At 43.3% G+C, this 72,089-nt stretch overlaps 1 protein-coding gene across 1 annotated transcript; it reads right to left on the minus strand.

Annotated features, from left to right (window-relative positions):
* Positions 1-3,222: 3,222 nt before the first annotated feature.
* Positions 3,223-51,967, minus strand: PPA2 (inorganic pyrophosphatase 2). Its single transcript, XM_073601846.1, has 12 exons — positions 51,748-51,967; positions 31,560-31,624; positions 29,741-29,785; positions 29,488-29,541; positions 29,263-29,382; positions 23,684-23,770; positions 18,177-18,303; positions 10,370-10,497; positions 8,217-8,302; positions 5,631-5,700; positions 4,337-4,376; positions 3,223-3,462 (listed from the first exon to the last, which is right to left on the minus strand). The coding sequence occupies exons 1-12, from the start codon at positions 51,905-51,907 to the stop codon at positions 3,434-3,436; spliced, it is 1,011 nt and encodes a 336-aa protein (XP_073457947.1). The 5' UTR covers positions 51,908-51,967; the 3' UTR covers positions 3,223-3,433.
* Between the last annotated feature and the right edge of the window lie 20,122 nt (positions 51,968-72,089).

Consider the following 72,089-nt stretch of genomic DNA (forward strand, 5'->3'; position numbering starts at 1 on the left):
TTCAAAAGGCTATCCAAATCTTCAAGAGAAGTCTCGAGGTTCCTCTAGTCTCCCCCTCTACCTCCGCCTCGGACTCCACCAAGTTCCCTGACCTAGTAGACGGGGTAAGTGGCAGAGAAGGTGAAGAACACTTATGACTAAATGGAAGTGGTATGCTGGCTAACAAGGACCCGAAGGATTGAAAAATGGCTGTCAACTGTTTGATCGACAAAAGCAGGCCACTATACTGAGGCACAGATTGCTCCCAAACTAAACCAGAAATACATGCGCTGCACAGGGCTTTGGTCCAGGACTCCTTTAAGGTGATCCTGCAAGAGGGACATTCCTTTTTACTCAATGCGGGAGGAGGCTTCTGCAAGAAACACCTCCACAATCCACCAGTGTTCTATTCTGTAACAGTGCACAGGAGCACCTTTAAAAAAATAAATAAAATAAAAAATCCACCACAATAAGTGTATATTGATTGGTTTGCGCAAAAGTTATAGGATCTACAAAATGGGGAATAGATTTATTGCATTATTTTATTTATTTTATTTTATTTTACTAGTAATGGCAGCGATCTGATTTTTAGTGTGACTGCGACATTTCGGTGGACAGATTGGACACTTGACACATTTTTTGGGACCATTGACATTTATAGAGCGATTAGTGCTAAAAAAAAATAAAAAATAAAAATAATAATGCACTGATTACTGTGTAAATGTCACTGGCAGTGAAGGGGTTAACACTGGGGCGATCAAGGGGGTAAATGTGTTCCCTGGGTGTTGTTTCTAACTGAGGGGATGTGACTGACAGGAGGAGGAGTAGGAACAGACGATCGGTTTCTCCTCCCCTGTCAGAACAGGGGTTTGTGTGAACATTTTGAAAAAAAATAAATAAAAAAAAAAACTGTAAAACTGTCAGTAAACTTTGTAAATAAGTCATTTTTCTTCTTCACTGATGGGCGCTGATGAGGTGGCACTAATATGCCGCACTGTGGCACAGCTAGGTGGTACTGGTGGGCATTGATGGGCAGCACTGACTGGCATCACTAATGGGCGCTGATTTCTGGCAGTGGTGGGCACACAATTGTAATCAGGGCACTGATGATCCTCTGTGAGGAGATGCCACTGACCGGCTCTCCTCACACTGTCCGTGATTACAGGCATCTCCATGTTTACATGTGACCAGCTATGATTGGACACAGCCGATCACATGGTTAAAGAGCCGCGGCTCTTTACAGAGATCGGGGCCACACCATGTCCTAGCAACATGGCCCAGCCCGGGCGCACGAGAGCAGTTGTTCTGGGAGGCCCATCATATGTCATTAACCCAGAACGAGAGCCGCACCGCCCAGCCATCATTTGACGGTGGGCGGGCGGCAAGTGGTTAAAAGAGGCCGCCATACATATACGATGATTCGCACAGGAGAGCCATCCTGCCACTGTATATGTACTGGAGCCGGTCGGAAAGATGTTACAGGATTTTGGATAGCTAAAAAGTCCTCCCTTGCAGTGCACGCCATGGGTTATCTGCTTAGTCTAGGGATAAGCAAGAGCACTTTTCCCTTTTCTACTCCCTGGCAAACTGAGCTCCCCTTCCCTCCAGAATTATGGCTGTCTCTTGGTGTCCCAATGTCTAATGCAAGGCTTTTGGCCCTATAATTGGTCTTGATACCAGAGGACTTTAGACCACCAGACCAGGTGAGGGTAGAAGAGGCGGTGGGGACCAGTCTAGCAGCACAGAGTAGCCTGCGGAAATAAAGGATTGAGTAAGTAAACTGCTTTTCACAGTTCCTTATAACATGAATGAGCAGATAACCCTTGTTGTGCCCCACTGCAAGGGAGGACTTTAGTTTACTGGGCTTCAGCCTTAAAATAATTTAAAACTTGGTTTTTGTTTTTAAAGAGTTTGGCAAAGTATCTTCTGCAGTCTATCTACTGTAAATAGTTCAATGTGTTTTGCAAATCAATGCAGACAGACTTTTGGAACCATGAAGGGTATGGCACCATGAGTATCAAATCAGGTGGGCATGTCAGCAAGATTAGTTTCAGGGATATAGGCTGCCGAAAGATCACATAATATACCAGTCTGTAAACTAGTCAAAAACTGGCATTCATCACAAAATGAGATACAATGATTCTTGTATATTAGTGTTTGAAATGAAAAGAACTGTTAAGAACTAGACAGCCATATATTTAATTTATTAAAGTAATAGAAAAAAAAAAAAAAAAGTTATAATTTAATTAGTTGCTATGGCAATGCAAACAACTCAAGGAGATCTGTTAAATGAGGCTGGCTACTGTGAAAAAGGGTCTAAATTGAATGGGTTCACATTCAGTATGAAATGCTGTACAACATATCACAGCTATAAAAGGGAATAAAAGAAAAGGCTTCTAATATAGAATTAAAGTTTAAAGCTGAACTCTAGCAATATATTAAAGACACAAATTAATGCAAATCATAAATAACTCATACGTTTCTAAAATACAAAAAGTGCAAGATTCAGGATTTGATTTGGTGTTACTCTTGCAATACATGTACAGCAGAGCCTGAAACGATGAGTGCCACAAGTCACAAAAGCAGCAGCATGCAGATACACTGACTGTATCCTAGCATACATTTCACATTTGTGCATCGTGGTGCAATAAAACATAGGTCTGTTGTGCCTTGGTGCTGCAATACACCTCTGGGCTGTATATGTTTGTTTAGGTATGTTTTTGTAAAAACGCAGTAAAATGTACATTGTTTCTGAAATCTAAATATGTGAACCAGGCCCAAGAATTAGCAAAAGCAGTCTGCTCTGGGTAAAGAAATCCTTTAGAGCTCCATAAAGACCCTTGGTAACGATATGTACATTTTACTTTTTGTGCAATGGCATCTCAATGCATGGATAAAGCAAGTGCCAATAAACCTATGCTGCACTAGCTGTTCATTGTAGTGCAGTGCGTTAAAAATGTTGCAGGTCTTGTTTTTGGGCAGCCAATTAAAAAATCAACGAGTTTGAGAAACGGTCTTCATGAAACATGGTAATGTGCAATATACCAATCATTAAAGAGGTGCATTACAAAGGTTTAAATAGGCCTTAGAGGTTCTGAATATGGACTTGGCAGCTGACACTGGGGTGAATTTACTAAAGGCAAATATACTACGCACCTTGCAAGTGCAGTTGCTTCACAAGCACTTTATACCTTTAAATGCACAAGAGTGCATAATAAATGATCAAGTGGATAAAGAGACTACTAAAACGAAAAAAATGTGTTTATTTACACAAGGTCATCAAATTCCATTAAGTGGTAGTAAAACATATACATATATATATATATACATATATATATATATACACATATACATATATACATATATATATATATACATATACATACACACACACACACACACACACATAAAGATATACGATCGATTTTCTTCAAAAAAATTTTAATTATTTGAGTTACTTCCTGAGGAAATGCCAGACATCAACTGTAAGAGAAGGACATCCACATTAATAAAAAGAGAAAATATCTTTACCATTTCTGTCTCAAAAGAAAACCAAAACACCACACATGAATATCACCACAATGATTAACAGAATTATACAAACTTCTAGCAGAAAAGAACATTATATAAAAAAGGGACATCACATGTTTAACAAAACTTGTCTATATTATTGCAATGGATGAATAAAATGGTACTCAAAAGGGTCTGGATGCCCAAAATGAATTTTTAAATTTTTGGTGGCTCCTGGAGTATTACCATAATAGACACTCTGACTTCTTTTGGTGAGAGTGCTCAAGTTCCTGGGTATACTTTGGTACACCTGCTGTAACCACCATCAGGTTTTTCATTAGCCCAACAGTTTTTTTTTACATTATATTATTAAGGAGAGCACAACAGGAGCTACCAGGTAGAACAAAAACAGAAAATTACGACAGGGAGATTTTGATATTAAAGATTGGGGACAATTTTATTTTTACTTCTTTTTGGATAACTCCTGTGTTAATAAGTTAGTCCCTGATAACATTAACAGCTTTTTTCCATTTTAGAAAAGTTAGGGGTTAGGGGTTAGGGGATAGCCACCACTAAGAAATCAGTTTGCGAGCAAGAGTTAGCATGATCAAGGTGTAGTTCAGGAGAGCAGAATGTAAATGTTTGAAAAATGACTACAGTATAGTCAGCTTTAATTCATGCTTGCATACTTGGGCCAATTTTAATAGGAAGGGAACGATGTGCAAACTCAGTAATTCTCTTAGTTACATATTAAAGTTCAGCTGCTACTGTTCTGACTTTGCAAACATTTAAAATTTACTATAGAAATATTTCATTTTCAGGTTTCAATATGTAAATATGTATCTACCTTCAGAAGAGACTGGAACCGATTCTCCTGGAGATGCAGCCTGTATAAATAATACAATCATTAAATAATATCAAAGAATATAGGCTTTATTTAAAAATCTCTGGTGTGTTAACAGAACCACAAAGTTGCTCTGCTTTCTTGAACTGCATCAATGTTTTTTTTTTTTAAATAGCTTTTTGTGTGCATACTGCACTTGGGCAGCAATGGTTTTCAAAATGCAAGACATGATGCCCACAGAAATCTTGGTGGTGGTGCTCAAAGCCCATGAGTCTCAGAAGAGCAAGCCTAAAAGAGATTGAGTGCTTCTCACTATCCCACTTCAGCCTTCTAGTTTGATCTACCCATGCAGACTGCTATTGCCCCTTTCCCCAACCTCAGTGTGACAATGTATGGGCCTGACAACCGACAAAGAAATGCATCAAGGGAGAAGGGGCAATGGGTCACTTACTCTTCAAGTATAGCCAAGGGCACCAGCAGGTGAAAGGAGTGGTAGGGGAATGCAGTGAAGAAGAGAGCATTGACTGAAGGAAGGTTTGGTGTACTGCTCTGATTTTCAGTGAGGGTGATTAGTGACAAAGCTGATATAACCCTATAAAAAAAAAAACACTGTTACCTTTTCCTATATAGGGGCAATGCTGACCCCAATATACTCTTGTAACCAGTGATCCCGTGACGCTACTTCCTGGCTTGCCAGCACTGCTCATTCAAATGCAAGCTGGTAAGTGAGGGCGAGTGATCACTAGTGAGCTAAAATACTATATATGAAGGTCAAGTATGGTCCTTACAGACACACTATTACTTTGCTCTGCATGGGTGATGGTACCTACTTAAGTTATAACCCCGTCTAAAAGTTTTATTATTTAGTGGCATGGGTAAGAGTCAGATCTTCTGGAAGGTTTGCACCCATCTTTGGGACATTTTCCTCAAACTTTGTGAAATAGGGACACAGCAATAAAAGCAGACTAAAGCCACAGCCCTCAACCGTGTTAATTTAAAAAAACAAAAGCTTTTCTGGGTTTTGTGCCTCTATTCAAGAGAGATTTGCCCTACCTCACTGTGCCACATAAAACATTGTCACTAGGACAGAAGGAGAAATATCAACTATGGAAACACAGCAAGTTAACTTTTCTGTATCCCATCTAAAAACAGAAACAAATGGGCTAGAGTTCCACTTTATAGCAAAATCGTATACTTTGATAAATGACTGCATCAGAGAAATACGCTTTAGCATTACATTCACTACAAAAGGTTTGCGTGTTAATTTGAAGAGTATAAAAGTTGATATAACACTTACAGAATGCACTATTGCTGTAGCTTCTTTTTCATTACAGCAGAAAGGGCTCTCTTCAATCAAAACATTTTTACTGGAAAAAATAAAAAACAAACAAATAATGAAATTATAAGTTCTAAAAATCCATCTACTAAAAAACTGAGACTGAGCCAACAATTAACCACTTCACCCCCGGAAGGATCTGTCCCCTTCCCGACCAGTCCATTTTTTGTGATATGGCACTGCGTCGCTTTAACTGACAATTGCGCAGACGTGCAACGTTGTACCCAAACAAAATTTATGTCCTTTTTTCCCCACAAATAGAGCTTTCTTTTGGTGGTATTTGATCGCCTCTGCGGTTTTTGTTTTTTGCGCTATAAAGAAAAAAAACAAAGTGACAATTTCGAAAAAACAATATCGTTTGTAGTTTTTGCTAAAATAAATGTCCCCAATTTAAAAAAAAATCCCTCAGTTACGCTGATATGTGTTCTACATATTTCTGGTAAAAAAAAAAAAAAAAAAAAAAATTGTGTCTCCTCTCCCCCATTTACATACACATCCCGGTTCTCGCTCTGTCACGAGCGATCGCGGGTGCCCGGCAGTCATCGCACGCCTGCTCTCAAAGGAACGTACAGCTACGGTGATTTGCGCAGCCGTGCCAACCTGCCACAGTATAACTGGGGCGGCTGGTCGGCTAGTGGTTAAACCCAAAACGTTTTAAGAAAACCAAATCTTTTAACCATTTTATTCCTGTAATTTGTTAGCATTAACCAACTACCAAGAAAATGCAGAAAGACAAGTCAGTTTCTTGTTTCAGACTTCTTGGTCTAAATAATTCAAAATATACTGAAAATATGGACTTTACTCAAGCCTTATACAAAGATACAATGTTTTGTGAATAAAATCTTAAAAGGGTATTTCCATTCCTGCTGCTAAAATTTGGACAATACCCATTTTATATTCGGTACATGTCCCGATTCACATACTAAAACTTCAAAATATTTTAAAAATTGCAACTTGCGCCTTTTAGATGCGCTTTTCTGGAACTTTCAACAAGGAAAAATTCAATTTAGCGCCCTTTGTTATGAGGGGAACTGTGTAGCTGTGTTTACCATAATGTACTCTGGCCAGCGACAAAATATCTCAAATAGCTGTACTAGATTTGAACACAGTCTTAAAAGGTTAAAAAGGATTAGGGGCTGAGCTTCTCCATTGTATTTTAATGAGAACTGGACTCAGCCAGTCTCCAGCTCCGCTATTGGGACAGATCACTCGGAGATAGCTCAGAAATGTTTGCAGTCAGCCATGGCACATTCTCTTCAGAAACATCAAAAAAAAAAAAAAAAAAAAAAAATAGATGTTTGTTTGACTACAAAAGTGGAAACACACTTTAACCACACGCCGACCAGCCGCCGCAGTTGTACTGCAGCAGAATGGCACGGCTGGGCGAAACGACGCTACGCAACATCGCTTCACCCTGTGGCCACTAGGGGGCGTGTGCATGCCACCGGAGGCGTGCACCCCTCGCTCGCCCCCCCGAGCCGATGCGAGTGCCCAGCAGTCTCAAGCAGCGCCGGGCTCCCGCGATCGCTCGGGGCACACGGAGAACCGGGGAGCTGTGTGTATGTAAACATACAGTTTCCGGTTCTCTGAGGGGAGAACTGACAGATCCTCTTTGAACAGAGGATCTGTTAGTTTCCCTGCACAGTCCACATCCCCCTTCAGTTAGAACACTTCCTAGGACACACATTAACCCCTTCACTGCCCCCTAGTGTTAACCCCTTCACTGCCAGTGACATTTTTACAGTAATCAATGCATTTTTAATCGCACTGATCGCTGTATTAATGCCAATGGTCCCAAAAATGTGTCAAAATTGTCCAACGTGTCCGCCATGTCGTCACAGTCACGATAAAAAAAAAAATAAATAAAAAAAAAAAGCTGATCGCTGCCATTACTAGTAAAAAAAAAAAAATATTAATAAAAATGCCATAAAACTATCCTCTATTTTGTAGACGCTATAACTTTTGCACAAACAAATCAATATAAAAACCGCAGAGGTGACCAAATACCACCAAAAGAAAGCTCTATTTCTGGGGAAAAAAAAAGGACATTGATTTTGTTTGGGAGCCACGTCGTACGACCGCGCATTTGTCAGTTAAAGCGATGCAGTGCCGACTCGCAAAAAGTGCTCTGGCCAGCCAAATGGTCCGGGGCTGAAGCGGATAACAAACAATGGCTCATTCAGGCTATAAAGCTATGTACACTAGCAGCCCCTAAATTTGAGTTTGGGAGCTTTTGTTCTGGAGTTTTTTTTTGCCAAAGCTACTAAACTCAACTCCATAAAAGCCTAGGTGTCAATGTACTCATAAGCTTTTAGCAGGGTTTAGGAGCTGCCGCATTCGACCTCCCTCTGACGCCAGAAGAATCACGTTCAGGATAGGAGCATTTTGACCGACGGCCGCGAGAAAACACAAAATTCATCAAAATTGCGCAATAAATGTAGGCCAGTATACATGAGGCCGAAGTGTGCATTACCAAAGAGATACAAATCAGCCCATTAAAAAGGGAGGGGAACACACTTTTTTCAAGAATATCTGCAGAACACATACCATTGTATCTCACCACATTCTGATCTTTTGTGGACCATGTCTTTCCAAAAGTCATGAGTAACTTTGATGACCTCCATTGCAAATTCCTACAAGAATTGTGAAGGAAAAAGAAAAAGAGAAAAAAAAAGAAAAAGAAGAAAAAAAAAAAAAAAAAAAAAGAAAGAAGAAAGAACACAAGGCATCAGTACTATGGCCATTGCCAGCAATTAAAAAAAAAAAAGTTTAAGAACTAGCCAGAATACAAAATATATATAAAAATAAAGAGAATTGCATATATTTTTTTTATACCTATACCATGGAATTGTGCTAAAAGTCAAGAAAAGGTTATTTGATTTGTCAGAATCAACTCAATAGATAGAAAAACTGAAGACAGATGTATTTAAACTGCCATTGCCTTTTTGTTTTGAAAAAAGTGCTGGCTCCAAGGGCATCCTGAATTCTGACTTCACTACCTACAAATTAATTACTAGTTACAAAGTATGCAGGATGGAAATTTAGGTTCCTAGACTTAGTCTGCTGTGTGCTTGGTCCAGTGACCCAAATAGTCAGGATGAAAAATGACAACCCTGGATTCTGCACTTAAGTTAACACCAGTTAAGAAAGGCAGTTTTATACTACTATCCAAGAGGACATTACCCATCCCATTTACGCTACCTTCTACCACCCAACAGCAGAACCTCAGTGGCCAGTAGGCGCTCTGACATAGAATGGACAAGGGAAAAGTCTTAATCTTGCCTTTGAAAGAAGTCACAGCCCCATATACAGCCCGTACCTAGGATCACAAATCCACTGCAGAATAAAGGACTTTGAAGACAGATACTTTTAGGGACCACAATGTGCTTGCACATTACGGGTAACTTTAGTTTGAAATTAACCCAACAAGTTCAAAGTATATAAACCAAAAGAACCATGGCAGTCTAGCAAAAAAAAATAAATACAAATTGTGCATCAGATCCATCTGTTCAGGCACTAATATTTTTAATGCATAAGATAAACTATGAGGAGAGAAAATTTAGTTGCTTCCTATATCTTGGAACATCTGAAAAGCAGAAAGTAAGATGTGCGCTATAATTAACCAAGGTCACATGCTGCTGATGAGGGTTACCATACCTTCCTACCGCAATTATAAAACACATACAATTACTTATGGCATCTATATTCTAAGCTCCCTGTAAGTTTCAGTGCAATCAATTATCACACAGTATAGCACATTTCACATCAAATGCAATACTCCACAGCAAACCTTCTGAAAACAAGAAAGCAGCAGTTCATAAGGACCAGATGATTCGAAGTGTGAAATAAGATAAGCTCAACAATGGAAAATGAATGTATACTTCCAGTTATCCAAGTCTGTTCTTGGCCACAGCTTTTCATAAATTTCACTTTGCACTACAGTATATTGGCCGCACATGTCCCCCATCCCCCGTGGGCCTCAGCTGGCAGAATACTTTGCCACTTTAAAAAACTCTGGTTAGGCCACATCTGGAGTATTGAGTCCAGTTCTGGTCACCAGTCCTCAGGAAGGATGTGCTGGAGCGTGTCCAGGGAAGGGCAACAAAAATAATAAGGGGACTAGAGGACCTCAATTAAGAGGAACGACTACAAGCACTAAATGTATTCTCCCTGGAGAAGAGACGCTTGAGAGGAGACATGATGGCAATATACAGATACCTCAATGGTGATCCCAGCGTAGGAAAAAAGTATTCAGTCTCAGGGAGCATAAAAGGACACAGGGCCACACAAATGAGACTGGAGAAGCGGTTTAATCTTAGCTGCGTAGGGGGGGGGGGGGGGGGGTGTTCACTGTCAGGGCGATAAGGACGTAGAACTCTCCCACAATTGGTGGTGTCAGCGGGGAGTATGGATATTTGTAAAAGCCTCTTGGATGTGCATCTTAATGAACACAACATACAGGGATATGGGAAATGATTATCAACACTGACACACATACACAGGTTGAACTGGATGGACTATGGTCTTTATTCAACCTTACCTACTATGTAATAAATGGAAAGTAGCAACCTTAGCCTGGAATTGCTCCACCATTCTATAATCATACTTAAAAGCCATTATACATGCAGATAGAATTATATTTGAGAATAAGAAAACCTTTGGTTCTATTTAACATTTTTAGTATATATATTTGGCCTTACTTGGTTTTTAAACTCTCCATTAAAGCCAAACTGGTTTTCTGGTTTGCCATCTGGGACTTTATAGGATTTCAGCCAATCAACAGTAGCCTCAAGATAACCAGGCTTGTGCTTCCTTACATCTTCAATATCTGCGAAAAGCCAAAAAAGAGTAAGATGACCAGAATACATAAACGCCTAGGCATGACATGCTATACCAGGGATCCTCAAACTACGGCCCTCCAGCTGTCGCAGAACTACACATCCCATGAGGCATTGTAAAACTCTGACATTCACAGACCTGACTAGGCATGATGGGAATTGTAGTTCCTGAACAACTGGAGGGCCGTAGTTTGAAGACCCCTGTGCTATACAATCAAATTTACAGAGCAAAACATCTCTTTGCCACATTCTCCATCACTATACTCCAGCAGCAAATAAAAAACCAATAGCAAGAAAAGAAAACCTAACACATTCCACTGATTACCACTGGAGCACAAATTTAAAAATGGCGAGAAGAGCGAAGAACCAGTTCTGGCTAGGACAGCACTGGACCCCTGGACAGGCAAGTGTTCTTTTATTAAAGATCAGCAGCTACAGTATTTGTTTGTGTTTGCTTTAACCTTCCCCTGCATTGAATGCCAACCTTTCCTTTGCTCCCTTGCCACTCTGTTCAGCACTGAGAATCGAAGCAAAATACCATATACTTCTGGGTATAGATAGGCATTTAACTCAACTATTTTTTAGGTCATTGTGAGAGCTGGCCAAATCTGTGCTGATCAGGGGCAAATAAGCCTACAAAGTGCACAGGACCCAACAGCAATGTGCCAGGATCAGTTTTCATTCATATAGAACAGAACACTTAAAAAGTCTACAAGGGAGCATATAGCAGAAGTTTGTTAGGCTTTACATATACTTTAAAATTTTGACTTTTTGCATTTTCCTACAAGAGTAATCCATAGGTTCACAGTTGCACCCATTTTATAATCCAGGACTTCTGTACATAGCTCACCAAGACCGAGATGTGCACCTACAACTTTACTATGGCCCTGTAAATTGAAAAATGTTTGAAACAATGATATTCATGGTCTAACAAAGCTATTGAGACAAATACCCATGTGCCACAGGCACATAGTTTGAGACCCTTTAATTTCTTATCTTACAACCACCATACATGCCTTATGAAAAAAAAAAGGAAGATTTTTTTTTTGGATAAAAATTGGCTGTGTGAACAGAAAAAAAAAAAAAAAAAAAAAAAAAAAAAAAACACACCACACATGTACACTAATGTTTAGGGTCCAACATTTTCAATTTTCCGAATGGGAAGTAGGGGTGTAGTCGGTATTACAGTGGGCCCTTACCCTTTATACAGTTCCATCTGCTTATACAATAGATCAGTGATGGCGAATCCCAGATGTTTTGGAACTACATTCCCCATGATGCTCAACTACACTGCAGAGTGCATGAGCATCATGGGAAATGTAGTTCCAAAACATCTGGGGTGCCAAGGATCGCCATCACTGCAATAGATTCTATGTTAAGCCTAGTTTAAGTGCCCTCCTTTTTTTCATTCTATGGGTATAGAACATACAATGGTTTATTTCTATACAGGCGGTCCCCTAAAATTTTCAAAATCCAATTGAATTTGGGACAGAAAGTGAGGTGAAATATTCTAAACAGGGGCACAGGACAGCAAAACAAATGTTAGTTTTGTTAACCCTTCCCTATGCTATCCAAAAATCTTAATTATTCTTTAGGCTGGAGCTACACTTAAAAAATGTACCTGTTCCGACTTACAAATTCAGCTTAAGAACAAACCTGCAGGCCCTATCTTGTTTGTAACCCAGGGAACGCCTGTAATACTTTTCAGTCTATATACTGGACTGCTGAAGGACACTGGCTTCTTCTGCTGTGAGGAAGACAGCGGCTTTCTCTCCATTGTGGTCATCCATTGCAGGCTGTCTTTCTCTATGGTTTTTATGTGTAATAGTCAGTATCCACAACTGGTATGGAACAGTACTACGGTGTTAGGAAATATTGATTTATAGAAACCTTACTGAATTAACTGTTGCATTTCTTACATTTTCAGGTGTATCTTTTGCTTTCAGGGCTTTTGTCCTGTGAAACACGTTGAAGTTGCAAGAAATCAACACCCTATTTAATACACCTCAAGTGGGGATGATACAATTGACTGTTCTACTCTTTGATGACCGTACCATGTAATATACAGTATATATTTATATCTTTATGTGCCCTGGCTAGAGTGCTCTATTAAAATGTTCATTTTAATTTTTTTTTATACATGCATAAATACAATTGAATAATTTTTAACATATTTGGGCAACCCTAATCCTTAATACTATTAAACTTTAAGGGTCCCCTTTTCTCCCATACTTATTGCGCTGTTCGAACAGAGTACATAAAACCCTTCGATGGAGCAGAGTGCAAGTTCTTCCATCAACAAAAATCAGTTTGTAGGTAGGAATTTAGATAGAATAGTGTTTACATAGAATGATTAGTGTTTTGATTCAGAAGCTTAAATTCTTGATACAGACCCCAAGTTTTAATTGCCCATTTTTCTGCCTCAAAAATAAAATAAATAAATAAATACAGTCAGTCAATTAGTTGACAATCAAAATCAGAGGAATTACAACACACATCCAGTCGAATGACAATTTGGTGCATATATATTTAATATTAAAGACCCTCACTAGATGTGAAGATTAAAAAAAAAAAAATATTCAGGATGCTTTTAAAAAAGGACTTTAATTTCCAATTCAAGGTGATAAAGTTAAAATTTTCCTGTCCATCCTTCTAGCTTTCATTTGGTGTAAAGACTTTGCAAAATAGGGGATATTCCCCCAAGTATACCAGTTTTCTATTTTCTTAGAAGTTTAACAGATGCATATCATCCTCGAGGGTAGACTTGCGAGTGAGGGTTACTTTGGAAAACAAAAGCATTACAAATCGTAAAATTACTTCTAATTATAATCGACCATTTAAAGCGGGGTTGCACTCAAATTTTTAACTAAATCTAACCCCCTTCAGTTAATTGCATAGATGTTCAAATGGCGCACGAAAATTTTTTTTTAGCGCTGTAATTACCTTTATATTGTACTTTATTGTGGCACTTCCTGTCTCTCCTCCCATGGGAGTAGGCGTGTTTATTGCCTTTCCCCGGTGCCGCACTGTCTCCTGGGAGCTTAGTGTCAGGCTTCCCAAGATTCAGTGCGGAAACAATGATCATGCTTGTGAACAAGCTGTGAATGAACAGTATTCACCTCATCCAGGAAATCAATCCTTGTGGGCTTCACGTGCCCACAAGCAAGTTGGAAACAGCCAGCATCACATTTTTTAAGTTATTCTTCAGTACAAAAACAGACAGAGGTGGAAATATTACACCCAAACTGAGTATTATTTTGGGATTAGCAAAGTGTCTCAATGACAAAAAAAAAAAAATAATAATATATAATAATGCATGATGAGGAGTCTATAGACAAGAGTTTTTGTTTAATTGAATACAGTAGCACACTCTTGTTCTGTGTTAGCCATCAGTGAAGAAAGTTTGAAGTTTGTGATGGCCTTTATGAGCCACCTTTCTAAGCAAGCTTTTACAACCAGTTCAGTTCTAATTCTGAAAATGATTCCATTAACCAAATAATTATAGAGCAACTAAAATTTTACAATAGCCATTAATTCTCAAGTGTTTCAGGAAAAATAATTATATGGTCATAACGTTTGTATTGTGTTGTGTTGCGTTTCTCTTTGATATTCTGAGTATAAATCAGATTTTAGGAACCAATTTTGAGAATTGTTTAAAGCCCGAGGAAGGATTCCAATGAGTTCTAAAAGCTTGCGTTTTTAAAATAACCCTTCTCACTTAAAACTCAAAATTTCTAAATTAAATTTACATAGACTTATCACAGGAAAGGATTTGAGCAAAGGAGATTTCTATAGATGCAGGATACAAATGCTTGTCTTAACAAGTCTTAAAATTAGGTTGATCTAAGAACAGGAGAAATGGGACTAGAGCATGCACAAATTTTGGACAGAAACAAAATTACCCAACATGGGAAAGAAGTTAAAGTATAGCCAAAGCCTTTTTTTGGCCATACTTTTCCTATGGATCACAAGAGGGCACTCCTGTGTCCTGTTTCAGCCCGCTGTCGTCGACGTCACTCAGCAGGTTCAGACTAAGGACTGGACCGGCACCTGGCTCAGCGATCCGCTGAGAGCCTGAGCCAGCCCCTCTCACTTCCTCCACAGCCCAGCACTCCAGTGAGCACTGGAGGGGAGAGCAGAGAGCTGCTGACTGACAGCCACATTGCTCTGCTCAGAGTGAAGGGGGGGAGATAAAGGATTTACATGAATAAAAAGGTCATCATTCTAAGCACCCGTCAGTGGTAAATAGTTGGTCTCAACACTCTAATATTATACATTTGAAGGAGAGCTTGGTTTTGTAAAAACTGCCTTATTGCCTGGATCACCAGATAAAAATAATGGACAGAAAGCCTAAAATAGAAAACTAATACAACCATCGCAGCTAAGAATTGGTAAGCTGCAATATAATAAAGGCTTGCTTTTGGGTTTAATTCTGCTTTAATCTGAACAAAAAATAAATAAAACTTATGCAACACAGCAACCACATTTAAAAGGACAAGCTGCAATACATTACATTAAATTCCTGGTTTATATAAACTTTAAATAAGAGACAACTGGGCATTTATGCATTTATTGCTAGTGCAGTCCAGGAATGCACGGTTTTGTCAACCAAGACATTAGAACAGAGTGCATCTGTGGCAGATAAACAGGTAATTGCATGGTCTTTAAAGGGATACATCACAGGAAATGTGTATATAGTAGACACGTACTACATATATTTAAAGGAGACCTTCCCCTTAATTCCAATCTTCTTCTACATGTTCCAATATGACAAGAGTAAAGAAAGTAAGAAAAAATATCCTCCTATTTATGTGGTGTCTCAAGTCATGCTGTCCAGACTGGGCATTCTGTCTTATAAAACATATACATACATCCATACACACACACACACGGGACGGAAAGTATTCAGATCCCCTTAAAATTTCACTCTTTGTAATATTGCAGCCATTTGCTAAAATCATTTAGTTAATTTTTTTCTCATTAATGTACACACAGCACCCCATATTGACAGAAAAACACAGAATTGTTGACATTTTTGCAGATTTATTAAAAAACTGAAATATCATATATTTCATATATTTCATATATACACATTATATATATATATATATATATATATATATATATATATATATATATATATATATATATATATATATATATATATATATATATATATATATATATATATATATATATACACACACACACACACACACACACACATATATACATACACACACACACACACAGTAAGGCTAAATTGCCTGGTGTGTGCGCAGTAATTTCTAAATACTCATTGAAACATAACCTCACAGTACCAAGCAATAAAAACAGTAGCTTCTTTGGACTGCTATAGGAAGAAATAGCAACATTGGCACCTTTGGCTAGGCACCTTTTAAAATTGTAAGAAACCCTCCCTTATAACGGAAGGAGGAGACCCCTGTCCTGTGAAACGTCTAAAAAAGGGGCATTGTCCATGTTGATCCTATACGCCAAGATAGGCAGACAGACAGACAGACATTCTCCATACTTTGCAGAGCCATAATTGACAAGATTTGCAACCTGCCTCTGTTTTCACATCTTGTTGTAATGGCTGGGTATTCATTGTGCTTTTGTTAAACACTTTTGTACCCCTTCACTGCGCAAACATATGCTGTTCATTACTTAAAACATCATACCTACAATTGGATTTTTGTTCCTTGCTGGTATTAAAGTAGAACTATGGGCAAAACTTTTTTTTCTTCAATTTGGATTAGCCAAGCAGGAAGTGAAAGGAAATTCCTGCAATATAAAAAAGGTAATTCTTTGGGGACCCCCAGGTCATCAGAACTAGTGTTCTAATTGAAAGATCAGAAATCAGAATACTTTATTAATACCAGAAGGAAATTATTGTAACACAGTCACACTCAAAGACAACACAAGATCACAAAAATGAACAGAACAAGACACAATGACACAAAATTACCAATAACAGCAATTAGCACCAAAAAAAAAAAATAAAAAATCATCTATACAATTAAAATGCCATAGAGTAAATAACAGTTTAAAAAAAAATAACAGAAAAACAAACTACCACAATGTAAATCATTTTCTCTAGCATTACCCCAAATAATAATACCAACATACTATAAAGACTACATAAAAATCCTGATCATAAACCAGATTTAAATCTTCACCTCCAGCCCTCACAGAGAGGAATTGTAGAACTTGATGGCCACAGGCAAAAATGATTTCCCGTGTCGCTCTTTGGTGCATTGTGGCTGTAACAATCTATCACTGATGGAACTCTGCAGACTGACCAGGGTTTGTGGAGTGGGTGGGAGGAGTTGTCCAAGATTGAAGTACCTTGAACAACAATCTCCTCTCCAACACAGTTGTTAAAGTCTTCCAACTCCAATACAACATCACTTGCCTTGTATAAATCAGTTTGTTGGTGTAGGCCACCCCAAGCCTGCTTCCCCAGCATGCCACTGCATACAGGAGAGCGCTGGCCACCACAGACTCAAAACACCTTTAGCATCGTCTGGCAGATGTTAAAGGACCTCAGCCTCGAAAAGAAAAAGAAAAAGAAAAAGAAAAAGAAAAAGAAAAAGAAAGAAAAAAAAAGGAAAGAAAGATTTGGCCTTTAGTTATACTTTAACCTGACCAAGTCCCCACAAGTGTTAGTTGGCCACCCAGTGGAGGGAGCTCCAAGGCCTACACAACACCCGATTGCATTTATTTTTTTTGGCAGCGAGAATCCCTATAGCTAGATCATGGAAATCCTCCACAATAACTTTTGACCTCCTGAAGGGTAAAAGGTCTTAAATCACAATCATCAAATGCCTTATTGCAATTTTGCAGGACAAGATGCCAATATTTGAAAAAACCTGGGACTCCTGGAATAAATAGCCGACGGGCACCTCCACCTAATTATGACCTGTGGCCTACTGAGGCAGTCGGGGGCTAGCAACTGCTACCCTTCTTTATTTTTCCTCTTTTCTCTATATCTCCTCCTCTCAGTTACTCCGACCTACCAGAAGGAGTTTTGGTTATGGGAGGGCCGCCCTAGGTATTCCATCCCACTTGGAAATGCAGTTAACTGACGTAATGATCTTGTGGTGTTTTTTGGGACCCACTAGGGTATACACTGAGCCTAGATGACTCAACATAGAAATGTTTAATGCTCAACTCAGGGAATGTTGTAACTGTTCTGGATCGACGCACCTGTTTGCATGTGTGTACAAATGAAGTCACCTTCTCATTTGGTGCCTTGTTCTTTTCTTTTATTGTAGATTTTCAATAAAAACAATTTTTTTTTTTTTTTGTGAAACAAAAAGGGTATTGCTTAACCCAATGCGCGTTAATTTTAAATATGTAATCATGTTTAGGGAAAATTTCTGTTTTCAAGCTTTTCTAAACCTGATGGTATACTAGATGTGAACAGAGGCTAAAGAACAAATTTCTCATTTACTCAATCAGCTCCATAGTATCTTTATTTTCTCACTGGTATAAAAAAAAAAAAATTATATATATATATATATATATATATATATATATATATATATATATATATATATATATATATATATATATATATATATATATATAATAGAGTCCTGTTTAAAAACCCTAGAAGGCAGGTACATGTAATCCCTGCAATCTATGCTAGAATAGAACCACCAACCATTGAACTTGTCGGCTTCAGGATCATCAATATTGATTGCGATTATTTTCCAGTCCATCTCTCCTTCATCTAGGAGTCCCAAAACACCCAGAACTTTCACTTGAATTACATCTCCCCTGGAGCAAACCTGCAACACCACAACAGCTTTTGTTAATGTTTCCTTATAATTTTTTTAAAGAACAGCATACAACACTCTGTCAAGGCTTTTCAACAACTGTCATAATGTTACACCATCACTGATCTTTAATGTGCAAGTCAAAATCAGAAAAGGGAAATAAAACATATCTAAGGTCCGCACAACTCCAATTATAACCAACCGTTTGATGCAGGAAAATTTGGCATACTAAATCTAGCAGAACTTCTGGCATACTTTTCTGTGACAATCCTCAAAATCAGTCCTACAATATTGTCACCCATTAGCCAACCAATACTACAGCATACAACTACAATGGAGCATATCTGCCCAATTTGTGTTAGCATGTGCCAGCTTTGTCACTCTGCAGAATCTTTGCAGCACCATCTAAGAGTTGGATTGTACCTACAGTACAGACTCAGAGCAGCTCTGCACTACTACTCCTGAACAGCCCCCAAAACCCCCAGCGGCTCCTGCCATTAATGCTCCTGGAACATAAAGCTTTGGCAGTTGCTGACACATCACAAAAGGTGGGGAGGTGCAATTATGGCCATTAACCACCTACAAAGCACAGGATTGTTACTAAAACTGCAATGAAAATGCATCATAGCAGGTTGAAAAGAGGACACTGGGAAGCAGTTTAAAGAAGATCAAAACCAAATGATAAAAATATAGTATATTGCAGCTTACCAGCTCTGAGATTTGGTTGCTGCACTAGATTTATTTTTTAGGCCAAGAAAATTTTCAGGAAATACAGAGCCTTTCTTTTGATCTTGCCAGAAACAGAGTCCCTGTCACTTCTTATGAGCTTCACTGAAAGCACAAACAAGGAAAAAGGAAAAACACTATGGAGAATCTAAATATGTAAAAGATAACGAACCAAGAGTACACTTATCCTTAGTGGGCCCATCACCATGTCAACAGAAATAAAATTAGTACCTACACAGTGGGGTTCCAGGCTTTAAGAATCAGCCCTAAATCCCCCTCCCCCTTTCTGCACAAAGAGCCAGGTTCCCCTTTAGACCCACAGGGCACAATGTCCCTCCACTATGCCTACTGAGCACCTCCCATTAGCCACCAATGCCAGACATTTTTTCCTCCCACTGACCACTGGCATAGGCCCATCCCCCCCCCCCCCCCCCGGATAGTTGGTATTTTCCTTCCCCTGTACTAACACTGGACATTTTTCCTCTCCTGACCATCAACGCTGGGCATTTTTTCTCCCTGCCATTGTACACAGTAACCAATCAGCTTCTATATTCAGCTTCAGGCCTCATGCACACTGGACATTTTTACAGCTGCTGTTTTGGGCTTCATTTTTTTCTGCAGCCAGTAAACTCCCCAGCATGGTATCCTATGTGTCCATGCACACAGAGGCTGTTTTCAGCTTTTTTTGGCAGGGGCGTTTTCTGGCTGGACCAAAAACCAGCAGCTGTAAAAAAAAAACGCTCCGACTCTGATAAAAGCTTAATAACGCAAAATAAATAAATAAAAAACACACCACAAACACACACAGTAAAAAACTCATTCTACAGTGAACGCTACTGGCTTTTTTAGAACATCCAATGTGCATGAGGCCTGAAAATTAAAGAAAGAAGCTGACTGATTGATTGCCATACACATCTGCTCCAGATCTGGCTGCTCCAGTTTTTATACATTTCCCTCATTGTGCTGTACATAAAGTGCTTACCGCTGTACATTAAATACTCTTGACCAAAGGGTTTATAGTCTCAACAATTGCTGATTGCCAAGTAGTTTCTGATCATAGTAACAGGGTTGTCCATGAAGGTATACTCAGAAAGGGTTAGCTCTTTGTTCATATTCGGTTTAAATTATGCAATTGTGCTGCAGCCTGAGACTTACATTAACATAGGCAAGCTGACAGGGCCAAGTTTATAGTGTCTGCAGCTGGAAGCAATTTCTCCCCTCCCTTTTTCTCCTCACTGTGGATGAGTCAGAGGCCTTCACATGCAGGAAAGCCCACTCTGTTGCTTTCTTCATTGGCAGAGGGAAGCCAGCCAACTGTCAGTGCAACAAGGAACTCTGGGAAATGGAGTCAACACAGGTTGTTTCATTGTAATCCATACAGTGAGAACTACAGATTCCAGCCTTAGCCGGGAAAAATAGGATCTTACCACCCAGAGGCTTCCTGGGAGAAATTAGAGTTACCACGAGGTGGGCGAAAAGACTGGACACTGGAGAAGGGTGTTGCAGCCCTAAGTTTGTGTGATCATTCCTGCTACAGCCTGGAGGTCAGCAGCAGGCATACAGAACTAAAAGGAAAGACCCCAGGAGTATCTCCAGGCATCCTTGTCAGCGTGTGGCGTTTGTGAGGAGGTGGCCAGTCGGTCACCCATAAGGACCTATACCATAATATTCTCTCCCTGGACTTCTGGACACAGGATCGGTGAGGGGGCATTTGCCCAACCCTCCCTAAACAAGAACACTGAATTGTTGTTGTTGTTACTCTGACCCATTTAATAGGAGAATCTGTGACGCTGCTACACTCTGCCTGGCAGGGAAAGTACCTACTTGAATTAACTGAAGATTACCAATACCATTCTTACGGTCTACCAAGCCTCTGTGAATGTACTTTGGTTCCCTCCACTAAAAGAAGTCAACAAGTGCATCACCTTAAAGTCATTTAAAGTCTTAAAGAGCTCCATATATACTCAGGACTCTGGTCATCACATGAGAGGGTTCAATTTGTAGGTTAATTCAGTGCACTGAGTCAGGTATTGTGTCTAAGGCCCCTTTCACACTGAGGCACTTCTAAACTGCCAGTAAAACGTATGAGTGCTTTTGAAGAGCTTTCCATTCATTTCAATGGAGAGGGGCGTTTTTTCACTGCCCTGCCAGCCCACTGCCCCAGTGTGAAAGCATTCATTGATTTTAATGGAAATAGGCTTTCGTGAGCTTTTCATGCGCTTTTTTTAGCGAGAAAGCACCTGAAAATCGCCTTAGTGTGAAAGGGGTCTAAGCAGGCCTGCTGGGACTGTGGTGCTAGGGTGAAGGGAAAGAATTGACAGAGTGCAAGGTCATTCCTCTACCCTCCTCCTGCCTGGACACATATAGCCCAATTTAACTAGAGTTGACAAATTCATTGAAGTAACATCCCATTTTTAATCTGTTATTCTCACGTGTTTACCTCTGCTTTTGGGGTTACTTCACTTAAAGGAGTCCCCTGAAAGCAGACAAATTGATCTTGGAGTTTTTCCAGTAACTTTTGCTCTTCTACTACACATACATATTTGCTTACTACTCAATATTACTGTTATGGTTTGTTTCGCTTTTCTTTAAAACAAGTTCACAGTAAAGATACTTTCTGTGTTCACTATAACCAGTGTCCATTTCCTGTGGTATTTACACTACATTGTTGACAGGTGTGCCAGTGGGGTCAAGGAGGCAGAGTAAGGAACCGACAATATTCAAAGCAGCTCCTGCAGGGGTAGCGCTAAAATTAAGATATTCATTTAGGTTTATGTGTGTCGGTGAAATGCACGTGTGCTACAGTAGTTAAGGAGTAATTTTTGGGTACAAGGACTGCAGCTTGTGTGCTATGAGTAGACTTATTCCATGACTATGTTCCTTTAGGCCATGCCTAACATTCAGCACAATTTAGCTGCACATTTTCTCCTTTCCAAGTTACCCACCTTTAAACGTCTAATGTTGGGACTTATGCATGTACTGACTAAGAAGCCCTAAATTCTCTACATAGCCTGAAATGCTCAATAATAATCTTATCACTGCAACCAGAACTTGTGCAGCCATATTCTGACCACACAAAGAGCCTTCTGACATTGGATGTAATCCATCTGCTGAGGCAGAATGCCTGAATTTCATGTAAACAGGCCACCCATGCAGGTATAGAATAGCTGTAGACATTAACATTTTGTCAGCATGCTTCATGGGCTCTGTATTACTGAACAGCTACTCTTAGTATTAGAATACACTAATCTTAAAATCTCTCCTTTCTGGAGCACACCGACTTAACGAGAAAAAAAATGCTTTTCTCAGAAAAAGTCAAATCATTACAATAAGTCCTCACAATTGAAAATTAACTGTGGCTCATTAAAAACTCAGAGATACAATGAGGCATGTCATTCATAAAAACGCCCAGGAGACTCCCAGCACAAGAAAGCAAACATCTGTATCTTTTTCCTGAAGAGTAAACGCTTAAGTGATACCCCTAATTAGAAGTTCCCGTTCACAGCTCAAATTACTAGCTATAGGAAAGCTAAGACCTTGTTTAAGACGTGCTTAGATAATATGAAGCTAAAGTGGGGGGAAAACCTTACCAATTTAAACTTTATGCAGATATAAAATGCTAGGCTACCATTTAGGCCAGCTAGATACTCCTAAAGCCTACCTACAGTTTTAGGTAATTGTAGCAGACCTTGAAGAAGGGGGTACACCCTGAAAGCTTGTCCTGAAAATTCGGATGTTAGTGCAAACAAAAAAATAATATTATGGACAGTGCTCAACTACATTTTTACCACACTGCCTTTAGCACGTTTTTCTTTTATGGATGTTCCTTCTACTTTTCCAAACAGTTCCATGTAGATTTACACCATAAACAGTATAGCGATAAAATTCTCCATTCCTGTCGGAGCATAATAATTAGTGCTTCAAGATGGCCTAAGGTGTTATCTAAAATGTGAGCTGTGCCCAGTATTCCTCTTTTTTTTTTTTTTTATGAAGTAAATAAACGTTAAAGTAAAAGGCATTTGCTGCGTCAGACATGCAGGAATGGAAGGGTAATGCTATACTAGGATTAGTTCTAGAAATGGGAAGCTCTTTTTTGCTCTCCTGCCTGTCTATAGGGACCAAGCTATAGCCAAAAGACGGCTACAGCACAGACGGCAGCCCTGAGATACCGTCATAGGACAGTCTCACGTAATCGTGCCCACTGCCGGGTGCTCTGACCAGTGTCTGGAGGACACTGCTGATCACAGATTGAGGTAAAGAGCCAAACAGTGGCTCTTTACCATGTGATCGGCTGTGTCCAATCATGATGGATGTAAATAGAAGCCAGTTATCGCCACGCTTTTCCTCATACTAACAGCATGAGGAAGGGAAAAGACCAAAAATAGTCAGCTTCTCCCCCCCACCATGGGGAAACATCGCCTCACTGTCAGATTTTTGCAACAGGATGGAAATGGTGGATTCGATAGCTAGTGCTTTCACCACTTGGAAGCGCTAATAAACATAGACTGGTTGTTTTGCAAGTAGTAATTAGAGCCACTATTGATGTACATACATGACATTTTTAGCAAATACACCCCCCCCCCCCCTTCATTAGGATAATAGAACAAGTTAAAAACTGTACAATGTAATTTAATTTAAAAACTGTGTAACACAATTTAAAGCACACCTTGGAGCCAATTTCACAGACATCTATAGGATCATTATCTCCACAGCAATTTGTATCCTTGTCTTTGTGACTAGGGTCCTCCCAAGTCTGTTAAGTAAAAAAAATTAAAAAACAGCAAGTTACATCAGCAAAGATGAACATGTCACACGCTGCTTACTGAAGAGCAACGCAGGCGACCAGAACAACTCAAACCCATCATCGGGCATGTAATGTAGGGTCGTCCAGCTCTAAAGGACAACATAAACAAGATTTAAATCAGACATTTACTAAAAACAAAACTTTTCCTTCTGCATCAGCACTCTCCCATGCCCATACTTACCTCCTCTGCCCCCCTCAACTGCAAGAATTGTTGCAAAGATAAAGGTGTTAAAAATAAAATTTCTTGCCCTCTGCTATGTGATGCACGCAGGCTCTGTAATTAACCAGTCAGACACCAAGTACTGCATTGCGGGAGGCCAAGGGATCATACACAGCCTTATGTATGCAGCTGCACATTTGTAGTCAGAGTGGCGACTGAAAAGGGGATAGGCACCAGAGTGAGGGAGTTTGGGGTGGCTAGGGAGCTTAAGGCATATCTATCCGTAAAACCAAAAAATGTTATATATTGCAGATTACCAGCACTTAATATACAGACTGCAAATATGGCCTTGTCTTTTCATCTCCATGGGAATGAGGGGAGATTGAGATTTCAGTTCAGTTCGCAAGTGACAATTTCTAGCAAGATAGTATTTCTTACTTGCTAAAATTTTTTGGATGTTCTTAGGCTGAAAAAAAAAAAAAAAAAAAAAAAATGATTGCAGGCCTCGTAGCTAAAAAGGGGCTGGTAACCTGCAATATCTTAAAGTTTGTTTCTTGGTCTACTGTATCAGTCTTATGCCGCGTACACACGATCGTAATTTCGGCCCGCAAAAGACTGATTAGAGTTTTTCGTCCGAAAATGCGACCATGTGTATGCTCCATCGGTCTTTTGCTGGCGGAATTCCAGCCAGCAAAAGATTGAGAGCATGCTCAATTTTTCGGCCAGGAAAAGTTCCTATCCAAAATTGCGATAGTCTGTGGCAATTCCGACGTGCAAAATTCCTACACATGCTCGGAAACAATGAACTTAATTTCTCGGCTCGTCATAGTGTTGTACGTCACCGCGTTCTTGACGGTCGTAATTTCAGCAAACTTTTGCGTGACCATGTGTATGCAAGGCAAACTTGAGCGGAATCCCGAGGAGGAAGGAGGAAGGAGGATCTAAACCTAACAATTTACTAGCAAAAATAACACTGGCAAATGCAAACAATTTAAGGCAGGAGAACAATTCTCAAAATGTATTAAAAAAAAAAAAAGAAAAAAGGTGCATTTTTTTTTTTTTTTTATAAGGTGCCTGCAGAGCATTGCACCCGCTATCAGCAGATCCCGGTTGCAATGCCAGGCTCCTGCAGACACTAAAGACAGCTATCTGCTCATACCTCAGATATGGGCAAGCAGTTACTTGAGAGCAGGAAGATCAGTGAACTAAGAGGTCGCTCACCGGAAGGTGTGGGGGGGAAATTGAGGGAAGAATCGAGGGGACAGGGGGTGCATGCTGAACAGAGTACACCCTAAATACAGGTGTAACAGAAAGGTGAACTTAGCTTTTAAATATAATGCCACTACACACAAATATAAATTGTGTAGGCCAATTTGGACTAGAGACATCCAAGTACTAAAAATATGATTTTAAAGCCATGTAAATTAACCAAAAATGGTTTGAACAGCTACTTGCATAACATTTTTTTAAAGACCATAAAGAAATCTTGATATTTCTGTCTCTTTAAAAGATATTGGCTGTTAACATGCAATTTTGGAGGGAGAGAGGGAGAGAGATTTGTGCTCATAAGTTTACATACCCTGGCAGAATTTATGATTTCTTGGCCATTTTTCAGAGAATATGAACGATAACACAAAAACATTTTTCACTCATGGTTAGTGTTTGGCTGAAGCTATTTATTATCAATCAACTGTGTTTACTCTTTAAGTCATAATGGCAACAGAAACTACCCAAATGACCCTGATCAAAAGTTTACATACCTTGATGACATGCACACAAGTTGACAAAAAAGGGGTTTGAATGGCTAATAAAAGGTAACCATCCTCACCTGTTATTTGTTTGTGTGTAATTAGTGTGTGTGTGTGTGTGTGTGTGTGTGTGAATGTGTGTGCACGTGTATATAAAAGGTCAATGAGTTTCTGGACTCCTGACAGACCCTTGCATCTTTCATTCAGTGCAGCACTGATGTTTCTGGATTCTGAGTAATGGGGAAAGCAAAAAAGAATTGTCAAAGGATTTGTGGGAAAAGGTAGTTTAACTATATAAAACAGGAAAGGGATATAAAAAGATATCCAAGGAATAGAAAATGCCAATCAGCAGTGTTCAATCTCTAATCAAGAAGTGGAAAAGGGAGGGGGGGTTCTGTTGAAACCAAACCACGGTCAGGTAGACCAACGAAAATTTCAGCCACAACTGCCAGGAAAATTGTTCAGGATACAAAGAAAAACCCACCAATAACTTCAGGTGAAATACAGGACTCTGAAAACGTGGTGTGGCTTTTTCAAGATGCACAATAAGGAGGCACTTGAAGAAAGATGGGCTGCATGGTCGAGTCGCCAGAAGAAAGCCATTACTACGCAAATGCCACAAAGTATCCCACTTACAATACACCAAACAGCACAGAGACAAGCCTCAAACCTTCTGGCACAAAGTCACTTTGAATGATGAGACCAAAATTTAGCTTTTTGGCCACAACCATAAAAACTACATTTGGAGAGGAGTCAACAAGGCCTATGATAAAAAGGTACAGAGGTGGATCGCTGATGGTTTTGGGTGTGAGCTACAAACAAGGCACAGGAAATTTGGACTAAATTGTTGGCAAGATGAATGCAGTATGTTATCAAAAAATACCGGAGGAACATTTGCATTCATCAGCCAGGAAGCTGCGCATGGGACGTACTTGGACATTCCAACATGACAATGATCCAAAACACAAGGCCAAGTTGACCTCGCTACAGCAGAATAAAGTGAAGGTTCTGGAGTGGCCATCTCAGTCTCCTGACCTCAATATCATTGAGCCACTCTGGGGAGATCTCAAAACGTGCAGTTTATGAAAGACAGCCCAAGAATTTACAGGAACTGGAGGCTTTTGCCAAGAGGAATGGGCAGCTTTACCATCTGAGAAGATAAAGAGCCTCATCCACAAATACCACAAAAGACTTCAAGCTGTCATTGATGTTAAAGGGGGCAATACAAGGTATTAAGAACTGGGGTATGTAAACTTTTGATCTGGATCATTTGGGTAGTTTGTTGTCATTATGATTTAAAGAGTAAACACAGTTGATAATAAATGGCTTCAGCCAAACACTAACAATAATTGAAAGAAAAGTTTGTGTTATTCTTATTCTCTGAAGGGGGGATAGACTATGTAGAGGTAAGCCAATGAGGAGGTAGTTCAAGGGATTGCGCAAGAGAAGCAAGACAGATCATAGTCTCCTTTGTCTCACTTGTGTAAAAGGATGGCTCAGCTAGGGATCTATTTGCATGAACGAAGAGGTGCCCTTTTGCAGCAGGGACACCATGTATTTCAACAGGTGAGGCATTATTTCAGAGTTGCCTATAAATGGTATAATGCTAGTTTATTAAAATTGGTTTGCCAACAGGTTTTTTTTAGTTTAGCCCTAAGAGTACTGAACAGTTAGTGTTTTACCATAAGACTGGTCTTGTCACAGACTGGTCTTGTCACAATGCAATACATACATTTACCTTCCCATAAGGCTATTGGCAAAAACATGCAAAATTTGGAGGGGCCGATAGTAGAGTCTAGAAGCAAGGACAGGCTCAAGAGAAATATGCATTTCAAGCACAAACATTTTTACTATGTATGTGTCAGGTCTATATTTTTCTTTTTTGAGAAGAGAACAGTCAAGCAGATTTCTCCTGATTGGGTAATCAAAAGAGCCTGTGGCCAGATCAGATAAATGTCAATAAAAAGCTTTTATTATTTCACCTATATTCTGACTGTGAAAAACAGGTTATGTTTTACATGTAACTTTTTTACGTGTAACCCACAAAAAAAAAAAAAAAAAAACCAACAGGTGCTGCTCAAGGCTCCACCAGGTCCTTTTGCATGGAAAACCACTAGGAGCGCCGACAAGGACGGAGCTCGTCTCAGCTGAAAACATCTAGTAGGGAAAGGAAGTGCTAAAAGTCACACAACACAGCAAAACCCTGTGAGGTGTATGACAGCCTCAGCCTGGACTGCAACCAGGCCACGCCTCCAACGCATTTCACTCTGCACCTGGAGAATAACACGGGAAACAGGATTAAGCTCTGGGGCAGAGTGAAACAAATTGGGGGCTTGGCCTGGTTTGAGTGCAGGCTGTGGCTGTCATACACCTCTTTACAGGGTTTTGCTGTGATGCAAATTTTAGGACTTCCTTTGCCTACTAGATGTTCTACGTTTATGTTCACCTGTAAAAGCCTCCATTGCTTAGACAGCCAAAAGCCATAAAAACTGCTGCTGGACGCCACCATCTTGGATGGGAGGTCAGCAGCCCCTTCAAACTCAGGGCGGTCACTATAGTATTCCTCTTCACTCCTCCTCTTGTAGATACATAAAAAGATAATGCAAGGAAGGTAAAATGAGGGGGTGGAGATGCTGAACCAGTCCAGACAGTAATTAGACACTCCCAGATGAGTGGGATAGGAGGCTGCAGTAGGAACCTAAACTTGCTAGAAAATGTTATTACTCCAAAAAGAGTCAAAAGCATTATTGCAAGGGAGTAAAACTCAGTTATCAAATGGAAACATGCTGCAAAGAAGCAGTTAAAATAGTTTGTTGAAAATTAGCAGAGCGCTGCCTGGTAAGTGAGTGTGCTTAGACACTTCTGTGCTTCCAGCTACATAGCTGTATATATGCAATTCAAGATTTAAGCACTCCTGCCTTTGACTTGTACTCTCTGAAGATTTGGGGATGTCACTACTGTGCTTTTCATGGTTCTCCTTGTTGGAGGCTCTGACAAGGGAAGCAAAGCCCTGCTTCCATCAAGATGGTCAAGTCTACATAGCGAGTGCAGAATAAGGCATGGCAAATCTGTAATGAGGAAAAGATCAGCTGCTGGGAAAACACTAGACACTTGCCTTCCTTTAGCAAAACTTCCAGAGGGCAGTTTCTCATTAAACCAATATTTTATTCTAATCTGAATGAGCAGTAAAAGACAGTTTGAATTTCTTAATTTGTGATTTTTTTTCCTTTTTTAAACCATTACGTGCATTGTCAGCACTAGAACAGGGCATTTCTAAGGATGCTGCTAATTTGACCTCAAGCTTTAGGCAGACTTCAAGGATAAGTACAGAGTTCACTACAAAATGATGGTATGAGAATTCTGGGAAATCCCATATATAAAACTGCAGTACATAGTAGCTGGCTGGATACTGAAGAGAAAAAAAAAAAAAAAAAAAAAAAAAAAAGGGGGGGGGGGGGGAAGAAGAGATACATATCTATATCTATCAAGAACAACAAATTATTATTATTAGAAAAAAGCCCAGCAATTAAGACCTGCGGAAGAGCCCCGTAGTTCCATATGTATCCTTTGTAAGGGAAGACGTTCGACACATATCGAAGTTTTCCTTTTTTTATATCTTGCTTAATTGGATTCAGGGACTCCTTGGTTGCAATCTAAAGAAAAAAGGAGCAATAAATGTAGGTATTTCTAGTGTTACAAAAGTACTATGTGCAATTTGATGTATACTAAATCTAATGTATAGTGAAAGTGCCAACTACCTCCATTTTAGCATTTGTCCATCGTGGAACTTCAACCACCATGTTGAATACAGTCTGGAAGAAATGGATATTAAAACCAACATACCGACAGTGTGACAGTATGCATAGCGAGATGCAGAGTCAAAGCTATATGGTTTTTCAAGAAAAAAAAAGAAAAGAAAAGAAGAAAAAGACGACCAAAAACCATTTACCTCTTAAATACCATGTATATTATTTCTTTCACCATTTAGACACAATATTCCTTTAATCATACCTTATCCCAGTTAGATTTTGATTTCTTTGCTGGCACATCATTGTTCTAAATCAATAAAAAATCCACATATGTAGCAATCAATAAACATGTCATTATAGTAAGTACATACATGCTAGGCTGACTTTAAATTATTCTGTATTAGAGACCACAGCATGGAGGCATTTCAGGACAGTTTCCAGTCTAGAATACCAAAAAAGGCACCATGGTGATCCCGAATGCCCTGGAATTTTCATTCACACACCAATATACAGTACATTTGGAAGGAATCATTACAGAAACAAGGGTCAGTAGTGTTACAACCTTCAGTGACTTCAACAGCTGTGTTTTATAAATGGAACTTTCTGGTGTAGGATGTAGTGGTTCCACCACTTTTCTCAGGTTGTGTACTACTGTCACAACCTTTGTAGTTTCTAAATGCTCCCACATACCCAACAAGCAAGCATCCAACAAGAATGCTTTTCTTTAAATGTTTTACCATATTTACTAGGACAATGGTCACTTTCACCGACAGCTGACAATAGAGTAGACATACTAAGAAACCCAGAGCTCTTCAATGGTCTCCCTATAGTATAGAGATACGTTCCACCAATGGCACACATCCCCCACTTTGAGAATACTATTATAGTGAAGATTCTGAATTAAACTAAAGTACAACTAAAGCAAAACATTTTATGTTAGTTATGGACAGAGTGGAGATGGATTAGATTTAACATCTGTCAGTTTTTATTAAATGTCTGTGGCCCTACTAGGGAGATTCACCCTCTCTGTTTGTCCCGTTTACTATTATCATTAAAAGTGAAAGGAAAAAAAAAAAAAAAATCCAGAATTGTGGGTTGTCCCCAGAAAAGAGGGGAAATCTTCCAATGGGGACACTAGTTCTAGTGACCTGGGGGTCCCCACAGGCTTCCATTTTTTTGCAGGGATTTCTTCTCACTTTCTGCTTTGGCTATGGGGCAGGAAGGGAAGGGAGATCTTCCCAATGGGACACAGATGGCATAAAATAAACTGACAGGGGTTTTGATGGTAATACTTTAAAATGGAGTTCCACACAAAAATGCAATTTCCACTTTAAGTGCTGGTGACCCTCTGACATGCCACATTTGGCATGTCATTTTTTGGGGGAGGAGCGGGTACCCAGTTTTTACAGGCACCCAGCTCCACTTCCCCCACTCGCCTACTTTTTGTAGCTGCTGACTTTTAAATGGGTGGAACTCAGCTTTAAGTCTCTGCACATTGCTATGCAACCCTTATATATTTCTCAGTGTCACACCTGTCATCTAATTTTTTAATTGTACAATTGTTTAATTGATTAATCCAGTGGTGAAGTTTTTACTATATATGCTCTGGTTTTAAATTTTGTGGTGTGCTACGATCAAGATAAGTGTTAGCATTTTTTATACTCCAGCAGTGATGGTGACTCTTGGCATTCCAGAAGTTTTGAAACTACATTTTCCATGATGCTAAACTACACTGCAGAGTGCATGAGCATCATGGGAAACTTAGTTCCCAAACATCTTGGGTGCCAAGGTTCGCCATCACAGCTCTCATGTAAGCAAATAAAGAAATTTATATGGATTTCGGAGTTGCCGGCTCTATCATTCATTTGAAGCACTCGGTTTTACATATTGCTATGCAGTTCAATCTAGCCAAATGCATTAAAGTGATCTGAGAGTTCTAGTAAGAGACATTCTCAACTCTCGCCACACTGGAATCTCCCCCTCCAAGGCATTTGACACAGTAATAAACAAGGCGGCTGCAACTAAGAAAGCATCTTATATTTTAGATTTGTCATGTTATCTAAGAACGTTTAAGAACATACCTCATCAGTTCCTGCATGTAGTGGGATATCATGAAAGGGTGAGATGAATTTACCATCAGCATTCTCTGTAAAGAAAAGACAAGCAATAAATAGTAATTTGAAAGTAAAAAAAAAACCACACACACACACACACACACACACACACACACACACACACACACACACACTTAAAGGCTGCAATCTGAATTATCAGGTCATGGATCAGAACACAATAGTCTAAGTTGGTGAAGTAAAATTTTGTATAATGTATTATACACACAAATACTAAACTATTTTTCAGAAATAAAAAAAAATATATAATTGGCATGTGCATATGTATTCACCCCCTTTGTTATGAAGCCCATAAAAAGCTCTGGTGCAACCAATTCCCTCCAGAAGTCACATAATTAGTGAAATGATGTCCACCTGTGTGCAATCTAAGCGTCACGTTATCTGTCATTACATATACACACCTTTTTGAAAGGCCCCAGAGGCTGCAACACCCAAGCAAGAGGCACCACTAACCAAACACTGAAGACCAAGGAAACTCCAAAATAAGGGACAATGCTGTTGAGAAGTACAAGTCAGGGTTAGGTTATAAAAAAAATATCCAAATCTCTGATGATCCCTAGGAGCACCATCAAATCTATCATAACCAAATGGAAAGAACATGGCACAACAGCAAACCTGCCAAGACCAAAACTCACGGACCAGGCAAGGAGGGCATTAAATCAGAGAGGCAGCACAGAGACCCAAGGTAACCCTTGAGGAGCTGCAGTGTTCCACAGCAGAGACTGGAGTATCTGTATATAGGATGACAATAAGCCATATGTTCCATAGAGTTGGGCTTTATGGCAGAGTGTCCACAAGAAAGCCACTATCTTTAGCAAAAAAGGCACGTGGGAGACTCCCAAAATATATGGGAGGTGCTCTGGTCTGATGAGACTAAAATTGAACTTTTTGGCCATCAAAGAAAATGCTATGTCTGGCACAAACCCAACACATCGCCCAAAGAACACCATCCTCACAGTGAAACATGGTGTTGGCAGCATCATGCTGTGGGGATGTTTTTCAGCAGTCGGGACTGAGAAACTGGTCAGAGTTGAGGGAAAGATGGATGGTGCTAAATACAGGGATATTCTTGAGCAAAACCTGTACCACTTGGTGTGCGATTTGAGGCTAGGACAGAGGTTTAACGTCCAGTAGGACAATGACCCCAAACACTGTTAAAGCAACACTTGAGTGGTTTAAGGGGAAACATGTAAATGTGTTGGAATGGCCTAGTCAAAGCCCAGACCTCAATCCAATAGAAAATCTGTGGTCAGACTTAAAGATTGCTTGTCACAAGCGCAAACCATCCAACTTGAAGAAGCTGGAGCAGTTTTGCAAGGAGGAATGGGCAAAAATCCCAGTGGTAAGATGTGGCAAGCTCATAGAGACTTATCCAAAGCGACTTGGAGCTGTGATAGCCACAAAAGGTGCCTCTACAAAGTATCGACTTTAAGGGGCTGAATAGTTATGCACATTGACTTTTTCTGTTTTGTCCGATTTGTTTGCTTCACAATAAAATAAAAAACACCCACACACACACCTTTAAAGTTGTGGGCATATTCTATAAACTAAATGATGCAAATCCTCAAACAATCCATGTTAATTCCAGGCTGTGAGGCAACAAAACATGAAAAATACCAAGGGGGGGGGTGAATACTTTTGCAAGGCACTGTATGTAGATGAATGTGGCCTCAGCCAGCACTGCACCAGCCACGCCCCCTTGACATGTTGCGACCTGCTCACTAGGGCGTGGCTGGAGCGGTGCTGGCTCAGGCCACATTCATCTACATACTAATGAACTGGGTTGGTGAGTGGCACCTTCTCTTCGATCATAGCCTGCTGGTTGCCACATACTGGACCCTGCAATCAGAAGGCCTTGACTCAACCATTTATACATCCATCCCACGCAGCAAAGAAAGGATGGCTGGGTTATGCGTTACAGATAAGCAATAAAAAAAAAAGAGAACTTGTTCACGTCCCCCATCCTCAGGCTACCGAGGGAAGTGATGAGAAAGCTTGTTTATGAGTAATGAGGCAGCATTTTACTTCCCTGTATTTACAAGCTGGGGGGGGGGGGTGTAAGAAGGGGAACACACACTTCTAAATTTGAAATTTTAATGATCAATCTCACATTTGAGACTAGTTTCATGTCTAGTGGTAGCGTTACACATAGCATTATGTGATCCATCGAGATAGCTCTTAGATGTACAAGATCAAATAAAACATTTAACGATTCTCCAGAACACATGAATGATCGTTGCAAAATTGGTCTTTAGTTTGCGGGATTTTTTTTTTCAATCAGAATTGATCAGAAAAAAAAAAAAGTATTAAAATGATCATATTAAATACATATGTGGCCACCATTAGATCGTTAGTGCTGTAAAATGCAACAAAGCCATAATGTACTCACACTGCTTGCCCCCCGTTCTGAGAGTTTGAGTCTTGGCATGCAGGGGATTAAGCGAAAATATAAAAAAGGGAGATTTAAATAAATAAAACAACCTACTATTTTAATGAATACATAGAATTAAAAGGGTAGTTTCCCTCCCCCCAGGAAAAAGATATCGCCCACCCGACTTTGCTGATTTTTCAGTTCTCTGTGTGATATGCTTTTAAGGTAAAGTCTGTAGGTGGTTAAATATCTCATTAAACATTTGAGGATTGTTTATTACAATTAATTGTAAGGGGTGTGAAGTATCCACATTATGTACTGACATTTTTCCTGGCGATTAAAAATATATCCTTTCTATAATGTGTTCCCAATACTGTACTGCTAGCAAAAAAATCCACATATGCTCCAGGTGGCTTTTATTATGCTGCAATTCAGTTTATATGCTGATCGGTGACAGCAAAGTTTACCCACAGGAATTCTGAAATAATATAATAGCCTGTTTACGCATTTAAATCAAAAGAACTCAATGCAGGAAAAGAACCCTTCCACTAAAACAAACACTGCTGTATGGCTGAGCTATTATCTATTCAAAGCTGGGCTACAGCAGTGCTTTTGGTGTGCCACAGCAAGTTTTACCCGGTCAAATGATCTCATCCAGTGTCAAACAAAGTACTGCATACAGTAGGAAAGGAAAACGGACAAAAAAAAGGGGCACAGATCCAAGATCTCAAGTCACATTTCTGCAGCAGTGCCGACTACAAAGTTAAATGAAGACCGTGTGTTAAAAGCCATGAATTCACAGTGCCAACTTTCCAAAACCAGAAAAAAAAAAAAAAAAAAAAAAAAAAAAAAAGGGAAGGAGAAGAGCTCATCACATCTTGCTTTTCTTAGTAATATTTAAAGCAACATTTGGTGTATGTTCAGTGTGTACATATTCTGGGCCATTACCAAGTTTGTAAAAGTTGAAAGCACAAACATTCCTATGTCCCAAGTGACAATGCCCAAGCCTCTCTGGCACACAGCATTAGATTGTTGGATGTAGCCTAGCGATGTCTATACATCAGGCATTGGCAGGCTCCTGTGACACAATAAAGCTGTGTTTTAAGAAGTCAGAGTCCGTTAGTACCTGTTGTCCTGCTATAAAAGGGTTGTTTAATCGAAGTAGAACTTTTTTTCTTAGTCTTGGATAGAATAGGGCAAGCTTAGAACCTCTGGGATTTTTTTTTACTCATTCCCATCCAAGCTGGGGAGATTTCATTTAAACTTCTGTACCGGACAGCAGATAGCAAACGAAAATTAAGACAAGAAGGGCAATATTCCCTTAAGGCCCGTACACACTATACGAAAATTGGATGGAAAAATTCATACGATGAGCAGTCTGCCGATTTTTGGATCGTTAGGACGGTGCTTTCGACAGCCGATTTCACTTTTTCGTCAGACAAAAGCTGGATGTGCAGACTAACATTTGTTGGATGTGAACTCAACGTCTGATTTTCGTTTTAGTACAGTTTACATACAACAAAAAATCGTAAGAGCAAGACTACACATGATCAGAAAGAAGGAACACATACAAAACTCTTCAGGCGTACGAAAATTTTCGTATGGTGTGTAACCTCTTCACTTTTGACATGAGACTAGCAGGCCACAAAAAAAACGGACGTACGGTCGTCTGAAAATCTAAGTGTGTGTACGAGGCTTTAGTCTGCATTCACACTTCGCCTGGCACTTGACTTGAGGAACCATATTGTCTAGACTATGGGATTGTCTACTGTCAGATCTATACAAACGCGTCTATGAAATTTGGAAATAGGTGCAGGTGCTTCTTTTAGTGCAACATGATGTGCTTTTGGCCCCACAGACTTCAAAGTGAGAGCATGAAACAAAAAAAACAAAAAAATAAAACAAAACACACACACACACACACACACACACACACCAAAACAGTAAAGTTAGCTCAATTTTTTTGTATAATGTGAAAGATGTTATGCCGCGAGAATCGTGATTTTTATCCCAAGCAAAAAAAAATAAATAAATATTGTGATTCTCATTTTATCCAGAATCGTGCAGCTCTACCTCCCACTACACTAGATGTGAATGGGATCTGAAAGCGAAATTGGTGCGTTTTACACAAGAACAGTGAGGCTCCATTAACACTGGCGCATTTCTGAACTCACAACAAACAGCACAGAAAACACGTGCTGCAAACGTGCATTGCACTTGCGTTAAATGTTATTAACACCCCAAGCACGGATAGCAGGCATGCGTCTGCCATACAACAAATATGCTGCAAGCGCGCCACAAAGTGTGGTAAGAAAAAAAAAAACAACGTTCCATGCTTTGTTCTAAGAATATTCTAGAGCTTTTTTGGAGTGTTTGATGCATGCAGGGCAGCCCACTGAAGTGAATAGGGTATTCTATGCATGACGAGTGGACCCCACACACCTTAGTTAGACTTACCGGTGATGGTATTTCTAAGAGCCTTTCAGCACAGCCTTGCAGAGAGCGTAGCTTTGCGCATTTTTCCAGGATGCCTTTAAAATCCCTCCTCTTCCACCATTGTCTCAGTTATTGCATGGGCTCCAACATGCTGGAAAACAAAGCACATAAACCACCAAACAGCCATGACAGATACTTAAAGGGGTTGTAAACCCCTGTTTTTTCCACCTTAATGCATACTATGCATTAAGGTGAAAATGAGCCCCGTAATTTCCACACCAGAGACACGCACTTCCCCTCTGCCCGTTGTCTCAGCTCTTGATTGGATAGATTGATAGCAGTGCAGCCATTGGCTCCCACTGTTGTCAATCAAATCCAATGACACGGGCGTTGGGGGGCGGGACCGAGTCTGGCATTCTGAGCCTATGGCGCAAATGCTGGACTCAGGAGCACGCTTGCAAGGTAACCCCCCCCCCCCCCCGGAAGAGCGCTTCTCCTAGGGGGGGGTTTATACGATGCGGAGGAGGAGCTACCAGCGCCACCGGGGGACCCCAGAAGTCGAGGATTGGGGGCCACTCTGCATTCTGAACTGCACAGTATGACTTATTTAAAAAACAAAACAAAAAACCCACCACACACACACACGACGAAGAAGCTTTACAATCACTTTAAGACACAGAACAGGGAGGATAATAACTGCTGTCCTGAAAGGCTCTTAGAAATACCGTTGCCGGTAAGTCTAAGGTTTTCCCAAAATCGCCTTTCAGGACAGCTTTGGAGAGGATGACTGAGAAACGTACCCTAGGGTAAAAGACTACTGCCTGCAGCACCTTCCAACCGAAGGCCTGATCTCCAGCCTGTAGTGCCAGACGAACGTAGAGAAGTTGACCAAGTTGGACACAGCCTTGCATATTTGTTCAGGCATAGCACCGACCCTTTCGGCCCAGGAAACTGCCGTCGATCTTTTAGAGTGGGCAGCAATACCTGAAGGGGGCACTTCTCCCTTAACTGTGTAGGCCTCTATGATTGCCCATTTAAGCCACCTTCCTAGCATGCTCTTGCAAGATTTTTCTCCTTTGCGGGGTCCCGAAAATATTTTTAAAAAGTGCATTTGACTTTCTAACCGTTTTAGTCACAATTAGGTATTGTAACAGGCATCTTCTTACATCCAATGTATGGAAAGCTTTCTCTCTTGGATTGGCTGGGGCCGAAGAGAAGGTGGGTAATACTAGCTCCTATGAACGATGAAAAGATGTAGCAACCTTGGGAAGGAACACCGGGTCCATTCTAAGGATGACCCAAAGCAGGAATATCAATAGAGGGTTCTGTGACCACCAAAGCCTGAAGCACGCCGATTCTTCGGGCTGACGCCACAGCCACCAAATAGTCTTTAGGAATAAATTTCTCAAGGACATCTCCTGTAGGGGTTCAAAAGGAGCCTCCATGAATCCTTGCAACACAATAGACAAATCCATCTGGGGGGGGGGGGGGGGGACCCACACACAAAAGAGCCGCCACCTGGGTTTTTAGGGTGCTGGCTGCCAGCCCCTTCTCCATTCCATAATGGAGGAATTCCAAAACTGAAATCATATTCTTGACCTGGAAACCCTTAGAAGAGCACCAGGAATTACATTTCTTCCATAATTTCACGTAGATAGCCTGGCTAACTCTAAGAGCCCCTTGCTCCTTGTTCCTCCCTGTTTCAATACATAGGCCACCGCTGTTGTATTGTCCAAAAGGACCTGTACGTGTTGTCCCCTGATTGTTGAAAGTACAGGAGTGCTAGAAAGATGGCCTTCAGTTCCCGCCAGTTTGAGGACTTCCGGGCCTTTACTTTTGGTCCAGGAACCCTGCGCAGTCTGGCAGTCTAGGTGGGCTCCCCAGCCCCAAGCGCTTGCATCCGTCAGACATTTGTCCAGGGGAAAAACCCAGTAGAGATCCTATGTTAGATTGGTCAGATCTCACCACCACCAGAGAGCCCTCCTCAAATTCGAGGCGATCTTGATCGGTTTCTCTAGAGGCTTCTAGTGTGACCATTTCTGAAGGATATCCATCTGGAGTGGTTGGGAATGTAGCCTGGCCCACTGTATGGCAGGATGCGGTGAGCAGTCCTAAGACTGCCACTGCTGTCCGCAATGTCACTGAGAGGTTGGATTGGATCCGTTTCACCGCAGACTGAATTTTTTCTACCTTCTCCTGTGGGATGAAAATGTTCCGGAGCACTGAGTTTTTGTACCCCCAAAAACCGCATTTCCTGTGCTGGGGACAGATTTGATTTTTCTAACTTTAGGGGTCGACCTAGGCTTCAGAGGCGAGTCTGAGTCACCTGTAGATTTGAAAACACTTGGCTTTTGGAGTCTGCAAAAGTAACAGGTCGTCTAGGTAAGGTACAATAGATATTCCCTTTAGTTTCAGTGGCTCCAGCGCTTCTGCCATCACTTTTGTGAAGATTCTGGGGGAGGATGACAGTCCAAATGGCAGAGCTCTGAACTGGAGACACCATATCAAACTCCCCAGGTTGACAGCGAGTCAGAGAAATCGTTGAGAAGCTTGGGCTATCGGGACATGCAGATAAGCGTTCCTCAGATCCAGAGATGCCATGAAGCATTTTGGGGACAATTTTGTTATTGAATAAATCGTGTACATCTGAAAATGCTTGTATCATATTGACTTGTTCAAAAGGCTTCCCTTTTGCTGATGTCTTGAACTATAATAAAGCATACAAGACACACCCTATACGTCACCCACCTGCTGGGAGACTACACACACACACACACACACACACACAATTTATTGGCGTATAACACTCACTTTTTCACCCTGAAAATCGGGTGCAAATAACGTGTGCGTGTTATACGCCGATACTTCAATTTTATGTGCCTCGGAGGGGATAGGGAGAGGGGGCAGGACGAACGCCGTCAGATTACATACAGTGCGAATTTCCTGTTTACTTGGCGGCCTCTGTAATAGGAAGTCCCGTCTCCTGGGCCGCCGTTGGACAACTGTTCTGTCTATCATAGGAGATTCTCACTGTATGTAATCTGTCGGTGCTTGTCCCTTTTAGGCTGCAGATGGGCATCGATCAAGCTGAACTGATGGCAATGTTGAGGCTGCTGCATTGATGGCAATGGTGAGGCTGCAGCTTATTTAAAATTTAAGTTTTTTTCCTGAAATTCCCCTTTTAAAAATGAATGTGCGTGTTATACGCCGATAAATACGAATATATATATATATCCCCGAGTGAGACATCCCCCCCACCTGACACAACCGGGGAAGAAGAGGGACCCCCGAAAAGTGCCCCAGACGACAGACCCCCTGTGGAGTCACTTCTGGCCCTGCAGCCACAGGCTCCCCCCACAGGGAAGGATAGAAGGCAACAAACATACTCAATTAGGGAAGATAGGGGCACCACTGTACCCCTCTTACCTGGGCCTGGCCGGTGCTTAAGGCGCCCGCTTCTGCCAATGCTGCAGATCTCTCCTCCATCTTGCAGAGAGCAGCGGGGTGCTGGGGAAAGCCACCTGGCTTTTTAACTTCCTGGTTCCAGCGTCTTCCCCGAGGGCCGGAACCACCGGCCTATGGACCCGCCCCCTGCATTCCAGGTGACAGGAACCACTGTTGCCACGCCCAAACAGGAAGTCCCACCTCCGTAAACGACGTCACCTGCCGGCCGAGATAGCTGTGTGATTACGGCATCCCGCCTGGCCCCATGAGCCAAAACCCACGGCCCCCGGGCACATAGACCTGGTCTGTCCTGCAGGCCATTGCTCCCCATAGCTGGAAAGGCCAGAGACTCCGGAACACCCCCTGCTTGTCCCGAAGGGGTGCTGGGATGGTCATGTTTTTTTAAAAGATTCTAAGGAGCCTACCCCCCCCTCCCACCTGGAGAGAGTGCAGCCCCCCTTTGGTTCTCTGCAGTGCTTCCTCCGTGGCGGAGGAAACAATAACTGAGGCCATGGTGGAAGAGGAGGGATTTTAAAGGCTGCAAGTGTTTCCTGGAAAAATGGGCAAAGCTACGCTCTCTCCAAGGCTGTCCTGAAAGGAGATTTGGGAAAAAAGAAAACAGAGTTCCTGCTACATGGAGATGTGAACGGGGACTGACCACTCCCTCCTACTGTATGTACGTGTTTAAAGATGCCCATACACTATGCAATCAGATTGTACATTCTCTGTACAAATTTCCTTTAGATTTACCAAAACTATGGAATACGAGAACCCACCTGAACAATCTATTAAATTTGTATCAAATCAGGTAGGCTCTTGCACTACATGGTTGATGCTAGATTTAAAAGGAGATTGTACAATCAAACTGTAATGTGTATGGTCATCTTAAGGGAAGAAGTAGGAAAGTGGGTGGAAATAAAACAAGAGGTGGTATAGTAATGAGGAAGGTGTGGTCCAGAGTGATAATACGTGCCCTGTTCTGTGATGCACAAGGCAGTGCATGATGGGACATGATCTACAGCAGGGGTGGCCACATGTGGCCCGCAGCGCCCCCTGATGGGGCCTGTGACCTCCTGCTCTGGAATGGTAGGTCGGCAAGCCCAGATTGTGGGTTTCTGACTCGCCATCCCAGAGCATCAGTGTGAAGAATAGGGTCGACGGTAGAGGAAGCATGCGGCTGCAGTAGAGAGCAGAGCCCAATGCTCCCGGTATAGCGTGGCTCCTGTCACAGGCGAAGTGATACCAAATGCACTCCGCCTGGGACAACAGCAGCCAACTAGTCGGACTGCAGCCAGCCCTGCCGGAGCAACCGCAGCCAGCCAGCCATACCCGCCGGAGCAACCGCAGCCAGCCAGCCATATCCGCCAGGGGGGACCGCAGCCAGCCAGCCATACCTGCAGGAATCCTGGAGGAAGTGAAGACTAAGATTAGTTTTAAATTAAAATCAAACAGCAATGGTCAAATCTGCTCTCTACACTGGTAGATTAGCTACACTGGGCTGCTTTCAAAGTGATCCAAAAGTGCAGTGCACTTGCGTGTTACCTGCAGTGCGCCATAGACTTCTGTTATTACCTGTTTGGTGCGCTTTCAGAAAGTGCACCACACCTGCAAGATATAAATAGAATTATATAGCAAAGTGTAGCTAACCTGCAGGAAAGCCACAGGTGCACTGCGGTGTGGGTAAACCGCAGCACATCAGTGTGAAAGCAGCCTTAGGCCCCTTTCACACGATTGGTCTGATTGGGTCCGCCTGTATTTTTCAGGCGGACCCAAATCGGACCCTACAATCACCTCTATGGAGCGGCAGATGTAAACAGATTTGTGTCTGTTTGCACCCGCCTACCTCCAATCCAAAAGGTTCTGTTCTTGGACCTCTCCTATTTTCAATCTCCACCTCCTCCCTGGGTCAACTGAGCCTCCCATGGCTTCCAATACTACCTCTACGCTGACAACACCCAAATCTATTTCTCTACCCCTCAGCTCGATCCCCCTCTCTCTATCCAAAACCAAACTTATAATTTTTCCTCCCCCATATGCCCCTTACCCTGATCTCTCTGTCAAAATCGATGGCACAACTATAAGCCCATCCCCACGTGCCAAGGTTCCAGGTGTAGTCCTGGACTCTGAACTCTCCTTCAAGCAACACATCCAATCACTGTCCAAATCTTGCCGCCTCAACCTCCACAACATCTCCAAAATACGCCCCTTTCTAACCAATCCAACACAACAAAGCTCTGAATTCACTCGCTGGTCATCTCTCGCCTCGACTACTGCAACTCCCTTCTCATTGGCTTACCTATACATAGTCTACCACCTCTTCAATCCATTATGAATGCTGCTGCCAGACTCATCCACCTTACCAATTGCTCTGTCTGCTACTCCTCTCTATAAATCCCTCCACTGGCTTCTGCTCGGCCAAAGAATTAAATTCAAAATACTAACTACAAAGCCATCCACAATTTCGCCCCCAGCTACATCACTAGCCTAGTCTCTAAATACCAACCTACTCGTTCTCTTCGTTCCTCTCAAGACCTCCTGCTCTCTAGCTTCCTCGTCACCTCCTCCCATGCTCACCACCAGGACTTTTCCAAAGCCTCTCCAATTCTATGGAATGCCCTACCCCAATCTGTCCGCTTATCTCCTACTTTATTAGCTTTTAGACGATCCCTGAAAACCCTTCTCTTCAGAGAAGCCTACCCTACCCACACCTATCAACTGTATTTTCATTTTCTCTATCAGCTCATCCCCCACAGTTATTACCTTTTGTTTCCACTTGACCCTCCCTTCTAGATTATAAGCTCTAACGAGCAGGGCCCTCTGATACCTCCTGTATTGATTTGTATTGTAAGTGTACTGTTTGCCCTTATGTTGTAAAGCGCCGCACAAACTGTTGGCGCTATATAAATCCTGTAGAATAAGAATATAAAAAAAAAAAAAAAAAAAACACACACCTAGAAGGGGATCTGTCCGCTTTTGTCTGGGTAGATAGGATTGGGGGGCCCATAGAGTAGGGTGGGCTGTGTCTGTGTCTGCATATGCGGAATGGACACGGACCAGTCATCCACCCACTCCGCTCGTTGTGACCTGCAACTGTTTACCAAGTCATTTAAAGGGTCCTCGCTCTTCAAAAGGTTGGGCACCCCTGATCTACAGGAACTGATAGAAACAGAAAGCATTTTTTAAAATGTCAAACAGAGGTGAACATTTACAGCTGCCATGGGCTAGGCAAGTGAGAAACTCATTGGGATTGCTTGGGCAGAAAAGACATTAAAAAGGCTTTTATTTATTATGAAAAGTGAGATTCAAACCGAAAAAGTGAATTTGGCCTTTAAAGGCTACCTCATGTGTGGTGCGATCACCATTTACATATACATACGGGAGCAGCACATGAGCACAGAGACACTTGTGCTGCTTCACAAGCCGACAACCGCTTGTAAACATACCAAAACCGGAAGTGACTAAATACTCATCGCTTCCAGTTTCTGACATCGCAGAAGAGAGGTAGGAACTCTGATGATTCCCTAGGAAAAGTGTTAGGAACAAAGAATCGCCGGCTGAACAGTTTTATACAGGCATCATCCCGGTATAACCACTTCAAATCAAGGATGTCACATGGCGTCCTGTGGGCAGGAAGTGGTTAACCCACATAGCACTCAAAGTCAAATCTTTCTCTCATGCTATGGGTGCATCTAGTGGCCAACCAGGGCACCTACCACAAGCCACATCCATACCCTGTAAGTATAAACCGAAAATAGATGACATGGAGTTTGCCAAAGCACTGGTGCCATAATTGATTGTTCTTCCCCCTCCTCCCCTTTTAAGATAATACAGTTTTACTTTTTTATCGTTTGTTGCATCTCAAGGCTGATCTCTTCCAGCCATTTTCTGCCAACATGCAATGGCTTTAGTGTGAGCAGTAGGTGAACGCTCAGGGAAGGCAGCAACATATGGGCCTGTGACGATGGTCTTTGGGCTTGGCTAGATGGTATCAGTTTGACTTCTGAGATAATTCTGAATTCATTAACAGGCACACCTGACATGCAGTTGACTTTATGACCTGCTTCAAACTGTTTAATCATTCTCATAGACATATGTGAAAGCTGAACCTGTCTGATGTCAACAATAGTCCATTGGCCTAGGCCCTTTAGATGCCACCAAAAGCCAATGTGACAGGGTGACAACTTAATTGGGAAACAGAATGAAGCCACCCCATAACAGAAGAGCCGGAAAACAATGAGTAATGGGTGTGGTACATCTAAAAGCAGGGGTAGGCAACCCCGGCACTGGTGCCGCAAGCGGCACGCAAAGCCTCTTTTGCCAGCACTCAACTCCCTCCCCCATCAGCAGAGCAGGAAAGCGTCAGTGAGACACTAGTGCATTCCAATTTCAGAATTACCCACACCGCACCTGCACTGATGATTGTAAAAGATGGGAAGTATTATTTGGTTCTATAACTTTGTTGTAGCTGCGATCGTCGGCTTTTGTGATGGGGAAGAGATTGGGTGCAGTTCTTCTGGGGGGGGGGGGGGGGGGGCAGTCCCTGTTTCCAGGAGGAGGCCACTGCTAAAGCCAATCACAGTCCTGCTAGCCCAGTCCACCATCTGGAGAAAGAAGACTCGCTTGGTTGCCACTACCAATCTCAGAAAGAAGGGATTTCACTGTGATTGAGAAAACCACAGACGACAGTTTGTGGAATTACTGTTGAGCTTCTGGGAACTTTGCTGAAATTATTCCTGAACCTTTGCGTCACTTACTACTGAACCCCGGCACTCTGTGTCCCTTTAAGCCAGAGCCAGTATTCAGCACAATAAAAAAATAAATAAAATCACACCCGTTTGCTGCGGTGCAGAGCGCTGCACTTTTTCCCAGCTGCGGGGGCCCAACTTATGATCATGCACACAGGCCCACTGCTTTCAGAAAACTCCCCTGACCTGAGCTCATCATTGCGTATCCATTCCAGATGCTTGAATGTGACATCACATACATCCATACAACCCATACACGCACGTGGGCTGGATGCGAGAGGTGGATCAGCAGGATGAGTGTGTCAGGACAGGTAGACGTGTCTCATCTCTGCTTCCTTTCACCACTCTGCATATCATAGATTAGAAGAGGGTACAGCGGTGGGGAAAATGAGCAGGAGGGGTTCAGAGGTGGGACAGAAGAGCAGGAGGGTACAGTGGTGGGGCAGATATGCAGAGAGGTTCAGTGTTGGCATAGATGAAAGGGGGGTAGAGCAGATGTGAAAGGAAGTGTATTGGTGGGATAGATGAGCATGGGGGTACAGCAGTGGAGCAGATGTGCAGGGAGGTACAGCAGTGGAGCAGATGTGCAGGGAGGTACAGCAGTGGAGCAGATGTGCAGGGAGGTACAGTGGTGGGGAAGATGAGAAAAGGGGTACATTGATGTGGCAGATGAGCAGGGGGGGGGGGTTCAGTGTTGGGCCAAATGAGAAGGGGGTTACAGTGGTGGGAAAGTTGAGCGGGGGGGGGGGGGGGTTCAATGTTGGGGCAGATGAGAAAAGGGTTCAGTGGTGGGACAGAAGAGCAAGGGGGTACAGTGCTGAGGCAGATGTGAAAGGAGGTGCATTGGCGGGGCAGAGGTGCAAGGTAGTGCGGCGGCAGGGCAGAGGTGCAAGGGGGACAGTGATCTGAGGTGTGAAGGTACATGAATTGGGGCTAATCTCAGGCGTGAGAGTGCAGGATGTTAAATTTCTCACTACTAAAGTAGTTTACAGCATTTACATTATAAAAAATCCTTTTCATGATTGAGAGTGTGAAGTTGACTTTTTTTTTTTGTTATAAAATCGGCACGCTCAATTTCTTTGAAAACATTTTTCGCCACACTGTGCTCAAAAGGTTGCCTACCCCTGATCTAAAGGATAAGTTCACCTTTTGTAAAATGTTACACCTGTATTCAAGGTGTAATATGTTACTGTTGCAACAGCCTACCCGCCCGATCCCCTGTTGCGACAACGAGCAGGGGATATTTTCCCAGCACTTGCTGTCACAATTTTTAAAAACCGCAGTTGGGTGGGCGCCTCATTCATTCGCAGAATTCTGTGAATGGGAGAACTACAAGTACCGACATCCTTTGCAGCTGTTGGTTTGTAGTTCTCAATAAACTACCCCTTGCTTGAGCGCTCCAAGTAGTTCATTGATGCTTCCTGTCACTGTGTAATGCCTACCGTACGAGGTACAAGTAGACACCGTACACTGTCAGTCTGCAAGAGCCCTCCATTGCAGCCGCGATCTGCTGCGGGTGTAATGCTTTGCAGGCTCCTAGTAAAAAAATAAATAAATATGCACATTGTTTTTACCTGCAAAAAGATGTGCAATGTGCATTTTACAAGGGTGAACTTACCATTTAAAGAGAATGAAAATTGAGGTTGCATCCAATTAACCACTTCAATACCAGGCACTTTAATCCCTTTAAAGTGGTGTTCCGGCCGAAATTATATTTTTAAATAAAAATACCCCTATAATACACAAGCTTAATGTATTCTAGTAAAGTTAGTCTGTAAACTAAGGTCTGTTTTGTTAGTTTATAGCAGTAGTTTGTTATGTTATAAACTTACAGCAGGCCGTGGCCATCTTAAGTGTGGGCATCTGAAGCCAGACTGTATTTCTTCCTGGATCTCATCCTCGCAGATCTCGCACATGCTCAGTGCAGCACAAGCAGTGTAATAGGTTTCAGGTCAGTTTCCATAGCAACGGCAGTGTCAGAGGAAGTTGCTTCCCCTTCCTAGAAGGCATTGCAAACAGGAAATGATGCGATGGTTCACGGCCAGGGAGGAGGAAGTGAAAAATGAATACAGCAGATATACAGTAAGTGCTGAGAAAAAAAATAAAAAAATATCCAATTTGTTTACAGTGCAGGTAGTAGTGAGGGATGCTGAAGAGTTGTAAAAGTGGATGGAACTCCACTTTAATCTGCCAGGCCAATTTTCAACTTTCAGCACTGTCACAATTTGAATGCCAATTACTCAGTCATTCACACCACACAAATGTAATTTTTTTAAGACAGGTAGAGCTTTCTTTTGGTGGCATTTACTCAGCACAGGGCTGTTATTTTTTGTTGCGTTTAGCAAAAAATTAAAAAATAAAATACAAAGTTTCTTCATTTGTTAGATTTGTTTGCAAAATTCCTTTTTTACAAAATTGAAGCAAAAATGTATTTTTCTCCTGCATTTCTTTAGAAAAAATAACCTAAAGCAATTTTATATACATCTACACAAAAATGAGTACACCCCTCACATTTTTGTAAATATTTTATCATATCTTCTCATGTGACAACACTGAAGAAATGACACTTCGCTACAATGTAAAGTAGTGAGTGTACAGCTTGTATAACAGTGTAAATTTGCTGCCCCCTCAAAATAATTCAACACTTCAGCACACAGCCATTAATGTTTAAACTGCTGGCAACAGAAGTGAGTACACCCCTTAGTGAAAATGTCCAAATTGGACCCAATTAGCCATTTTCCCTCCCCGGTGTCATGTGACACGTTAGTGTTACAAGGTCTCAGGTGTGAATGGGGAGCAGGTGTGTTAAATTTGGTGTTATCGCTCTCACCCTCTCATATTGGTCACTAGAAGTTCAACATGGCACCTCATGGCAAAGAACTCTCTGCAGATCTGAAAAAAGAATTGTTGCTTTACATAAAGATGGCCTAGGCTATAAGAAGATTGCCAAGACCCTGAAACTGAGCTGCAGCACGTTTGCCAAGACCATACAGTGGTTTAACAGGACAGGTTCCATTCAGAACAGACCTCGCCATGCTCGACCAAAGAAGCAGAATGCACGTGCTCAAAGTCATATCCAGAGGTTGTCTTTGGGAAATAGACATATGAGTGCTGCCAGCATTGCTGCAAAGGTTGTAGAGGTGGGGGGAGATCAGCCTTTCAGTGCTCAGACCATATGCTGCACACTGCATCAAATTGGTCTGCACGGCTGTGGTCCCAGAAGGAAGCCTCTTCTAAAGATGATGCACAAGAAAGCCTGCAAACAGATTTCTGAAGACAAGCAGACTAAGGACATGGATTACTGGAACTATGTCCTGTGGTCTGACGAGACCAAGATAAATTTATTTGGTTCAGATGGTGTCAAGTGTGTGTGGCAGCAACCAGGTGAGGAGCACAAAGACAAGTGTGTCTTGCCTACAGTAAAGCATTGTAGTTGGAGTGTCATGGTCTGGGGCTGTATGAGTGCTGCCGGCACTGGGGAGCTACAGTTCATTGAGGGAACCATGAATGCCAACATGTACTGAGACATACTGAAGCAGAGCATGATCCCCTCCCTTCGCAGACTGGGCCGCAGGGCAATAGTCCATCATGCTAACGACCCCAAACACACCTCCAAGACGACCACTGCCTTGCTAAAGAAGCTGAGGGTAAAGGTGATGGACTGGCCAAGTATGTCTCCAGACCTAAACCCTATTGAGCATCTGTGGGGCATCCTTAAATGGAAGGTGGAGGAGCACAAAGTCTCTAATAGAGGTCAACCAATATATCGGCCGATATTTGGCCATTTTTGATAAATCGGCATCGGCCGATTATCAAAATTAGGCCGATATTTAACACTGACCGCCGTTCCTCCTCCCTTCTCCACACTCAGCGCTGCACTCGATGCTTGCCAGAGCCGCAGAGTGTGTGAAACTGACACGTAACAGGGAGGAGACAGAGCGGATCTGTCAGAATTGACCTTGATGTCGGGGGTGGGCGGGACCCAGCAGCTATCAAAACACCAGCCAATGGGATGGGATTTGGGCGGGCCGCTACGCTGTGGCCCCGCCCCTTTTCTTAAGCAGTCCAATCAATGGCTGGCGTTTGATAGCTGCAGGGTCCCGCCCATCCCGGCCAGGTCCTGCCAACATTAAGCGCAATTCTGACAGCTCCTCTCTGTTACTTGTCAGTTTCACACACAGTTATACTCGGCTCAGTGTGAAACCTGCCAGTGCCATCTGTCAGTGCCAACCAGTGCCACCTGCCACTGCCAACCAGTGCCACCTGCCAATCAGTGCCACCTGCCAGTTCCAAACCAGTGCCACCTGCCAATGCCAGCCAGTGCCACCTGCCAACCAGTGCCAAATGTCAGTGCCACGTGTCAGCGCCCCCTGCCAATGCCAACCAATGCCACCTGTCAGTTCCAAACCAGTGCCACCAACCAGTGCCATCTGTTAGTTCCAAACCAGTGCCACCTGCCATTTCCTAAACCAGTGCCACCAACCAGTGCCACCTGCCTAAGCCAACCAATGCCATCTGTACTGAGGCTATCAAGTGTGTGGTAGAGTGACAGGAGCAAGCAGGGAGGAATGGATGAGGTGTTTTTTTTTTTTTTTTTTTTTTTTTAAATCGGCCTAAAATATCAGCCACAAAAATTGGCATCATATATCGGCCACCCCAATCTCTAAATATCGGCATCGGCCAGAGAAAAACCCATATCAGTCAACCTCTAGTCTCTAACATCCACCAGCTCTGTGATGTCGTCATGGAAGAGGACTCTAGGAGCAATCTGTGAAGCTCTGGTAAACTCCATGTCCAAGAGGGTTAAGGCAGTGCTGGAAAATAATGGTGGCCACACAAAATATTTACACTTTGGGACCAATTTGGACATTTTCACTTAGGGGTGTACTCACTTTTGTTGCCAGCAGTTTAGACATTAATATCTGAGTGCTGTGCTATTTTGAGGGGACAGCAAATTTACACTGTTATACAAGCTGTACACTCACTACTTTACATTGTAGCAAAGTGTCATTTCTTCAGTGTTGTCACATGAAAAGCAGTACAGTGTGGCAATGATCAGTGACACAAAATTTATCACAACATTGCTCAGCTCTAAGAGATAAAAAGAAACACTATCATTTAGTTCTTTTAGAGATCAAAGGGATGAAATTTGGTCTGCAAATGAGGTCATATTAACCATTTCTAGACCAGGCCTTTTTCTAATACGTGTTTCATACAAGTTAAAACTCAGTATTTTTAGTTTTAAAATTACTTAGAAGCCCCCAAACATTATATATATTTTCTTAGCAAAGACCATAGAGAATAAAATAGCGGTTATTTCAATATTTTTATGTCACACTGTATATGCGCAGCGGTCTTTCAAATGTAATTTTTTGGAAAAAATACACTTTAATGAATTTAAAAAAACTAAACCATAAAGTTAGCCCAATTTTTTTGCATAATGTGAAAGATGATATGTGATCTTTATTCCAGGAAAAAAAAAAAAAGCGATTCTCATTTTATCCAGAATCATGCAGCTCTAATATCTATTTTACAATATTCTTCTTTTACATACTGTGACAAGTGCAGTACAGTGTTACCATAGTCACGCTGTACCGCTCTGGGAAGGCGAGCGGGATTTTTTTTTTTTTTTTACACTATAATTGCTTCTATGAGCAACCATTTTTATGAATGACATCCATTCAGTGTGTACTATTGTGAAATATGTAATCACATGGTACAGAAGCACTTTGATTTGACTGTCTTTACCATGTGATCACTGCGACCAAGCATAGAGATCAACACAATAGTACACAATGAATAAAAGCCATTCTTGTATACAATTGTCATGTGATTAGTCACAGCAATCACATGGAATCAGGCCAGCAAGGTACAATGATCAGTCACCCGCTGTCCAGAGGACACAGCAGGTGATTGATCACACTGCAGCATGGGCCCTAGGGCCCAGGAGAGCTCCTGCTCATCCATCATTGGACTATAAGCCTGGCAAAAGGCAGCTAAAGTGGAGTTCCACCCCCCCGCCCAGCAAACACATACTGTAGCTGCTGACTTTTCATATTAGGTCACTTATTCTGTCCTGGAATCCAGCAATGTTGGCACCACAGCTGATGCTTCCATCGGCTCTCGGGCGCTACCACCGCCATTCATAGCTTCACAGGCAGTTCCCTATAACACAGGCACAAAGCGCACTGTGCTTTCTGAATGGCCCGGCGGCAGGGGAAGGAGGAGGGAGGCCGAACTTCTGAATTTAGTAAATTCTGCTTTTCTATCGCTTTATACTACCTGCAAAAATGTTCTACTAATAGCCATCTAAGCGCACATTTTTAACGTTTTTTTATTTATGTCATCGTGTGACTACAAAGCTCTTGTTGGTCCAGGTGTCACTGCCAGCCAACAACATTGTGAAGTCCCATACCATCACCCACTGGCCTCCATAGCTCCAGGGTCATGATCTTGGGTTTGGTCCCAACCTGGAAGTTAGCTGTCATTACTGGACCAATGGGCTGCAGGCAGGATATTTCCTGCCCCACATGTATACAAAGGGGTGGGAATGCTTGTGACATTATACAGCCAATGACCTATCATAGCCAGGCATCCATCTGAGGTCATGGACAAACTTGCCCCTTTGTGTACATGGGCTGTGAGGTGGAGAATCCCCTTCTGCAGCTCATTGGCCCACAATAACGCCAACCTCCAGGTTTGGACCAAAACCAAGCTGGTCACTAGTTGTCAGCCAGCAGAGAGCTCACTAGCTGCAATATCAGAGAAGGTTGGAGCTTCTGTGGTCATACAAGAATTGTGATTAGATAATAATTTAGTAGACTGTCTATGGAGAGTATACAAGCAGTGGGGAAGCCACATGTATCTTGTGCAGCCTTCCTTCCACTTTAGGTCAAGGTCAAGTCCCTGCTGTCTTTACAGTAAGTGGAGTCAGTGAAAAGAGCACAGAAGACCATAGCAGGCTTGTCAGACTGGCACACAGCACCAGAGTGACACACTAACCCATAGCTGCGGCACAGTCCACGTGGGGAACAAAAGAGGGGGGGGGGATTCTGTGAGGAGTACTGCTTATTCCTAGCGCAGCGCGACCGTACCACAACCCGACGCCCCTCTCCGCGTGGAGGCAGCAGCGTCTACTTACTGAAGTAGAGCCGATACTCTGTGGTGTTGGGCCGCCCTCTCTCTTCAATGCTATAGCGCTGCATGCTGAGGCGGCGGAGGAGCGCCACGGGCCTTCCAAGGCACTGAGTCCAGGCAGCTGAGCACAGCCTAAACGAGCCGTATCGCCATAGCACATTCATGTTTTATCCCCTCCTCTTGTCAGTCAGTCAGGCACGGCCCCTACAGGCTCCAGAGGACAAGCCGACACTGCCATCTACACGCCTGACAAGGGCACGGCACGCTGCGGAGGCGTCCAGAACATGGCCGCTGGGAAAACAAAAGCCAAGCCACAGAAAATGGCTGACCGGCCGCTCGTCACTGATTAACCGGCGGCCCTTCTTCTCCCTCTGACAGAGCTGACGCTGTGGGGAGCTTTTACCTTCCTCTGCTCGTGTACAAAGTCTTATCCCTATAGGGCAACGCACACACAACACAGGAATTGGCCTGCTTCTGTCTGTAGATAGCCACACACACAACACAGGAATTGGCCTGCTTCTGTCTGTAGATAGCCACACACACACAACACAGGAATTGGCCTGCTTCTGTCTGTACTTCTGTCTAGATAGCCACACACACAACACAGGAATTGGCCTGCTTCTGTCTGTAGATAGCCACACACACACACAACACTGGAATTGTCCTGCTTCTGTCTGTAGATAGCCACACACACACAACACTGGAATTGTCCTGCTTCTGTCTGTAGATAGCCACACACACACAACACAGGAATTGGCCTGCTTCTGTCTGTAGATAGCCACACACACACAACACAGGAATTGGCCTGCTTCTGTCTGTAGATAGCCACACACACACAACACAGGAATTGGCCTGCTTCTGTCTGTAGATAGCCACACACACACAACACAGGAATTGGCCTGCTTCTGTCTGTAGATAGCCACACACACACAACACAGGAATTGGCCTGCTTCTGTCTGTAGATAGCCACACACACACAACACAGGAATTGGCCTGCTTCTGTCTGTAGATAGCCACACACACACAACACAGGAATTGGCCTGCTTCTGTCTGTAGATAGCCACACACACACAACACAGGAATTGGCCTGCTTCTGTCTGTAGATAGCCACACACACACAACACAGGAATTGGCCTGCTTCTGTCTGTAGATAGCCACACACACACAACACAGGAATTGGCCTGCTTCTGTCTGTAGATAGCCACACACACACAACACAGGAATTGGCCTGCTTCTGTCTGTAGATAGCCACACACACACAACACAGGAATTGGCCTGCTTCTGTCTGTAGATAGCCACACACACACAACACAGGAATTGGCCTGCTTCTGTCTGTAGATAGCCACACACACACAACACAGGAATTGGCCTGCTTCTGTCTGTAGATAGCCACACACACACAACACAGGAATTGGCCTGCTTCTGTCTGTACTTTCTGTAGATAGCCACACACACAACACAGGAATTGGCCTGCTTCTGTCTGTACTAGATAGCCACACACACAGCGCAGGAATTGGCCTGCTTCTGTCTGTAGATAGCCACACACACAACACAGGAATTGGCCTGCTTCTGTCTGTAGATAGCCACACACACACAACACAGGAATTGGCCTGCTTCTGTCTGTACTTTCTGTAGATAGCCATACACACACAACAAAGGAATTGGCCTGCTTCTGTCTGTAGATAGCCACACATACACAACACAGGAATTGGCCTGCTTCTGTCTGTAGATAGCCACACACACACAACACAGGAATTGACCTGCTTCTGTCTGTAGATAGCCACACACACACAACACAGGAATTGACCTGCTTCTGTCTGTAGATAGCCACACACACACAACACAGGAATTGGCCTGCTTCTGTCTGTAGATAGCCACACACACACAACACAGGAATTGGCCTGCTTCTGTCTGTAGATAGCCACACACACACAACACAGGAATTGGCCTGCTTCTGTCTGTAGATAGCCACACACACACAACACAGGAATTGGCCTGCTTCTGTCTGTAGATAGCCACACACACACAACACAGGAATTGGCCTGCTTCTGTCTGTAGATAGCCACACACACACAACACAGGAATTGGCCTGCTTCTGTCTGTAGATAGCCACACACACACAACACAGGAATTGGCCTGCTTCTGTCTGTAGATAGCCACACACACACAACACAGGAATTGGCCTGCTTCTGTCTGTAGATAGCCACACACACACAACACAGGAATTGGCCTGCTTCTGTCTGTAGATAGCCACACACACACAACACAGGAATTGGCCTGCTTCTGTCTGTAGATAGCCACACACACACAACACAGGAATTGGCCTGCTTCTGTCTGTAGATAGCCACACACACACAACACAGGAATTGGCCTGCTTCTGTCTGTAGATAGCCACACACACACAACACAGGAATTGGCCTGCTTCTGTCTGTACTTTCTGTAGATAGCCACACACACAACACAGGAATTGGCCTGCTTCTGTCTGTACTAGATAGCCACACACACAGCGCAGGAATTGGCCTGCTTCTGTCTGTAGATAGCCACACACACAGCGCAGGAATTGGCCTGCTTCTGTCTGTAGATAGCCACACACACAGCGCAGGAATTGGCCTGCTTCTGTCTGTAGATAGCCACACACACAGCGCAGGAATTGGCCTGCTTCTGTCTGTAGATAGCCACACACACAACACAGGAATTGGCCTGCTTCTGTCTGTAGATAGCCACACACACAACACAGGAATTGGCCTGCTTCTGTCTGTAGATAGCCACACACACACAACACAGGAATTGGCCTGCTTCTGTCTGTACTTTCTGTAGATAGCCATACACACACAACAAAGGAATTGGCCTGCTTCTGTCTGTAGATAGCCACACATACACAACACAGGAATTGGCCTGCTTCTGTCTGTAGATAGCCACACACACACAACACAGGAATTGACCTGCTTCTGTCTGTAGATAGCCACACACACACAACACAGGAATTGACCTGCTTCTGTCTGTAGATAGCCACACACACACAACACAGGAATTGACCTGCTTCTGTCTGTAGATAGCCACACACACACAACACAGGAATTGACCTGCTTCTGTCTGTAGATAGCCACACACACACAACACAGGAATTGACCTGCTTCTGTCTGTAGATAGCCACACACACACAACACAGGAATTGACCTGCTTCTGTCTGTAGATAGCCACACACACACAACACAGGAATTGACCTGCTTCTGTCTGTAGATAGCCACACACACACAACACAGGAATTGACCTGCTTCTGTCTGTAGATAGCCACACACACACAACACAGGAATTGACCTGCTTCTGTCTGTAGATAGCCACACACACACAACACAGGAATTGACCTGCTTCTGTCTGTAGATAGCCACACACACACAACACAGGAATTGACCTGCTTCTGTCTGTAGATAGCCACACACACACACAACACAGGAATTGACCTGCTTCTGTCTGTAGATAGCCACACACACACAACACAGGAATTGGCCTGCTTCTGTCTGTACTTCTGTCTAGATAGCCACACACACAACACAGGAATTGGCCTGCTTCTGTCTGTAGATAGCCACACACACACACAACACTGGAATTGTCCTGCTTCTGTCTGTAGATAGCCACACACACACAACACTGGAATTGTCCTGCTTCTGTCTGTAGATAGCCACACACACACAACACAGGAATTGGCCTGCTTCTGTCTGTAGATAGCCACACACACACAACACAGGAATTGGCCTGCTTCTGTCTGTAGATAGCCACACACACACAACACAGGAATTGGCCTGCTTCTGTCTGTAGATAGCCACACACACACAACACAGGAATTGGCCTGCTTCTGTCTGTAGATAGCCACACACACACAACACAGGAATTGGCCTGCTTCTGTCTGTAGATAGCCACACACACACAACACAGGAATTGGCCTGCTTCTGTCTGTAGATAGCCACACACACACAACACAGGAATTGGCCTGCTTCTGTCTGTAGATAGCCACACACACACAACACAGGAATTGGCCTGCTTCTGTCTGTAGATAGCCACACACACACAACACAGGAATTGGCCTGCTTCTGTCTGTAGATAGCCACACACACACAACACAGGAATTGGCCTGCTTCTGTCTGTAGATAGCCACACACACACAACACAGGAATTGGCCTGCTTCTGTCTGTAGATAGCCACACACACACAACACAGGAATTGGCCTGCTTCTGTCTGTAGATAGCCACACACACACAACACAGGAATTGGCCTGCTTCTGTCTGTAGATAGCCACACACACACAACACAGGAATTGGCCTGCTTCTGTCTGTACTTTCTGTAGATAGCCACACACACAACACAGGAATTGGCCTGCTTCTGTCTGTACTAGATAGCCACACACACAGCGCAGGAATTGGCCTGCTTCTGTCTGTAGATAGCCACACACACAACACAGGAATTGGCCTGCTTCTGTCTGTAGATAGCCACACACACACAACACAGGAATTGGCCTGCTTCTGTCTGTACTTTCTGTAGATAGCCATACACACACAACAAAGGAATTGGCCTGCTTCTGTCTGTAGATAGCCACACATACACAACACAGGAATTGGCCTGCTTCTGTCTGTAGATAGCCACACACACACAACACAGGAATTGACCTGCTTCTGTCTGTAGATAGCCACACACACACAACACAGGAATTGACCTGCTTCTGTCTGTAGATAGCCACACACACACAACACAGGAATTGGCCTGCTTCTGTCTGTAGATAGCCACACACACACAACACAGGAATTGGCCTGCTTCTGTCTGTAGATAGCCACACACACACAACACAGGAATTGGCCTGCTTCTGTCTGTAGATAGCCACACACACACAACACAGGAATTGGCCTGCTTCTGTCTGTAGATAGCCACACACACACAACACAGGAATTGGCCTGCTTCTGTCTGTAGATAGCCACACACACACAACACAGGAATTGGCCTGCTTCTGTCTGTAGATAGCCACACACACACAACACAGGAATTGGCCTGCTTCTGTCTGTAGATAGCCACACACACACAACACAGGAATTGGCCTGCTTCTGTCTGTAGATAGCCACACACACACAACACAGGAATTGGCCTGCTTCTGTCTGTAGATAGCCACACACACACAACACAGGAATTGGCCTGCTTCTGTCTGTAGATAGCCACACACACACAACACAGGAATTGGCCTGCTTCTGTCTGTAGATAGCCACACACACACAACACAGGAATTGGCCTGCTTCTGTCTGTAGATAGCCACACACACACAACACAGGAATTGGCCTGCTTCTGTCTGTAGATAGCCACACACACACAACACAGGAATTGGCCTGCTTCTGTCTGTAGATAGCCACACACACACAACACAGGAATTGGCCTGCTTCTGTCTGTACTTTCTGTAGATAGCCACACACACAACACAGGAATTGGCCTGCTTCTGTCTGTACTAGATAGCCACACACACAGCGCAGGAATTGGCCTGCTTCTGTCTGTAGATAGCCACACACACAGCGCAGGAATTGGCCTGCTTCTGTCTGTAGATAGCCACACACACAGCGCAGGAATTGGCCTGCTTCTGTCTGTAGATAGCCACACACACAGCGCAGGAATTGGCCTGCTTCTGTCTGTAGATAGCCACACACACAACACAGGAATTGGCCTGCTTCTGTCTGTAGATAGCCACACACACAACACAGGAATTGGCCTGCTTCTGTCTGTAGATAGCCACACACACACAACACAGGAATTGGCCTGCTTCTGTCTGTACTTTCTGTAGATAGCCATACACACACAACAAAGGAATTGGCCTGCTTCTGTCTGTAGATAGCCACACATACACAACACAGGAATTGGCCTGCTTCTGTCTGTAGATAGCCACACACACACAACACAGGAATTGACCTGCTTCTGTCTGTAGATAGCCACACACACACAACACAGGAATTGACCTGCTTCTGTCTGTAGATAGCCACACACACACAACACAGGAATTGACCTGCTTCTGTCTGTAGATAGCCACACACACACAACACAGGAATTGACCTGCTTCTGTCTGTAGATAGCCACACACACACAACACAGGAATTGACCTGCTTCTGTCTGTAGATAGCCACACACACACAACACAGGAATTGACCTGCTTCTGTCTGTAGATAGCCACACACACACAACACAGGAATTGACCTGCTTCTGTCTGTAGATAGCCACACACACACAACACAGGAATTGACCTGCTTCTGTCTGTAGATAGCCACACACACACAACACAGGAATTGACCTGCTTCTGTCTGTAGATAGCCACACACACACAACACAGGAATTGACCTGCTTCTGTCTGTAGATAGCCACACACACACAACACAGGAATTGACCTGCTTCTGTCTGTAGATAGCCACACACACACACAACACAGGAATTGACCTGCTTCTGTCTGTAGATAGCCACACACACACAACACAGGAATTGACCTGCTTCTGTCTGTAGATAGCCACACACACACAACACAGGAATTGACCTGCTTCTGTCTGTAGATAGCCACACACACACAACACAGGAATTGACCTGCTTCTGTCTGTAGATAGCCACACACACACAACACAGGAATTGACCTGCTTCTGTCTGTAGATAGCCACACACACACAACACAGGAATTGACCTGCTTCTGTCTGTAGATAGCCACACACACACAACACAGGAATTGACCTGCTTCTGTCTGTAGATAGCCACACACACACAACACAGGAATTGACCTGCTTCTGTCTGTAGATAGCCACACACACACAACACAGGAATTGACCTGCTTCTGTCTGTAGATAGCCACACACACACAACACAGGAATTGACCTGCTTCTGTCTGTAGATAGCCACACACACACAACACAGGAATTGACCTGCTTCTGTCTGTAGATAGCCACACACACACAACACAGGAATTGACCTGCTTCTGTCTGTAGATAGCCACACACACACAACACAGGAATTGACCTGCTTCTGTCTGTAGATAGCCACACACACACAACACAGGAATTGACCTGCTTCTGTCTGTAGATAGCCACACACACACAACACAGGAATTGACCTGCTTCTGTCTGTAGATAGCCACACACACACAACACAGGAATTGACCTGCTTCTGTCTGTAGATAGCCACACACACACAACACAGGAATTGACCTGCTTCTGTCTGTAGATAGCCACACACACACAACACAGGAATTGACCTGCTTCTGTCTGTAGATAGCCACACACACACAACACAGGAATTGACCTGCTTCTGTCTGTAGATAGCCACACACACACAACACAGGAATTGACCTGCTTCTGTCTGTAGATAGCCACACACACACAACACAGGAATTGACCTGCTTCTGTCTGTAGATAGCCACACACACACAACACAGGAATTGACCTGCTTCTGTCTGTAGATAGCCACACACACACAACACAGGAATTGACCTGCTTCTGTCTGTAGATAGCCACACACACACAACACAGGAATTGACCTGCTTCTGTCTGTAGATAGCCACACACACACAACACAGGAATTGACCTGCTTCTGTCTGTAGATAGCCACACACACACAACACAGGAATTGACCTGCTTCTGTCTGTAGATAGCCACACACACACAACACAGGAATTGACCTGCTTCTGTCTGTAGATAGCCACACACACACAACACAGGAATTGACCTGCTTCTGTCTGTAGATAGCCACACACACACAACACAGGAATTGACCTGCTTCTGTCTGTAGATAGCCACACACACACAACACAGGAATTGACCTGCTTCTGTCTGTAGATAGCCACACACACACAACACAGGAATTGACCTGCTTCTGTCTGTAGATAGCCACACACACACAACACAGGAATTGACCTGCTTCTGTCTGTAGATAGCCACACACACACAACACAGGAATTGACCTGCTTCTGTCTGTAGATAGCCACACACACACAACACAGGAATTGACCTGCTTCTGTCTGTAGATAGCCACACACACACAACACAGGAATTGACCTGCTTCTGTCTGTAGATAGCCACACACACACAACACAGGAATTGACCTGCTTCTGTCTGTAGATAGCCACACACACACAACACAGGAATTGGCCTGCTTCTGTCTGTAGATAGCCACACACACACAACAAAGGAATTGGCCTGCTTCTGTCTGTAGATAGCCACACACACAACACAGGAATTGGCCTGCTTCTGTCTGTAGATAGCCACACACACAACACAGAAATTGGCCTGCTTCTGTCTGTAGATAGCCACACACACAACACAGAAATTGGCCTGCTTCTGTCTGTACTTCTGTCTGTAGATAGCCACACACACACAACACAGGAATTGGCCTGCTTCTGTCTGTACTTCTGTCTGTAGATAGCCACACACACAGCGCAGGAATTGGCCTGCTTCTGTCTGTAGATAGCCCCACACACACAACACAGTAATTGGCCTGCTTCTGTCTGTAGATAGCCACACACAACACAGCATTACATACATATGTAGATATTTGTCTTCAAAAGTTTACAGATTTTTTTATTAATCCATAAAGAATTTTTATTAGTATTGAAATTGGCATCAACGTTGACAAAGATATACATATAATTATTGTACGTATTAGGCAGGCGTTATTCACATTGCAGGATTTAGAATCGCTGCAATTTGGCTCGCGACTCCTAATTGTGGCAAAACACACCACGCACGTTCGGGTGCATTTTTCTTAATTGCACTCCAAACACAGTACCATGATTGTCGCATGGCAAAACATGCATTTAACCACTTCAATACCAGGCACTTTTCAGCGCTGTCACACTTTGAATGACAATTGCACGGTCATGCACCCCTGTAACCAAACTTAATTTTTATCATTTTTTTTTTAGACAGAGCTTTCTTTTGGTGGTATTTAACCACTTCAGGCCCGGAAGGATTTACCCCCTTAATGACCAAGCCAATTTTTGCGATACGGCACTGCGCTGCTCTAACTGACAATTGTGCGGCCGTGCGACGTTGTTCTCAAACAAAATTGACGTACTTTTTTTCCCACAAATAGAGCTTTCTTTTGGCGGTATTTGGTCACCTCTGCGGTTTTTATTTTTTATGTTATAAATAAAAAAAGACTGACAATTATGGAAAGAAAAACAATATTTTTTACTTTTTGCTATAATAAATATCCCCCCCCCCCCCCCAAAAAAAATGAATTAAAAAAAAAAAATTCTTCCTCAGTTTAGGCCAATATATATTGTTCTACATATTTCTGGTACAAAAAAATCACAATAATCGTATATTGATTGGTTTGCGCAAAAGTTATAGTGTCTACAAAATAGGGGATATATTTATGGCATTTTTATTATTATTTTTAAATTTTTGTTACTAGCAATGGCGATGATTAGCGTTTTTTAGCGGGATTGCGGTGGACAGATCGGACACTTTTGACACTTTTTTTGGGACGAGTGACATCTAAACAGCAATCAGAGATACAAATAGCCACTAATTACTGTATAAATGGCACTGGCAGGGAAGGGGTTAACACTTGGGGGCGATGAAGGGGTTAAGTGTTCCCTAGGGAGGTGTTTCTAACTGTGGGGGGAGTGTATGAGCGGCTTGTGACAGATGTCTTATATGGTGCCCAGTCACAACAATGATCCCCCGACCGGCCTATAGCAAAATGACAGCCAGACAAGGGTTAAAAATGGTGTTAAAAATCACCCCAAATTTGTTGCCCATAAAGGAGCAAGAGCTTCTTTTGGGCAACAAACATGCATTCGATCATAAGCTCTAACGAGCAGAGCTCTCTAATTTATACTGTGTTAAATTGTATTGTCTGCCCTTATGTTATAAAATGCTGCGTAAACTGTCAGCGCTATATAAATCCTGTATAATAGGACAGTTATTTAAAGAGGAAGTAAACCCTGATTGGTTTTACTTCCTCTTTATTTCCCTGCAAAGGTAACGCATAGTAGCCCATTATGTGTCACTTACCTGAAACCGAAGCCTGCGCTGTCACCGCTGTCCCCACTAGCAGCGAGCGTCCATCTTCACCCCTCTTCCTTGCGGGGCCGTGAACTCCAGCTCTGTGACTGGCCGGAGTCGCGTGACGTCACTCCCACACATGCGTACAGGATCCGACAGTCATGACATGACCCCTTTAGAAACGCCACGATCTGCCCTTTGTAAAGTGCGCATGCGCCGTAAACATTGGCGCTCGGCTTTATTGTAAATATTTCCTAAACCATGGAGGTTTAGGAGATATTTCCAGCACCTACAGGTAAGCCTTAATATAGGTTTACCAGTAGTCAGGGGTATTCAAACCCCCCCTCCCCCCAGAGCATCCTGGCAAAATGCCCAGACAGTGTCCATGCTGTTTAGCCTTAGCATCAGCACAGTAGAAGCATTCAGAGTGCAGCAGCCAGCCCCCCTTCTATTGTGCCCCATCCCCTTAGTTTAATAAGGGGTCCCCCTGAAAAAGCATGAAATTATTGCAGGGTCTCAGATGCTGGCAATTGACAGTGCATGGTTGAGGGAACTCCTAGACTCCCCCTTGAGGTATCATATGACACAGCCGAAGGGAGACTAGAGATGCAGAAGTTTTCCTACTTCTGTGCCGTGCTGAATCTGAGGTCTGGTAAGTGGGGAGGCATTCATTTTCTGATTTGAGAAGGAGGAAGTGAGAATTCCAGCCTGGGGGAGTTTCTTTTGGTGGGGGTTAATGAAAGGGGCGGGTTTGCTTTTGGAGAAGGGGGGGGGGGGGTTTAGAGAAATTTACAGGGGGTGGTTAATGGCAGGGATTTGCTTCTGGGAGGGAGTTTGATTGGATGAACGGAGGTTTTCTTCATAATTAGGAATCTTTCCTGGGGGAGAGGGTGTTGACTGAGGGAGATATGTTTGCTTTGGGGGGTTAGTTTAGAGACAGGGGGGTTTAATTTTGGGGGGGATATTTGAGGGAGGGAGATATTTTACAGTGGGAATCTTTTCTTGGGGAGGGAGAGGGGGATTTTTTTTTTCTTTAAAAGGGATGGCTTTTTTTTTGTAAATTATACTTACCTAGGTGGATGGAGCATCAATCCAATGTTGCATCTATCCCCAGCTGTTTCTAAGACCAAAAACAGAGCGATCAAAGACCACTGATCACTTAGTTCTCTGCCTTCAGTGAGTAAAGAGTGGTGACCATCAGTCCCTGGTTCTACCCCCCCCCCCCTTCCCCAAGCTCACTGGAATGCCAGGCTGTTGAGGGGAAGGAGCAGCTGGCTCAGGGTCTCTGCGGCTCACTGAGAGGCTGAGCGAGCTGCTGGTCCAGGCATCTGGGTGAATCCTGACTTTGGACCTGCCGAACGATGTCAGCTGACAGCGGGCTATAGCTGGCTGTTGGCTAAAAATGGGTCACAAAAGTGCAGAACTAACTGCACTCCTCCCCAGGGGAAGTACAACCAAGCGGTTTGCCATCCCTTCAGAGCGCATGCACCGGTGACATCACCGGCTGCTTTCCATGGCAATATCTCCTAAACTCCACAAGTTTAGGAGATATTCACTGTACCTATAGGTAAGCGTTATTATAGGTTTACTTGTAGGTACAAGTTCAAAAGCTGGGTTTACCACATTAAGACTGAATAAAAGCCAACCATATTGACCAAGTGCAAAGGGCACCAACCTGTGGTAGGCAGTGCACAATATTTTTTTTCCATCTCAGTTTTTTAGGTTTAAATAAATCACAGAATTTATTGCCTACAACAATATGTTGCCCCTTGCTCAGCTTGCATAGTAAGGTTAACTAAAATCCAGTCTTGGGTCTCAATTATACATCCTACATGACCAAGGTGCAGCAAGTATACTTCAAATACCCGCACCCAGGATCTCAGATGTTCCAATATCTGCTCAGCCTGTACACCTGAGTGATGGGCTGAAAAGAGCCAAGGCTGTCTGTTGCTGTAAAAATGTATCCCCCTGTATCTGCACATCCAGTGGTTACCTGCAGGTAGGGGTACATTTTTGCCCTTGGATAAAACCTCTCTGCATCCAGAAATGTTTCCCTAACAGCAGGTAACCACTATGACCCACGGTTTGTTAGTGTGTCGCTCAATCGATGTGGGGAGTAATGTAGATGATACCGAATGTGCTGCAGGAGTGCCGGCAAGGTATGGAGCTCATCCCAGCTCCTGTAGTCACCAAAGAGAAGAGAGGAAAAAAAATCCCTGATGCTACACATCCACAGAGTCCTATGGTAAGGTAGTAGTGATGGGAGAGACTACCTCAGCCCTGGTTCCCGTCAGGCCACACCCCAATGTGTTTTGCTTTGTCCCCCGAAGCTTAAACATGGGGACCACTGGATGTGCAGATATATGTTAACAGCAGTGGCTCTTTTCAGCCCATCACTCAGGTGAACAGGCTGAGTAGCTGACAAAAATGGGAACATCTGGGATCCTGGCTGTAGGTATTCATGGTATATTTGCAATTCCATGGCCATTTAGAACATATGAATGAGATCTAAAGCCTGTTTCACACAGTAAGTTTTTTTTTTAGTTCAGTGGGCTAAACGGAAAAAAAAAAACTAGGGAGCTTAGGAGTAGCTTGCTGTACTAATGAGTACACTGCCGCACCACAACTGCGTGCATTGCATTCTATTCAGTTGATTGGGGATCATTTTTGCTGCGCTGCATTGCAAAGCCTCATGGCCCCACTCTGCTGTCACATGTTTTTAACGTACCTCCCCCAACATAAAAGTGTAAATGATGCCTTTAAGTTTGAAAGACCTGAACCCCCCCAGGAAAAAAAATTATCTACGGCCCTGCCTGTAGGTAAAAGTGGTTGTACAGGGTGTACAACCACTTTAAAGTCAATGGGATGTCCTATGGGCGACATACAGAATCATGCAACAAAAATTGGGAATGCTTGTTCCCGATATGCGATATGTGAACGGGGCCTCAAAGGAATAGCTAAGATGATGTTTCAGTAATATAGCATACACAGAAGGATTGTATTACATAGATAATTGGCAAGTTACCAAATTGCTGGAGACAAATAGGCTGACCACAGGTCAGCCTGAATTTGTAGGAGGAGTCTCGCTTCATAAATACTCAACCCACTCGCCTCGTCGACGTTACCTTTCATGTTGCTGGTTCCGCTTCTGGGTAAATGTAAAGCATGTATGGTAGTGTCCCCTGCGGCTGCCTTAGAACAAGTCAGCCCCAACGGGTGTGGGGGCCCCACATTCAGGGACTCACAGCCTAGTAAGAAAATGTATAGTAAGGATCATAGGCTAGAGTAATATACACACTGATAAAGCAGATGGTATTAAAATCAGTATATGAATTATTTATATCATGCTCACACATATGCTATTCAGAAAATAACCCCCAAACTTCAAACTGCAGATATAGATATAGGCTTTACCTTAGGGAATAAGCGGGTAACCCGTGGAAACATCGAAGTGTGTGTGTCGGCATATAGAATTCCTTGGGTAAATTTCTATCATCAGGTATGTCTAGGGTAAATAGCAAAAGAGAAGAGGCATGTGATACCCAACAGGCATGATGCATATTGCATCAGTCAGTATACACAAGGCATCACTCAATAATAACGTGAAAGCATATACACTCAAAGCTCACCTTCAGCAGACAGTAGGCATGCACAAGATGGGGGATAATGCTGCACTGTAAACTTAGACTGATCAGGCAAGCGTACACCACATATTCCAAAGAGGGTCCCCTATGGTAGAAAACATGCAGTAATATCCAGTTGTGGCCATAGTGTAATAAATCTAGCAAGCTGGGAAGGACTTAATATCTCACCTGCCATCTGGAGGACTGATCCTATAACCGCAACATCAGGGAGGCTGTGTATCAGGGCCTCCGTATTTACAGTGCCTTGCAAAAGTATTCAGCCCCTTGGCATTTTTCGTGTTTTGTTACCTCATAACCTGGAATTAACATGGATTGTTTGAGGATTTGCATCATTTAATTTACAGAACATGCCCGCAACTTTGAAGATGTTTTTTTATTGTGAAGCAAACAACAAATAGGACAAAATAACCGAAAAAGTCAATGTGCACTAACTATTCATCCCCCTAAAGTCAATACTTTGTAGAGCCTCCTTTTGTGGCTATCACAGCTCCAAGTCACTTTGGATAAGTCTCTATGAGCTTGCCGCATCTTACCACTGGAATTTTTGCCCATTCCTCCTTGCAAAACTGCTCCAGCTCCTTCAAGTTGGATGGTTTGCGCTTGTGAACAGCAATCTTTAAGTCTGACCACAGATTTTCTATTGGATTGAGATCTGGGCTTTGACTAGGCCATTCCAACACATTTACATGTTTACTCTTAAACCACTCAAGTGTTGCTTTAGTAGTGTGTTTGGGGTCATTGTCCTGCTGGAAGGTGAACCTCCGTCCTAGCCTCAAATCACACGCACAGAGTGGTACAGGTTTTGCTCAAGAATATCCCTGTATTTAGCACCATCCATCTTTCCCTCAACTCTGACCAGTTTCCCAGTCCCGACTGCTGAAAAACATCCCCACAGCATGTTGCTGCCACCACCATGTTTTACTGTGGAGATGTGTTCTTTGGGTGATGTGATGTGTTGGGTTTGCGCCAGACAGCGTTTTCTTTGATGGCCAAAAAGTTCGATTTTAGTCTCATCAGACCAGAGCACATTCCTCCATACATTTTGGGAGTCTCCCACATGCCTTTTTACACACTCAAAACATGCCATTTTGTTTTTTTCTGAAAGTAATGGCTTTCTTCTGGCCACTCTGCCATAAAGCCCAACTCTGTGGAGCGTACGGCTTATTGTCGTCCTATGTACAGATACTCCAGTCTCTGCTGTGGAACTCTGCAGCTCCTCCAGGGTTACCTTAGGTCTCTGTGCGGCCTCTTTGATTAACGCCCTCCTTGCCCGGTCCGTGAGCTTTGGTGTGTGGCCGTTTCTTGGCAGGTTTGCTGTTGTGCCATATTCTTTCCATTTGGTTATGATAGATTTGATGGTGCTCCTAGGGATCATCAAAGATGTGGATATTTTTTTTATAACCTAACCCTGACTTGTACTTCTCAACAACATAGTCCCTTACTTGTTTGGAAAGTTCCTTGGTCTTCATGGCAGTGTTTGGTTAGTGGTGCCTTTTGCTTAGGTGTTGCAGCCTCTGGGGCCTTTATAAAGGGTGTGTATATGTAATGACAGATCATGTGACACTTAGATTGCACACAGGTTGACATCATTTCACTAATTATGTGACTTCTGAAGGTAATTGGTTGCACCAGAGCTTTTTATGGGCTTCATAACAAAGGGGGTGAATACATACACACATGCCACTTATCAGTTTTTATTTTTGAAAAATAGTTTTATGTGTATATATATTTCTAATTTTACTTCACCAATTTAGACTATTGTATTCTGATCCATCACATATTATTCAGATTTAAAAAAAATTGAACTAAAGGCTATAATGTAACAAAATACTTTTGCAAGGCACTGTAGGTAGGTACAACCCAAAAAGGCCCCATGGAGGCAATAGGGGAGAAGGGACAACAAAGATGGAGATCTGTCTAGTCCCTTGAGGTATTACCTATGAACACAGATGACAAACTTAAATCACCCCCTTTCACATCCACCTGAGGAGAAACCCTCCAGGATCGGACAAAAACTCAATTGGCCATTCAGGCCTGGGGGACAGGTAGCCTCAAGTTCCGCAATCCAGCATGCCTCACGCTGGAAGAGGAGCTTATTCCAGTCTCCCCCCTAGAGCTGGGATGTACCTGGTCCAGGATGAGAAATTGTACATGGTTTATATGCATGGCCATTGGGCAAAACAACATTCGATTTTACATTCATGTATTGACAAAGCAGTTAGGGGCATCCCCCACATCGAAAAGTACCCAATCGTTTGCATTGGGTCGCATTTGAAAGTTCCTACAAATTCATTTTGGACCAAATAGTTCTTGAGGGATCTAGCCCTATGGTATGTAATGGCTGTAAGAGTAGGTATATGTGGACTCAAAGTGGGATCTATTTGCAGCAGATGCCAATATTCCTCAATTATCTTTTTAACTGCTTTGTGTTGTTTATTGAATTTTGTAATGATCCAAGTCGTTGGTGGCTTGGTAATTTTTCTAGTAGAAAACAGGAGATTATGCCTAGATTGACAGTTAGCTCGTTTAAAGGCCTTATTAAGGCATGTCCTAGAGTAACCTCTCTCGAGTAATCTTTCCCTCAAGGTATCTGCTTCTAACCGAAAGGACTCATCAGTGGGCAATTCCTTCTTAGCTGTAAACATTGGCTATAAGGAATGGAGTGTACTAAGGGACGTGGATGTGCACTTGTAGCATATAAAACGGTATTATTCGCAGTGGATTTGCGGTATAAACCAATAGAAAGACCCACATCGTCGTTTTTGGTGATGTGACATCAAGAAATGTAATTGCTGATTCACTGTGTGATATAGTGAAACTTAAAGTGTAAGTAAACCCCCCTATTTTTTTCAGCCAAGGAAGCTACCATCTTTGCCTCAGTTTAATCTACAACTGCCATGATGCTGCACATGTGATCAATATAGATACCAGCCATTGGATGGTTTGACAGTTTGGTTGAGAGCACAACCAATGAGAGTGTTACATTCCCGGCATGTGCTGGAAATTAAACTGTTTTATGGATGTATTTACTTCCGCTTTAAGTTAAAGTTGTCATTGTTCATTATGTGTACAGTTCATATAAAAATTTTGGAGAGAGCTTTGCAGGACTTTATAAACATTTCTGGCCCTGGGAGACAGGGGTTTCCTCTATATCCATGATTCCTGCGCTGGGTGAACATTAGCCTACTTCTTTCAGGGTTTACTGTTGCATATGACGGCTTTCTTGCCGGTTGCGAGAGTAGAAGCTTTCACCCCAGGAAATACTTTGTGGGAAGGGTCCGAACCTTTCCCATATTTACAACTAGGGATGCACCGATGCCATTTTTTTTTTACAGCGAGTACCGATATTTTTTTTTGTACTTTGATACCAATTATGCAGCGTACACATGAGTGGACTTTCTGGCTGGACTGGTCCGACAGACCGAATCCGGCAGACAATCCGACCGTGTGTGGGCTGCATCGGACTTCCGACGGACCGTTCCGGTCGGAAATCCGACGGACTTTAGATTTGAAACCTGCTTCAAATCTTTATGTCGTAACTCCGCCAGACTCCGTTCCTGATGGAAAGCCCATTCGTCTGTATGCTGGTCTGACGGACCAGATACGACGCAAGGGCAGGGTACTACATCTCGCACTCGCTGCAATAGGAAAAAACACATTTTCCTATTGCGGCAAGCGCGAGGCGACGATGTTCCTTAGGTCTGGTATGGATTTTCAGGGGAACCCCCTACACCGAATGAACGGTGTAGGGTCCCCCAAAAATCCATACCAGACCCCTATCCGAGCACGCAGCCTGGCCGGTCAGGAAAGGGGGTGGGTATGAGCGAGCCCCCCTCCTGCACCGTACCAGGCCGCATGCCCTCAACATGGGGGGGTGGGTGCTTTGGGGGAGGGGGGCACCCTGCGGCCCCCCCAAAGCACCTTGTCCCCATGTTGATGAGGACAAGGGCCTCTTCCCGACAACCCTGGCCGTTGGTTGTCGGGGTCTGCGGGCGGGGGGCTTATCGGAATCCGGGAGCCCACTTTAATAAGGGGGCCCCCAGATCCCGGCCCCCCACCCTATGTGAATGAGTATGGGGTACATCGTACCCCTACCCATTTACCCAGGGAAAAAGTGTCAATAAAAAAACACTACACAGGTTTTTAAAGTAATTTATTAGACAGCTCCGGGGGTCTTCTGACTTCGGGGGTCTACTTCCGACTTCGCCGCTCTCTCCGGCCTCTTCTCCTGGTGTTCGACCTCTTCTCCCAGTGTTTGGTTCTTCTGCCAGCTCCTCCGCTATCTTCTGCCGCTCTTTTGCTAGCGGTGGCCCGGACCTCTGCGTCGTCTTCTTCCCTCTTCTCTTCTTCCGGTGTTGACACGACGCTCTCTCCCACTGTAATGACGTGTGAGAGCTCCGCAATCACCTATATAGGCGGTGACCCCGCCCCCTTCTGTCGTCACAGTTCCGGGGCATGCTGGGACTGTGACATCAATAGGGGGCGTGGTCACCGGGTGATGTTGACCCCGCCCCCCTATTGACGTCACAGTCCCAGCATGCCCAGGGACTGTGACGTCAGAAGGGGGTGGGGTCACCGCCTATATAAGTGATTGCGGAGCTCTCACAGCATTACAGCGGGAGAGAGCGCCGTGTCAACATCGGAAGAAGAGAAGAGGGAAGAAGACACAGAGGTCCAGGCCACCACTAGCAAAAGAGCAGCAGAAGATAGCAGAGGAGCCGGCAGAAGAACCGGACACCGGGAGAAGAGGCCGGAGAAAGCGGCGAAGTCGGAAGAAGACCTCCCGGAGCTGTCTAATTACTTTAAAAACCTGTGTAGTGTGTTTTTTTATTGACACTTTTTCCCTAGGTGAATGGGTAGGGGTACGATGTACCCCATATTCATTTACATAGGGTGGGGGGCCGGGATCTGGGGCCCCCCCTTATTAAAGGGGGCTCCCGGATTCCGATAAGCCCCCCACCCGCAGACCCTGACAACCAACTGCCCCATGTAGGGCATGCGGCCTGGTACAGTTCAGGAGGGGGGGGGCGCTCGCTCGTCCCCACCCCCTTTCCTGACCGGCTGGGCTGCGTGCTCGGATAGGGGTCTGGTATGGATTATGGGGGGGACCCCCACGCCGTTTTTTTTCGGCGTAGGGGGTTCCTCTTAAAAACCATACCAGGCCCTTAGGTCTGGTATGGTTTTTAAGGGGAACCCCCTATACCGAAAAAAAAAAAGGGCCCTGCGACGGGGCTCGCAAGGTGTCAATCTCGCTGATAAAAGCAGCGAGATTGACTTCCTTTTCTAGTCCCATCGTACCCGAGTCACGTTCAAAATGAACGGACTTGTCCATGTGTGGGCAAGTCCGTTCATTCGGAAAGTCCGCCGTAATGCCGTTGAAAGTCCGTCGGGAAGAGCAGCGGACCTGGTCTGCCGGAAAGTCCGGTCGTGTGTACGCTGCATTACTGATACCTACAGGCAACTGTTCTGTTTACACCCCAGCACTGTCAGCAATGGTACAAAGACCTGAAAAGTTATTTACAAATTAAATACATTTTTTTTACATTTTGTGCTTTTTTCAATGTAAAACATGTAAATATATGTTAAAGGTGTAAAAATATTAACGAACAAAGCAAAAAAAAACAAAAAAAAGTTCTAATTATTATTAGTAGGGCTGCAACGATTAATCGATATTATCGATAATAATCGATAATTAAAATAGTTGTCAGCGATTTTCATTATCGATTAGTTGGTCCGCACCTTCCGTCCGTTAAATAAATCCTCCTCCTGTGTCCTCCTGTCTGTGTACAAGGCGCCGCCGTATGTTACGAGGCATGTCCGCGCCGCACATCCACGCCTCTCCTCCGATGTCAGCTCCCCACTGATCTTCTCAGCCCTGCCCGCTGCTGCCTCGAGGGAACAGAGAGGCGAGAAGCAGCCGTGAGGGGAGCTGAGCTGGCGAGCTGCACAGTGCACACTGACTGTGAAAGGTAGCTAACAGTAATATAACAGTAAAATAAAACACACAGTACATTAATTTTTATGACAAGGGCCCCATCCTAGTATTCCTGGGGAGGTGCCCCATCATTGGTGTTATGGGGGGTGGGTGGAATAGTACTGCCCCATCATTGGGTTTCCTGGGAGGGGGGGAAATAGTGCCCCATTGGTGTTCCTGGGAGGGGGAGAAGAGTGCCCCATTGGTGTTCCTGGGAGGGGAATAGTGCCTCATCATTGGTGTTCCTGTGAGGAATAGTGCCCCATCATTGGTGTTCCTAGGAGGAATAGTGCCCCATCATTCGTGTTCCCGGGAGGAATAGTGCCCCATCATTGGTGTTCCCGGGAGGAATAGTGCCCCATCATTGGTGTTCCCGGGAGGAATAGTGCCCCATCATTGGTGTTCCCGGGAGGAATAGTGCCCCATCATTGGTGTTCCTGTGAGGAATAGTGCCCCATCACTGGTGTTCCCGGGAGGAATAGTGCCCCATCATTGGTGTTCCTGGGAGGAATAGCGCCCCATCATTGGTGTTCCCGGGTGGAAAAGTATCCCATCATTGGTATTCCCGGTAGGAATAATCCCCCATCATTGGTGTTCCCGGGTGGAAAAGCACCCCATCATTGGTGTTCCCGGGAGGAATAATGCCCCATCATTGCTGTTCCCGGGAGGAATAGTGCCCCATCATTGGTGTTCCCGGGAGGAATAGTGCCCCATCATT

The sequence above is a fragment of the Aquarana catesbeiana genome, linkage group LG01, assembly GCF_042186555.1.
Source record: "Aquarana catesbeiana isolate 2022-GZ linkage group LG01, ASM4218655v1, whole genome shotgun sequence".
In the NCBI taxonomy this organism is placed as follows: Eukaryota; Metazoa; Chordata; class Amphibia; order Anura; family Ranidae; genus Aquarana; species Aquarana catesbeiana.

Bases quoted from the DNA above. Each gene is read 5' to 3' on its own strand.
- PPA2 (XM_073601846.1), bottom strand. From the start codon at position 51,907: ATGAATGTGCTATGGCGATACGGCTCGTTTAGGCTGTGCTCAGCTGCC. The intron at 18,304-23,683 runs GTGTGCTTTAAA...GTGGTGTTGCAG, and splicing joins TCTGTGAAATTGGCTCCAAG to GTTTGCTCCAGGGGAGATGT. The intron at 5,701-8,216 runs GTATGTGTTCTG...TATTTTTTCCAG, and splicing joins GAATGTGGTGAGATACAATG to TAAAAATGTTTTGATTGAAG.